This window comes from Mus musculus, chromosome 15 (assembly GCF_000001635.26).
Source record: "Mus musculus strain C57BL/6J chromosome 15, GRCm38.p6 C57BL/6J".
Classification (NCBI taxonomy): Eukaryota; Metazoa; Chordata; class Mammalia; order Rodentia; family Muridae; genus Mus; species Mus musculus.
Genome location: NC_000081.6, coordinates 96,051,066 through 96,123,154, shown reverse-complemented (window position 1 = coordinate 96,123,154; position 72,089 = coordinate 96,051,066). Strand labels below are relative to the sequence as shown.

The window sequence follows — 72,089 nt, the reverse complement described above, 5'->3', positions numbered from 1 at the left end:
GGCCACCCTGACCAACTTTATAAGGAAACTTACCTGTCTGACCCTGGGATTTGGTAGACTTTGACTTTCCAGATCAGCGTTATCCAGACATGCAAAAATATCTCAATGCCTCCCCCATAAACTTATGTATCAAATTGGCTTACAAACTAGTAAGTTTCTATATAACTTTTCATACACCCTTAGTTTTGGTTATCTTTCTTTCCTTCATCTCTCTCCTCCTCCCCCATCCATCCATTCTTAAACTTTCTAGGCCCCCCCAAATACCACATTTCTGTTTTCATATTGCCTATGTTATACAATTTTCCCTCCCTTAAACCACCCCTAATCCCAGTGAGCCTTTACATTTTATTCTATAGGTGCCTTCAGGTTGAACATGTAGATCTAAATTAGGATGTACAGATGAAAGAGACCATGTGGTATTTATCTTTCTGAGTTTAAGTTACTTCTCTTAGTATTATTTTTTCTAATTTTTACCCATTTATCTATAAATTTCATACTTTTTCTTTATACGTGCCACGGTTTCATTTTTGGTGAACATCTAGGCTGATTCCATTTCCTAGCTATTGTGATAGAGCATCCATGAACATGGATGAGAAGATATCTCTGAAGTAGGGTATGGTTCTCTGGGTGTAACCCCAGAAGGGCTATAGCTGGTTCAAATGGTAGTTCTATTTCTAGATTCTCTTAGGAACCTTCCCCCTGATTTCCACAGTGACTGAGCCAGTTTACATTCATACCAACCGTGAATTAAGGTTCCTCTTTCCCCATAGTCTTGTCAGCATTAACTGTACATGGTTCCTTGATTGATTGCTGTTTTGAGGATAAGCAGCGGGTAGGTTGGAAAGGCAGTGTGGGAGTTAGCATAGAAGCAGAGGGCACTTTGGGATTCTTGAAAGTGATGGTCACCGTGTAGCCCAGTGGTAGCAAGCGACATGGGAATGACTGGGCATATTCTGGATGTCCTTTGATGACAAAGTCCATGGAATATGTTGCCAGGTCAGACACGGACCTTTGTAAAACAGGGATAGGAATCAAAGAGAATGCCAAGGTTTCCGGTCTGAGCAGCTAGAAGGACAGAAATGCGTCCATTAAAAGACTGTGGACAAGAGTGATTATGATGGAAGATAACCAGTTCTACTTGGAAAACAGTCTTCGCAGTCGCTGATCACCCCTGGCTCTGACACTCCTTTTGCACCCCCTTCTGCTACAGTAATCCCTGAACCTTGGGAGGAGGAAGTAAGAGAACGAGGCCCCATTTAGAGACCAACGTCCTATAGTCACGTATTCCCTGCACCTTGAGCAGTTGTGAGTCTCTGTGTTCATTATCATGTAGTGCAAAGGCAAGTTTCTCGGATGACAGTGGGGAGATATACCAACCTGTGGGTATAGTGAAGGGTCATGAGGAGTCACTTTAATGCTATATCGCAATGGTAGAGTGATAGTTGTGAAGTTTTCTACCTGGGGCTCACAACCTGCCTAGACACAAGGTCTTGGCCTGATAACTGTCCCCGGTATGGCATGTTCTATCTTGTGGAATAGGCCTTAAATAAAATCAGAAAGTCATTGTTTACCCCCATGATATCCATGCCGCAGTTGCACCAGTGGGTATATTTTGGTGGTCAAGTTATTATTATTGTTTGCATTGTTCACAGCCTGTTGGGGTAAACTTCTTGTGCCTCGTGTGAAGGTTGTCTTTGTATTTTTCAATGGTCAATTGCTGTACCAGCAGAGAGCTGAGTACTAGCTGGATTTTGTGATTGTTATTCTTACAGCTCATCACCTGCCTCGGTATCTTGTAAACAAATACATTCCTCACTCCCTGACTGGCTTAACAAAGATCTGACAGCCAATATCTAGGCCGGAAAGGGAAGGTGGGACTTCTGGCCTGAAAGAGGAACTCAAAGAGAAGCAGAGACGGTTGGAAGATTCACCAGGGCTACGCGGGAAGGAACAGGTGCCAGCCCTGAGTGACAGAGAGGTAATATGCAGGGACGGAGGCCAGGAAGTCGAAGTTAATTGGTAGGAGCTAGCTGAGAGTCTGCCCAGCTATAGTGCCTAAGCTTTTATCAATAACAATAAGTCTCCGTGTCTTTATTCATCTGGTGGGCAGGTCCAAGAAATCCTGCTAGAACAGGTGGGTCGGAGATCACTTTCCTCCTTCAGGAGCCTACACAGCACCGCACAGCATCTCCCAACTAAAACCTGCCCGGAGAGATCAGGCTTCCGGGTCTATCCCAGCTTGATGTCTCCATGTTCTATCATGAAAGTAAGTGATGCTTTCAGCAATAGGGTCTTACCAACATGATCTAATCAAGCGGACGGTGATCACTAGATGTCTAGTCAAGGTGACAAGTGGACTCTTGGTAGAATAATGTATAGTTCAGGTAGAGCTTTGGATTTCCGAATTCAATGTGACCAATATATAGTATGCATACAAAGCTATGAAACCAAGCTCCCATAGCATGGAAGTCCAGAAGTCAAAAAGGCTGAGTCTGGGGGTGGAGAGAGGGCTCAGCGGTTAAGAGCACTGGCTATTCTTCCAGAGGTCCTGAGTTCAATTCCCAGCAACCACATGGTGGCTCAAAACCATCTCTAATGGGATCCGATGCCCTCTTCTGGTAATTCTGAAGACAACTACAATGTAGTCAGATAAATAAATAAATCTTAAAAAAAAAAATGGCTGAGCCTAGCACCCTGAGGAAAAGTAAGCAAAGGCCATTGATAAGGGACATCTGGTAAAACAGGAGACAGTGACCACATTGAAGCCGTGGGATGAAGGTATGTCAAGGAGCGGTCAACTATACCAGATGTCACCAGTGAAGGTAGACAAGAATACCACCACTTACAGAGCACAGTGTGTGTGTGTGTGTGTATGTGTGTGTGTGTGTGTGTGTGTGTGTGTGTGATTTTTTTCCCCTTGGGAGTTGTGAACAAATATCTACTCACTCAAGGTAGGTAACCTATGACAGGTCAAAGAAATGATTCCATTAAAGTCTAATTTGATAAGCCAATGAGTTTATTGGGGTTAGTTACAGAAATGTGAATGGGGGATCGCTTACAGAAGCGTGGATGAGTCACAGACACCTGCACCCCTGAAAAGCCCACGCCAGCATGGGTGACAACTCACAAATGCCATAATCCTGGAGCTCTCTGCATAACTTGCAGGCGCTTGGACAGGTTGGAGTGTCTTCTCAATAGCCCGTATCTCTTATACAGCCTTGGGTGATATGGTGGTGTCAACGAGAATGGCACCTGTAGGCTCTTATGTTTGGCTCTTAGATTGTGTATTAGGAAGGAGTAGGAGGACTGGCCTTGTTGGAGGAAGGATGTCACTGGGGGTGGTCTTTGAGGTGTCCCCTCCCCACTCTCTCTGCTTCCTACCTGTAGATCGGGATGTAAGCCCTCATCTACTGCTCCAGTGCCATGCCTGTCTCCCTAATGTCATGCTTCCTGCCATGATGACCGTGAAGGCCCCAGATTATATGCTTTTCTTTTATAAGCTGCCTTGGTTATGGTATCTCTTCACAGCCGTAGAACAGGACCTAAGACGAGGAGGAACAAGCTTTGTGAATCCGTTAAGTTTCAGAGCCATCCAGACACTTGTGAGTTGTTGACTCCCTGAATCTGGTGAGCCTCCTTTCTCCCTCCAGAAAGGAATGTTTCAATATGGAGGAAACCGCTGCATAACACCCAGGAGTGTGGGAGCGCCTACTGTTCTTGATAAGAGCAGCTGTGATTGGTGTAGTGAGAGAGTACATTCACAAGTGATTGGTGTGGGAGGAGCTAGAAAGATGGCTCAGGAGGTAAAGTCGCTCGCTTCCAAGGCTAAGGATCTGAGTTTTATTTCTGGCACCTACATGATGGAAGGAAAGAACTGATATTCTTAGGTTGTCCTGTAGCCTCTGTACACAAAGCATGACATGCTCACACACACACACACACACACACACACACAAAGAATATATTTTTAATGAATGGGAGGAAACACATTGCAGATGCTTTTCCTTATCTTCACCCAGACTATTGGAGTAGTTTCTCTGCCTGCCTTCTTCATTCATCTTCTTAATTACTCTGTTTGTTTGTTTGTTTGTTTGGTGTGTGGGCATGAGGGGGTGCCTGTGTGCTTCAGCACAAGTGTGGCGGTCAGAAGACACTTTACTGAAATTGGGTTTCTACTTCCCCTGGGGGTCCCAGGGATCGAACTCAGGCTATCAGGCTGTGTGGCAAGTCCCTTTGTCCACAGAGCAATTTCTCTGGCCCAGCTTCAAGTCTTGATAAGATCTTCAGTGTAGCGTTCAGGGCCTTCACAACTTGGCTTTGGTGAACACACAGCCTTAGAGCCTAAGAATCAAGTTAATCTTTTACCTCACCCACAAATCACTGAGCCAAGACTGCTCATAAGCATCTATTGTTGTGTTTAGAAAAAGATAAAAGTGGGGATATGTTCATGGAGGTGTGGTGAGGTGTGGGGGAAGGGGATGTCTCAGTGGGCCCATGCCAAGGCATCCCTTTCCCCTGAGGGACCAGCCACAAGACAGTAGAGTATAGAATACAGTTTATTTGGGGCATGGGGAGGTGAGTAAGGCTGAGAAAGGCAGAGAGAGGGAGAGAATAGAGAAATAGAGGAATAGAGGCCAGCCATGAACATGTGGAGAGAGGGGAAAGAGAATGGGGAAGGAAAGGGGAAGGGAAGAGCCCAAGAGGGCAAGAGAGAAGCAAGAGAAGAAGAGAGAGAGGAGGGGGTAAGCAGCCCCTTTTATAGTGGGTCAGGCCTACCTAGCTGTTGCCAGGTAACTGTGAGGCAGAGCTTAGACAGAATGCTAACACCTATAGCATCATATGTCTTTCCTATGTTTCTCCAGCAAAAAACAAAACCAAAACCAAAAAAAAAAAAAAAAACAAAAACCAAAAACAAATCAAAACAAAAACCCCCGAAACAAACAAAAAACCCCAAGTATAATCTGAGACTTTTCAGGTCTGGTCATTGCTAAGTTGTAACTCAAGGTCCTCTTCTGTGGTAAGTCCTTCTTTCTTTGTCCCTTGGTCAAATTATTTGATATTTTAGCAGTTACCATCCCATCATGCTGTAATTTGAACACAACATGACTATGGCCTGAGAGTCCTAAGGTCTGAGAGGTAGATCATCAAGCAGCTATTTATCGAACGATTGCCGTGGCACTGTGGGTAACCCTTTGCCTCTTTTAAAATAGCACCATGAGGTAGTTAGTATAATTATCCTCCATCCTACCTGTGAATGAATGTGTCTTAGCAAGCCAAGAGACCTGATAATAGATCTACTCACAAGTAATTTGCATTCACGACTCAAACCTAGCTCTGCCTGGTTTCAAAGCCTATGCTTAAATTAAGTACCCCCACAGCTGCCTCTGAAATAGGTGCTAATATTTACGTGTTTTTGCAGTGCTGACGCTCACGTGTGAAGAATTTATGAGTTAAAATCAGCACTGCGCGCAGTTGCTCTAGAGACTTTTCTGTAACGAGGGAATCACATTATTCAGTCTGGTAACCAATAGCTACACCTTGGCCACTGAGCATTCGGAATCACCAAAGAACCAATATTTTATTTTTTAAAACAAGTTTACATCTGAATGGTCATGTTTGCCTAATGACTTTCATAACGGGCACTGTAGATCTAGGAATGAATGGTTTCTTCACTGATAGGAGAAAGTGTCTGAAAAAAATCACGGAGGTTTGCGTGTGTGTGTGTGTGTGTGTGTGTGTGTGTGTGCGCGCGCGCCTTTTAAATTCCATTACTTTAAGAATATCCATGAGGAGCTGAGGAGATGGCTCAGTGGTTAAAAGTACTGGCTGCTCTTATAGAGGGCCTGGGTTCGTTTCTTAGTACCCACATGGCCCCTCACCACTATTTATAACTTCAGGTCCAGGGGATCTGGTATCCTCTTATGGCTTCTGTGAGCACCAGGCAGGTATATAGTGTGTATTTACACATGCAGGCAGACATTCATACATATAAAATAAATAAAATAAATTAAAATTTAAAAGTACCCATTAGTAGTACCATGTGCAAAATCCTGATTCAAGTATCTGGCACACAACACCTTGGGAAACCCATGACCCCAAAAAATACCACAGTTTACAGATTATAAAGAAAGCTTATTTAAGCTTCAGATAGATTATTATTTTATATACTGCTAAGAAAAGATACCATCAGTTATAACCATAAGGCAACCTAGATGATCAGAAACATCCCAGTTCCAGATATTTTTAAATCTTGGGTAAAATTAATCTTGATACAGTAAAAATAGAACCTTAGTTATTTTTATGATTTTCGGAATGATCTTTAAACACCCATTTTTCTTTTTATTTTTTTAGTAACTCGTGTGATTTAGGTCATGGTTAGAGAGTTAACACTGGTCATTATCATTTTCCATTTCTGCTTAATTTTTAAGGTCAATTTATCTGCAGTAGGAATCAGAATAACCCACATCTTTAATAAGTTGTCTCTAGGATGATTAAGATTTGACACGTTATAATAATATTACAAGTGAAGTGTTTATTTTTAATTTATTTTTTGCAACAGTTTTTTTTTCCATTTATCTTTGTGAGGTTTCTTTCCCTGTGCGCATTGCACTGACTAATATGCCCGTGCTAGGGTGTGTGTGAGGCTCTTGCAGAGTCAACTGACTTCAGAACTAACTGACTATGCGTAATTTTTTTTTTTTTTTTGGTAGTACCATGATTGCACTAAGGACCTTGTACATGCTAGGCAAGCTCCATCACTGAGCTACACACACACACACACACACACACACACACACACCCTCCCTCATCTCTCCCTCTCTCTCTTGACATGCTCTTGCTGAGTTGCCCTGGCTGGCCTTGAACTTGTTGGCTTCCTCTGTCAACCCCCTTAAATGCTGAATTACAACTTGGTGGTTCTAGATCTGTTCTAGATTTGTATGACGAGAGTGGGGGAGTGGAGACTGTTGGCAGCATCTTCAGCCTTCATCTGTGAGCGGTGGGCAGTTTGCACAGACTCTTACATGCATCTAACCTTGCTCCAGCCTGCAGCAAGCTCTGTAGTTCCTTCAGCTTCAGAGATATCTAAAGAAAGCAGGACAGAAATCTGCCTTTTATCAGTAGGCTATCTCCAGCCTTAGGGTGACATAAGCCTGTACGGTATGTCTTTTAATATTTAGGGCATTAAGCCCTGATCCGTATGTGTGGGGCCTCTACTGTGTCACTTTAGATGCTAAGAAAATGTCCCGTCCTTTATTCAGCTGCAACAAATTAATAGGTGACTCAAATCCATAAAATCATTTTGATCTCGGAATCCATTCCACATGCTCCAATGCTTGGACTTCAGGAAAATCTGTATGAGACTTAAAAAAACAAAAAACAAACAAACAAACAAAAAACCCACAAAAAAACCTGGAGCTTTTGAATTCAGATGACCGGTGGCACACATATTCTGGTGGCATTTTAAAACTCCTGGCTAATAAAAATCTTCCATTTAATAGATGGTTATATTTCAAAACAGCAAAGTATAGCTTGGACGTATTGCTTAAAGTCCAAGATCAGAGTACAAATAATAACATTAGAATCACTGAATCTGAGTCACAGGGCACTGAAAACAGAGCTGACAGTACTCCACAATGGGAATTCTTACCTACAAAGGCAAAGAGCCAGCCACTTGGCTCCAAGGCGTGGGTGACATAGAAACAGAACCCAGGGATCTACATACCGCTCCAGACACCCACGGTGCTTGTTTCTTTAAAAAAGAAGTTCAGTAAGGCTAATAGTATCTGATGCCATGATCGCCACGATTGGCCCACACTTACCTAGCAACCGTGAGCGTCTCAGTGGTGCTCCTCCTTGGTAGCAGTATGCTGGCAGCCCTCGTCCTCAGTGAGGAAACAGAGACCAGCGAAGGCTAAGCAGTCCCCATTTTATCCCCCAAATGAACAGACCTGCAGTCGACATCGCTTTTGAGAACATCTGAAACAAAGGCCATTTTGAAGCTGTCTCTCCCGGCATCTTTCTGTTTTCTTTTATAAAGCAGTGTGACTCTAATCTTGCCTCGCCTATCATCCTAAGTGCTAATTGCACCCCTTGGGTACACCTTGGCTCCTGGGTTAAACTCAGCTAGAGTTGTTTTCCTATTACCATGAAAACTATTTTGCCGGGAAAGACTACCTGCGGAAGCACTAAGGGACGCTGTAAAAACCTCCATCTTTTAAAAGGCTAAGAAGTAAAGAATGTGGGAGAACCTTCCCCGCCCAGAAAGAGATGCCGTGGAGTTCCCATTGCGTGGGTTTCTTAAATGAAATTAATATGATGCAGAGAAAACACCATTGCCTCTGCGCTGGTAGTAGTAGGGGTGCTGTGTGTGGGAGGGTGAAGGTGGGCTGTTATCTTTTGACCAGAATTTCTCTAGGACTGATGTCTGGTTTTCCTTTGACACGTGTTAACACTGCTGAGGTAAGCTATTCAGAGCAGTTCCTCAGGAGTATGGGAAAAAACCCGCTCACCAGTTATGTAGGGCTGAACTAAAGTTTAATCTCAGCAACTCAGCCCTTTCTCCCCCTGGGGCCCTTTGGTGTCCACGTGGCTGTGCTGGTCCCTGAGGCTTACTCCATCTTGGGATCATCAGAAGTCCTTGCAGGATTCTAGGCAGTGGTTGTCACTCTTGCTGAGCCTCACAGTGGGTCGGCGTGATCCCTCTGCAGTGTCCGCAGTTCTTGGGCTCCCAGAGAGGTTACCAGTCTGTCCAGGCTCCTCCTACTTAGCACCTTGAGTGTTTCTTTTGTGCTGTGACCTGCCGGGCTTGGGTCCCCATATCCTGGCTAGAGGCAGCAAAGGGAACGAACGAACAAAGAAAAGACAGATACAGAGGCACACATACAATGCACAGCGAGACTGGGATCAGGTGGGGTTCTGTTACTCTTCCCCGCAGCCCAGGATCTCGGGGTGTTTATTAGGTACAACACAGGGGAAGGGGTAAATTAGTCTCAGTAGGAGGTCTCTGTAGGCTGGCAGTCTCCCGCTGTAAACATCCAAGGAGCAGAAAGATACAGTTGCTAGTCTCAGCACCCAATGATCAGGGAAGTTCACAAACTCTCATACTGGGCTCTCAAGAAGAGATTTGCTACACCTCTTCAGCCTGGGCCATATTGGTAACAAAGGCCAGAGACCTTGGGGTCTTCCCCGTGGATGCCCCTGTGCCCTCTACAGCATTCCCTCAAGCCCCCTCTCAGTCTGTCTGTAAGTCACCTCTCTCATGCCCTGGCCTTAGTCAGGACTTCGGCTTATATCACTCCAAACGTAAAGCATTTGAAATCCAATTTTTATTGAATTGCTGGATCCTAATGGGGGGAACGTGCTCACCAAATGTGAAAGAAATAGCCAGAAGGGTTTTCTAGAAAATGACGTGTAGGGGAACTCACAGTAAAAACCCAAGAATATTACCTCATCACAGGTTTCTTCCAAAAATAATATCCCCCTTTTCCCTATGGAGAGGTGCATTTATTGAAAAAATCAGCACCCTGCAGCCGTAGCGCATCCTGCAAGCAAGAGGAAGCACTTGCTACGGCTCAGTGGGTAAATTTCTTGCCTTCCACTCAGTCCATTTATAGAAAGTTCCTTTTTCTCCAAGTATATCACCAACCACCTCTTGGTTCAAATTTCTGCCTGAGTCATATTCTCAGGAGTGCAAAGAATTTTCTACGAGGTAGGATCCCATTATCCCCATGTCTCTAATTTCCGTCAGACGGTATTCCGCGAAAGCAACACTCCTTGTCTACGGAGTCTCAGAGCATTTCAAGAACTTAAGTTAAGAATTTAAGAACTCAGCTCGGTGCCTCAACTTCTTTCTATACTGGGCTCTGGTGAACACAGTCCGTGCCTCTGAGCCACTGTCTCAGGAATCCAACTGTCTTGAGGTCCCTAGCACCTGCCTGTGCAGTGCCCCGTCCCCCTAGCCCAGCTGTGGACCGTTATTATTCCGTCTTAGGTCAGACGAGTGTTACCAGACATTTAATACCAGAACAGGCAGGCTATGGGCATTGCTCACAACCCGATAAAACTGCAGGCTTCTCTGAGTTAACCCAGTCCAACTTATTAATTTTTCAACTTTAATGTGGCGCAGAAGCAATGTGCATTCGGTTAAAACTGCACTTCCAACTTTGAATTTTGACCTTTTCTGAAGTCAGTATACTGTACAATACTCTCTCAAGATACCAGGCTCTGGCAGCCTACCACAGCTCCCAGGCAGATGCCTGATCATGATAGTCCACGGTATACTATGTCGCCAGTTATTTTTGGCTCCAAGAATTCAATAATAACACAAAATATTATATGTGTGGCAAAATGGGTTTTGTATTAGATGGCTTTGCCGAAGTGTGGATTGCAGCTCTGGAGTTGTTTGACATAGGTGAAGCTGAGCTGTGATGTCAGCTCAGCTGGTTTCTGCTTCTTCCAGGCAGCTGGCCTCAACTCAGTGTCTTCTTTGGAGCTTGGCTTGTCTGAAAACAAAACAAAAAACAAAAAACTCTCACCTTTTATTGTTCACTCTGGGAGGGAGGGGCCTAGTGAATGTAGTCAGTTTCAGGGATTTCCTGAAGCTATTCTGTGTTGTTTACTTTCCTGCTTAAGGAGGAGGGAACTGCTACACTACACCAAGCAGAGCAGTTCTCTCTACTTGCACTTCGGATAAGACAAGAGATCATGCTTGGGTCTTCTGGTCCTTTTCTGGGGAATACTCTGCCTTACCTAAGAAAAAGTACTTATATTGTGCCAATAATAAAAATTAAGAGGTGGTTTATCAGAAATTATTATGCCACTGAATATGTGTAATATAGTTCCATATTTATTCCTGGCAGTGCATATCTAAAACCCGTAATATTATTCCCATTCTACAAGTCAGATAACTAAAGTTCAAAGAAATTAAATAATTTTGTCAAAAAAAAATCCACAAATAGGGCAAGTCAACCCTCAAACTCTGCTCCACATAACTCATAAGTCTTAGTGCCTTACTTTGTTACTAACCACAACAACTGGCATTTTACAGATAGACACAACTTAGTGTCTGGTAATAGCTACAATGTCCAAGGACATGGGGCCACAGCAAGTCCCAGAGCTCTTTCTCCATTCTTGCCAGGGTCTGGGGTTCACAGGGTCACTTTCCTCTCTTGGTAAGCAACACTCAGAATTGGGGCTTTAGAGAATAGAAGAAATAAGAAATAAAGTGTCCCTTCCCACTCAAATCAGGAATCAAGTTAGAAGAGAGACACAAGAATCTATTAAGGTGGGAATGTTGGCTTTTACTGCTGGTAGAATAGTATTAGTAGCGTGGTTGTAGTGTGTGATCAAATGGGCTGTTTTCATGCTCTGTCCCACCTCTTGTGCCCTACTCCTGACTCCATATGTTGATGCTCCAGCCTCAGAGATGTTTGTGACTATAGACTACAAGCCGATGAAATCACACAGGGCAAAAGGCATAAAGGAAGAAGAAATAACCCTTGAATGTTGCTTCAGGGAGTGCAGATACTCATTAGCTTTATTATCCCTACAAGCCCATCACAACCCGATGACATCATAGGTAGGAGATGCATTCTGTATACCTAACATCACAGTTTAGCGTCACCTGTGTTAAGCCCAGAGCATTTGGAAGATGGACACTGAAAGGTGGGATCAGGTGGTCTTCAGCTCTTGGCTGGAAAAAACTGCAGTACCCCAGAAACTCAGTATATTTATTACATAGAATTTAACAGGGAGGCGGGGTTATTGCACCATGATAAACAAGGAGGCAAGGTATATAGAATACAGCTGGATCAAGGAAACAGTTTTAGGTAATTCTGGTAGGAGACATCCCTGTAGGGGAGCAGTCTTTAGGCCATAAATATCCAGGGGCAGGAAGCTATGGTGGGCATTTTCTGCACACACATCATCAACAAATGAACTTGATCCTCTGAGGAAGGCTTCCTCTCTTGAGTCTGAGGCATAGAGTCCTTGATATGGGCACACATATATTAATAACTCGCATTAAGGGAACCCACACACTCGGGGCTTCCTCTGCTCCTCACACACGACTCTATCGATTCAGAATCCAACTTCAGAAGTCTCCATGGCCCTTCGCAGTCTCAACACTGTTTAAAAAGCCCAAAGCCTTTTCTGAGACTCAAGGCAACCTCTTAACTCTAACTCCCCTTAAAATCAAAACAACAAATTGTATATTTTTAAGATGTAATGGTCCAGAATATTCATTATCCTCCCGAAAGAGAGGAGTGGGTGAATATATGGAAATTATAGACCAAAATCTAGTAGGTCAAACTCTGAATCCTGTGCTCCATACATAGGGTGAGAGGGCTTAGATGGCTCTGCCCCACCAGCTTTCTGCCTACAGCATACACTTACCTCTAGAGTTTGTTCCATTCCCCCATTCTCCAGTTCTCCTTGGCAGAACTTGGCATCTTGGTTCTGGCCTCTCCAACATTTTGAGGTCTCCACTGAAACCCCTTTCACAGCTTTACACAGTGGCCCTTGAGGGACAACTGCCCTTTAAGAACCTTTATACAGGACTCACCCGATACATGAGGCCTGGCCTCAGCGGCTCTTTGAAACTATGGAGGAAGAGTCCAGGCGTCCTCACTCCTGTCTTCCTTATGGCTCTAAAGCCAGCACTACATGCACAACACGGCTGAGTCTGGCTGTCAGCTAAGGATGGCCCTCACCCTCCTGAATCACATCAGCAGAAGCCGGTGGACTGTTCTGTGTTCTCCTTCACACGTTGCAAGCTTAGCTGGGTGGGATCTTGCCCTGGAGTCACCCTTGCCTTTATTCCTGTACCAAGCAAGAGGCCTCTCCTTGATGGAGTTAATCTCATGATCTCTCAGCCTTCACTGTCACATTACACTTCTGGTCCTCTTTTCCCCCCCTCTCTCCAAACTCTACACATTGTATCTCATTCTTTCCTCATGTGCTCTTTTATTCATTATAAATCTACATAAGAGTCATTAATAATAACAAATGTGCTACAGATTCAATATTATGCTGCCTTGCCTCTACCAAGGAGTTGGTCTACTGCTTTTTAATTTAGCCTATGGCAACTTCTCATTTCTTTAAAAAATAATTTATTTTATTTTATGTGCATTCATATTTTGCTTACACACATCTCTGTGTGAGGATGTTGGATTCCCTTAGAATTGGAGTCACAGACAGTTGTGAGCTGCCGTGTGGGTGCTGGGAATCGAACCTGGATCCTCTGGAAGAGCATCAGGTGCTCTTAACCGCTGAGCAGTCTCTCCAGCCCCATCTCTGACAAGTTCTCAGGACAAGGGCAGAAGGTAGCCAGAGTCTTTACCAAAATAAAGAGAAATGTTGTCTAGCCCAGTTGCTAATACTGTTCCCCTGGGGACCCTTTTGAGCTGGGCCACCCCAGCCTCCGTTACGCTCAGCATCACTGCCTTTCAAGCTCAGTAGGACAGCCCTTTAAGCTTTGATTACAGCACTTTTTAGTTCAAAGTCCCAAAGTCTTATGCATTCCTCCAAAGATGAACATGGTTTGGTTCTTCATAGCAGCAGCCCGCTCTCTGGTACCAACTTCTGCCTTGATTACGTTCATGTTGCTGTGATTAAATACCATGACCAAAGACCATTTAAGGAAGAGAAGGGTTTGTTTTGGCGTATGGTCTCAGAGACGTGAGTGTCCGTTATGGTGAGTTGGAGATGATGGCAACAAGTGACAGACAAAGCAGGAAGAACAGGAGTGGAGAGCTCACGTTCTGAACTGAAAGCAGGAAGTTCAGGGAATGACCCGGAAGTTGAGGGAGTCTTGAAACTCTCTAAGTCCACCTTTAGTGACATACTTCCTCCAACAAGACTGTACCTCTTAAGCCTTCACTGCAGCTCCACCGACTGGGACCAAGGGTATGGACATGTGTGCCTAGGAGGGAACATGGACACTCAATCCACAAGCTGCCACTCCAGTTCTTGACACTGCTGATGAGAACATTGCAAACATTCATAACATTCAGCATTTTATGTCAGACAGGCAACAGGGTCTGTAATTCTCACGTGAGCAGCTTTCAGCTGGAGTTTCTTGCCTAGCTGTTGATTTAGCTTCTTTCTGAGACAGTAGAGAATCCACTTGTGTCTTTAGAAGTGCACACTTTTGCAACAGTTCACTTTGACGGGAGTTACTTCGACTAACTTGCAGTGAAAGTTTATGCATGTCTTTGTGAAGTTTCTAGCACCTTGCCATCAGAATGAAAAGCCCGAAAGTGAGAGCAAAATAATGTGTCTGGTTATTTTAGAACAGGTGAGATTTTCTTTGATGCATTAGACAACTGATTTCAATTTCTCATCTACGTGTTGATGAAGATGAGGCTGATAAAAATTTTAGTGAAGAAAAAATGAGAATAAGTAATGGGTGAATGAAGAACGCCCCACTTTCCATATTACACGGCTCCTCAAACTTCAATACCAGAGGATGATAGGAAAAGAACCAGGAGCATAGTTATGCCCTATGAAACCATTTTTCTGTTTGGTTGAAATTCAAGTGAGTAAGTGAGTGTTCTTTTTCTTAATTGTTTATTATTATTAATCGTCATTATTATTGGGCTGGAGAGATGTTCGATGGTTAATATTAATAGTGGTTACTGTTCTTGCAGAGAATCTGGGTTCAGCTCCTAGCATCCACAGGGTGGCTCACGAATGTTTGTGACTCCAATTCTGGGAGGTCTGACATGCTTCCCTGGTTCATGTACACGTGTGGTGCACACTTGGGCACACACATACACATACGTGACTAAATCTAAAACATATTTAACTTCTTATTACATTTACTTAATTTTTGTTCCTCTGTGTGTGTGTGTCTGTAGGCACATGCACCTGTGTAGAGAGCTGAGGAAAACTTGTGAGAGTCAGTTTTCTCCCTACCATATGTGTGTTCTGGGAACTGAACTCAGGTTGTCAGGATTGGTGGCAAGAGCCTACTCCCTGTACCTTCTTGCCAGGCTGGAGTTTTGTTCAGGAACACACTGCATAGAATAAGTGAATGTGTATCCCACATTTAAGAGCATAGCGATCTTTCCCTTGGTTTATGAAGAACACATTGTGGCTCTGCGCAATTGTTTCCATTGATTTGTCATTTTACCCAAGCTCTGTGATAGTCACCTTGGCTTCTCAATCCCTCCTCCTCCCCTTCCTCCTCCCCCCTCCTCCCCCTCCTCCTCCCCTCTTTCTCTCCTCCTCCCCTTCCTCCTCCTCCTCCTCCTCCTCCTCCTCCTCCTCCCCTCCTCCTCCTCCTCCTCCTCCTCAGCTTTGTGCCTGGCCACCAATCAGGAACTGCCTGGGCGCTCACAGGTGGGGGGGTTTCCAGGCTTAGTCAAATGAGTGCATCTGTAGCCTCCAATTCAAGTTCTTCCCAAAGAACCGGCCTGCATATATCTGAGAGGTACTTTGCCAATGAGAATGGTTGTGCCAGAGTTAGATTTGAAAACCACATCTATGTGACTTTTCTGGTTCTGCAGGCTCAGGTATTAACAAAGATTTTTTCTTAAGCTGTGGGTGGACATAAACTACCAGTAAGGAGAAGCCTGGGAAACATTCCCCTGCCTCCAGAATGGGCGTTTGGATTCAGGCAGTGTGAAATCAGAGCCATGCTATGTGTGCGTCTTTCCCAGCCCTGAGCTTGGGCTCACAGAAGTTAGGTCCTGCCATTTATTTCGGACAGAACAGGCTCCGGAGATGGCATGTGCTCACCGCCTGCTGTCTACATGAGTCTGATGGCATGTGCTCACCGCCTGCTGTCTACATGAGTCTTTTAAAAAGTCAGCCGTGTGCTTCTGGGTCTGCATCCAGACAAGGCAGAGTATTTGAGGGATAGGTCTCCATCTTATCTTTGCCTGGAATGCTACTTGATATATAGTATTAAAATTGGTAATATTTTGTTGTTATTGGAGGGGTGTTATTTTTTATTTCTTTGAGATAGGGTCTCCCTGTGCAGACCAGGCTGGCCATGAACTCAGATCTGCCTGCCTCTGTTTACCCCACACGCCAGTGCTGGGATTAAAGATGTTTGCCACCATACACAGCTTGATAAATGGCTTTTGATGGAAATTAACAGAGGCAGATAAATGACCTCCTTTCCATTGTCCCCGAACGTGACTGGTGTTCTTAGTGCTCACCTTGTCTTTGAAGTTGTAGGTCTAAGTCGGTCCTTCAAAGCCAGGCTTTTATAGGCAAGCATTTAAAGTCACATTTTAAAAAGCCCATTGTTCTCTCTGATAAATTTTGTTTTGCTTTTCTAGTATACGCCAGGTGCTTTGTATGCAGATACAAATGAGACAGAGCTCTGACCTCAATGAAGTCATTATATTATTAAGTATCTTAACAGCAGCCATTAGCTAATGATCATCCCAGGCAAGTTGCTCTACTCAGAATTCAGCTATCACTAAGATCTTGGCTGCTCTGAGAGATTACTGTGACGTATTATCTATTTGGGCTGACTTCAACACAAGGAGAATGAAGTACTACTGTAACTTATTCAGATAGTAGAATTGTTTTCCAGAACGAGAGCAGCATCTTAGAAATAAAAATCGTTGAAACTTTTACCGACGGGCATTTCGGTAAACGAGGGGAGGGGGGATCAGGAGATGCGATGTCTCCTTTCTCAGGCTGAAGAATGTGATTGTTTCTAAGGAACAAATGCCAGGTTGGTAGGTCAGTGACAACAAAATGAAGTCTTTTCATCTTGTAAAATATGATACCAGGAGAAGTTTATGCTTGATGATAACTTTCTCAAACACCAGGGGAAAAATGCTGATCACATTGTTCTGTAGACTCAATTGTGTTCTCAGCAGGGATACCTAATTGCCTTAATGACGGAGCAGAGGAGGAGAGTATCGCAGCCAGAATGCTTGGAAGAGAGTGGCGTGTTTTCACTGACAAGCTTTGGTTCACGCTAACCCAGGGCAGAGCAGAGCAGAGCAGAGTTCCATCTCCCACAAAGGTTGCGGTCTAAGACAGTAAATCCTGGGAAATCTCTTAGGGAGACGTCTCTGCTGGATGCTGCGGAGGCTGGACAGGGTGTCAGCTCGGTTGTGGGAACCACCTCTCCTAGAATTCCATTCCATGTATGGTTCTGGGTTAGAGTTGGCCACATCTGAAGTTTGCTTGCAGTTAGGAAGACAGCAGGGAGGAGGCTGGCATGACTTCGGAGCCCTGCGCCCTTCTGCACGTTGTCTTCTGTCTACTGCTTCCTCTGTTGGCTGTGGCCTTAGCTGAGCCATGGCTATGCCAGGCCCAGCCAGTTCTTTATCCTGAAAGGTGTTTTCTGTAGATCACCGGCGTCCTGGAGGGTAGCATAGTGAGAGGCAGCCATGGAAACCCTTTGGCTCTTTGAGTTCTAGTTCACCCATATGGGTTCTGGTCTCTCTGTCCTCTGCCTCATACGCAGCATTTCTTTGTAATACTAGTCTTTCTGAGCTACAGCAACTTCAGGCCCACTGCAGATGCTAGGGCCATTGTACTGACTTCCATAGTGAAGTCTACCCTAAGCCTTGTAGCCCATGTCACTCAGAGTGGTCCTGTCTCTGGGTGAGTCCCTAAGTCCTCACTGATAGTACGCTAAACATGAGTCTGTTGGTACATCCACTAACTGATTTCCCTTTTGCCTATTGCTGTGCCTGTCCTCTGAGCCAAGCAGCTACCAGCTTGGGGCATTCATCAACATTCTTTTGCAAAAGACCATCCCGACCAGGTTTATTGATGGTTTACACAAGAACCTACACACATAGACATACATGCAAAGATATACATACATACACATACACACACAGACACTCACACAGATTCATACACATAAAAACACACACAGACATGTACACAGACACACACAGACATTTAGAGATATAACACACACAAACATTCACATACAGAGAGAAACACACAGATACAGACACAGACTTACACAGAAGCATACATGCACACATAGAGACACATACACACAGACACATACACAGATACACAGACATGCGTACTGACAGAGACACACACAGAGACACACAGATATACACACAGACACATGTTTATACAAATACACGGACACAGACATGTCATACAGATATGCACACAGACATGTGTACAGACAGAGACATACCGATATACACATAGACATATGCATACACACACACAAACACACATACAGACACATGTACTCACAGACATAGGTACACACAGATAGACATAAGCACATAGACACACAGCACATACACAGACATGTACAAACAGAGAAACACAGACACACACAGAGGCACACAGACACATATACACATAAACATACAGACAGACACATGTACTTATAGGCATGTGTATACACACACACACGCACACACACACACACACACACACACACACACGTGAGCACATGGGTGGAATAGGTATGGGATTCTTGCCTGAGAATTCAGCAGCTCCCTACCTACCACCTGGCATCTCTGTGTACGGCCTCAGAGAAGAGCTACAGAGATGGGAGTCCATCTATAGAGCTAAAGGGAGTCTCTCGTCCTGCTGAGTGAGACTTTCCAGGTAAGGCATGTCTTGAGGGAGGTGGAGGGGGTTTGAGGGTGTGGGGATGTGGGGGGTGTGTGAGGAAATGTCCATACTCCTATACATGAGCCCTCACTGATGCTTTGTAAGGGAGCCCTGTAAATCCATTGGCTTTCCAGAGTGAACGTTGGAGGAATCCTCCCTCTGTTTGTTGTTGGAACCTTCGAAGACGGGATAGATGTTACTTCTATCCCACCCCTAGGAAAGAATTTTAGCAACACCTGTCTTGGTCTCACTTACTGGTCATCTGACCACGTAGCTGGGAAAGGACATGTGTTTTTTGTTTGTTTGTTTGTTTGTTTGGGTTTTTGGTTAAGGTAGGGCCCAGGCTGACCTAGAACTCACTTTGTGGCTTGGGGTTGCTATCCCTGTGTGCCCTAGCTCTATGGGGAGCTGCCTTCGTTCTTGCCCCTTTCTCTTGCTCAGTGCCCCCAGCCCTGCTGTGGCTTAAACAGTCACGCCTAAGTGGGAACAATTTGAGCTTGGCTCCATGACTTTAAAACTGTAGCTTGAGTAGAGAGCAGCTGGAACCGTGTCGTTGTCCGTGGAATGAAATGAGCATGCTCAGACCCCATGACGACAGACTGGGAAATGCTCCCAGCAGGAAGAGGGGACATGGGAGGACCTGCCCAGCCTATTGTTCTGGAAGAAAAGCCGGGTTTTCTGGTGAGCACACACTTGGTAATAGATGCATCAGTCCAGAGCTGTGTAAATCTTGCACTTGGCAGTGAGTTTTAATTAATGAACTGTCTTCCCTTGAGGCTGGGTTTCTTGATTTATAGAGTTTTTTTTTTTTTTTTTTTTTTTGCTTCACTCACATACTTCTTAAACAAGTCTGCAGGCCTGGGGCTTCACTGTTTCAACCCAAACCACACTCTCTTAACAATATTTATAATTTTCTCAGTGGGATAGTTATTGGAAAACAAACCTTTGAACCCTATGAGAGAGAATCATAAAAGTCCAATGTCTTCTTGTTTTTTACTTTATTTCTTTCCCTAAAAAATTTTTTTAAACTTTATTTTCGTTTTATATGAATAGGTATATTACACACACACACACACACACACACACACACACACACACGTGTGTGTTACAGATGGTTGTAAGCTGTATACACATATATATGGTTGTACACATATGTGTATGTGTGTGTGTGTGTGTTACAGATGGTTATGAGCTGCCATGTTGGTGCTGGGAATTGAACCCAGGTCCTCTGGAAGAGTAACCATTACTCTTAACCCCTGGGCCATCTTTCCAACCTATCTACTTTATTCTTTAACTAAAAGCTCTCAGACACCCTTTGCCTGGAAGAGTTTTCACCCTTGCCCACTTGACACATGGCCTAAGGAACTCTACCTGACCAGTCAGCTTTTCTGACTTCCTCTCAGGATGCCACCAAACCACATCTTGGTGGCCACAGTTTAACCTGGACCCTCTTGATCAATGGTCCTCATGTAGACAGGAACTTTCACATGAGGTCACACCCTTCTTAATGTGCCCAAGCTGTCTCCAGTTCTAGCCTGTTGATTCCTGCCTGGCCAGGGACTGTCGCTTGCCCTACCATGGTGACTTCAAGGTGATGCTCCTAATTATGGCCTAACAACAGACCCAGGCCTCTTCTTTAATTCTTTCCAGCCTTACTGAGACCAAGGCTGCACATCAATCAAAACTATTCTGGTGTTCAAGAAAACACAAGAAATCAAAGGAACTTACGGTTGGATGTTAAATATATACTCAAGACTGTAAAACACCGGCCGGTCTGTCTTCAAGAAAAAAATTTTTTAAACTTAGTTTATGTGTATGGGTATTTTGTTTGCATACACTTTAATGTACCACACGTGTTCCTGGTGCCAGAAGAGGGCATCAAACCCTTAGAACTGGAGTTACAGATGGTTGTGAGGTACCATGTGGTTGCCGGGAACTGAATCCAAGCCCCCTTAAGAGCAGCCAGTGCCCTTAGCCAGAGAGCCATCCCTCCATCCGGATTTATCTAATGATTCCCTCAATGCCCCAAGTTGGCCATCCTCAACTGAGTTGCCACCTGCTGCCCTCCTGAGGACGGCGACCTCTCAAGCCACTACCTGGGGCTGGATGAACGCCTTGGGCGCTCAGTTGAAAAAGTTAAGCCCTCAGCGGAGTTTCCGCTGTGCCTCCTGTCTCAAGCCTCACTCCCAGTTCCGAGCAGCCTTTTCCAGAGCGACTCAGGGCAGATGCAGCCTCTTTCATGAGGGGACAGGTAATGTCGTAGCCACGGGACTTCTGTCTTCAAGTGAGCCAAGAGAGCACAGCAGCCCCTGCTCCACGCTGTGGCTAAATAGACCCAAGAGGGCCATTTCCTCAGTTTCTTTTCTAAATTACAGAAAGGAAACCTTATTCCTTTGTTGTTCTAAAAATCTGGGTTGGGTAGTTTTGAATAATATCAGATACGTTTTTTTGATGTTGTTTCCTTCTAAATCTAGAATCTAGTCCGGCCTTTTCTACTTTGTGTGTTTGTGTGTTGTTGTTGTTGTTGAGTGAACACCATGCTATCATTCCTCCTGTGGCTTAGCCCCTAATGTCTCAGCAGCGATGCTTTGACTAGAAGCCCACATACCTTAAAACACACAGCCTCTTTAGGTGGCAGGCACATCAAACCCACACTTAGATTAAAGCCTATTTCCATGAGAAATTATTTGCAAACTATAAGTTGGCTTTAAACATTTGAAATCTGGGGACGAAGCTGAATGACATAGCATTCGCCTAGGATTTCTGAGGCCCTGGGTTCGAGCCTGGAAAAACAGAAACACAACCTTTTACTGTGCATACCCATAGCTTTACAAGCGTTCTGCGCTATTTGCACAAGCTATTTGACGCTCATTAACCTGTCTGTTGGCACAGCCTGGGTTATGCCACACATAACAACAAACACTCTTCACATTGGAATTGTTGAAAATGACAGAGATTTATTTCTGTTAAATTCTAAGTAAGGTTGGCATGAAAGCCGTGCTCACCATGACAGGGTCCTGGGATAGGATCTGTCTCAAAGATTCTGGCCTTTACTCTACAGGGACAGAACATCCAGGAGGTCCTTACACTGGGCATTCGTTATTTCTAATTCGAAGACCAATCGGTCAGTTCAAAGGAGCCAGGAAGTTTCTTCCTTTTCATAGTATCTGTACCATGACCTCTTTTCTGAGATTTGAAAATTGCTCTCTTTCTGTGTGTGTGTGTGTGGGGGGGGGTGACCAGTGGCCAACAGAGATACCTTGGGGCTTACTTACCAAGATAAGTGTCTTCGTTAGGGTTGGTATTGCTGTGAAGAGACACCATGACCGCGGCAACTCTTATAAAGGAAACCATTTAACTGGGGCTGGTTTACAATGCAGAGGTTGGTCCATTATCTGCATGGCAGGAAACATAGTGGCATGCAGGCAGCCATGGTGCTGAGAATTCTACTTCTGGATCTGCAGGCAGCAGGAAGAGAAAGTGAGACCCTGGACCTGGCTTGAGCTTCTGACACCTTGAAGCCCCCACCCCCCACCTCCCAGTGACACACTTCCTCCAACAAGGCCACACCTACTGGAAAAAGCCACACTTCCTAATAGTGCCACTCCCTAGGAGCCTGTGGGGGCCATTTTCATTCAAAGCACCACAGTAAGTAATGGTCTTAATCATCTCCCAAGGTGCATACTGATCTTACGAATGTAGAAATTGAGGCACAGAGGGCAAAGCCTACTTCTTCTGGGTGCACAGCTGTTGAACAGCAGAGCCAACGCTTGGGTCATGAAGTCCGATTATATGAGTCGGCTCTTAAATGATCACACACAGCATGGATCCTATTTGATTTGGCAGGATTGAGCTTGCCACCTGCATGCCACTTCAACTGATGCTAGACCCGGCACTGTCCCTGCTTAGGGTAAAGGTTACAGCTTACCTGGTGTCAAGTATCAGAACCCTGGCAGTTGTTCTGAATTCCTCTTCCCTGAACTTTGCGCTTCAATGCAAGTTGGCTCACAAGGGTGACTTCCGCAGCCTCTCCCCTCACTTGGCGGCACAGGCCCCCACAATAGCCTACAAATCACTCCTTTCTTCAGTCTGTGTTCCACACTGCAGTGGAATGAGCTTCTGTGAGTCTGCACTGAGCAGTCTGATCATGTAACTCCCTCATTAAAACACCATGCTCACTTCCTGTTTCCCAGGAAGGAAACCCTGACATTTTATTGCTGTAGCATCTACTGGAACAGCCACCCCACCACCCCACCCCCTGCTTAATGACAACTGTCAGTGGAAGTGTCACTTCTGTACACAGACTTCCAGACTGGATTGGGCTCCCTCTTTGAATGTTTCCTCAAGGCAGTATATATTTTTAAGCACCCATCAATCACGCATACCGATTGGTTTGGTGTTGCTTTGCATCCTGAGAAAATGGACGTCACGAGGACAGGAAGATGCTGCTTCATTCTTCATCCATCTCCTGTGACCCCTCAGCACAGAGCTCCCTGCAGGCCAGGCACCGGATGTGTGCATGAGTGAGCATAAGCGACTAGGGACAGTTGTTTGCAATTTGCTTCACAGATGATCACAGCTCTCGGGCTGCCGAAGTGTGGTCACGGGCCTGGAGATGCCTCTGCTCTGATATCCTGCCCAAGGTCAGATGCCAGGCTGCCACTGGCACAGGCTGCTATGGGTGAGAGGTCTAAGTGCTCTGCTGTTGGGCTCACCAGCAAGTGGGGAGTGTGACGAAGGAGCTGGCCAGGGAATTCCCCACAGCAATCTCTTTCCCTAACTCAGTGGCTCTCAGCCTTCCTAATGCTGTGGCCCTTTAATAAAGTTCCTCCTGTTGTGATGACCTTCAAACACAAATTATTTTGTTGTTACTTCATAACTGCCATTTTGCTCCTCTTTTTTTTTTTTTTCCCCCAGACAGGGTTTCTCTGTGTAGCCCTGGCTGTCCTGGAACTCACTCTGTAGACCAGGCTGGCCTCGTACTCAGAAATCTACCTGCCTCTGCCTCCCAAGTGCTGGGATTAAAGGCGTGCGCCACCACTGCCTGGCTGTTTTGCTACTGTTAAGAATCGTAATGTAAATATGTGCTATGCAGATTATCTGATATGCAACCTCTGTGAAAGGGTCATTCAATCTCTAATGGGGTCTTAACCCACAAGTTGAGACCATTCCTTCCTCCTTCCCTCCCTTCTTTCTTCCCTCCCTTCTTCCTTTCCTCCCTTCCTCCTTCTCTTCTTTTCCCCTTTCCCTCCCTTCATCCCATGCACTTTTTCTTTCCAGATGACCATGTAGCCAGGTTGGACTTGAACTTGTGACCCTCCTGCCTTTGCCCCTCAAATGCTGGCTTACTAACACCATCTTTTGCTAAGGACTCAGAATAATAGCTCTGTCTGCGCCTTCCCTCTGCCAGAAATGCCATCCCTCTTTCTTGACAAAGCTTTTCCACTTTCTGACATTCCAGCTTAACAAATGCTCCCATTCGCACCCATTTCTTAGCCCATGGACTGGAATGTTCACTCTGCATTGGCCTGGGCTTGATGGCCCCTGCCTCTGTGGCCATTGTCCCGTTGATGACCTGGACAGAGGGCCATTTGCTGGAGGTATTTCCTTTGTTTTGCAGGCTGCAGGCTTCCTGAACAAAGGTGGAAAGCCCAGTAGCAATCAACTGCTATTTAATGAATTAATGAATTTGCACAACCTGTCTAGGAAGCCGGTGTTCAGATCAATGACTCTTCACACCGTTGTCTGTCTCAGCCAGGGGTTTTTGACGCCTCACGTTCACAGGCTACTATGTGGCCATTTTCCATCTTCAGCTTACTGAATTTGACAGGCAGGCTAACTGTCAGGCAGCCATTTGCTCTTCTGCACTGAGATAGGTACTGGGTTTCATAGTTCATTGGCTGAAGCTGAGTATATCAAAAAGAACGTTAAAAAGTACTGATTAAAAAAAGTTTTTAAAAATAGAAGCAATTAACAGGAATGACTCTACATCTGTTTAATACATTGAATTTTAATCCAGAGTGGAAAAGCATCTGCCCGCCCTCCTCCCAAGGCAAACAGAATGGACAAAAGCCTTTAGTCCTGGACGACTCTGTTAGTGTTCCTACTAAACATTAAAAAGCAAAACAAATAACCCCACAACTTTATTTTCCACAGAAACCTTTTTGGGGGTGGGGGAGAATGGTTCTTTTTTTAAATTATTTTATTTTATTATAATTAGGTATTTTCTTCATTTACATTTCTAATGCTATCCCAAAAGTCCCCCATACCCTCCCCCCACTCCCCTACCCACTCACCCCCACTTCTTGGCCCTGGCATTCCCCTGTACTGAGGCATATAAAGTTTGCAAGACCAATGGGCCTCTCTTTCCACTGATGGCCAACTAGTCCATCTTTTGATACATATGCAGCTAGAGGCAAACAGCATCTTGGGAGTTGTGCAGTCCTCCTCATGAAGACACACATAAAAATCTTCACAAAATACTAGTAACCTGATCCTAGGAATACCTACAAAGATAGTATAGTATGACCAAGGAAGATTTTCCTAGGAGTGCAAGGCTGCTACTGCTGCAATCCACCATGTCAACAGTGTACAAAAGAAGAGCCATACATCTGGCCCAATGGAGACAGGAAGAGACTCATTCATGAGCCAAAACCTAAACACTAGCAAACTGCAAGGGTGTGCCCTCAGCCAATAGTGTGCATCTGTCTTCCAAGAGCAGAAAGCTGAGTGCTAGGTGCCTTCCCTTTAAGACCAAGACTAAGGAAAGGTTTCTACCATCCACTACCTCCGTTCAGTAAAAAAGCTCCTAGTGTGTGCACTAGAGCAAGCAAAACAAACAAGAGGCAATGGCACATGCTTCACACAGAACAAAGCAAATCTACCTGAGCCTCAGATGACGTGACTGCCTACAAAGCAGCTATCAGTAGGGTAACACGCTACTGTCCGGGGATGCAAAATCAACAAGACAGATGTATTTTTTATATACTTGTTTCTTTCTCTGTCTTTCCACCTCTCACTATCTCTGTGTCTCTCTATCTCTCTCTCTCTCTCAAACACACACACACACACACACACAAACAGCCTGAGGAAGGAACACAACACCTCATGGCTTAATTCCCTGGCCAGCTCCTTCGTCACACTCCCCACTTGCTGGTGAGCCCAACAGCAGAGCACTTAGACCTCTCACCCATAGCAGCCTGTGCCAGTGGCAGCCTGGCATCTGACCTTGGGCAGGATATCAGAGCAGAGGCATCTCCAGGCCCCTGACCACACTTCGGCAGCCCGGGAGCTGTGATCATCTGTGAAGCAAATTGCAAACAACTGTCCCTAGTCGCTTATGCTCACTCATGCACACATCCGGTGCCTGGCCTGCAGGGAGCACTGTGCTGAGGGGTCACAGGAGATGGATGAAGAATGAAGCAGCATCTTCCTGTCCTCGTGACGTCCATTTTCTCAGGATGCAAAGCAACACCAAACCAATCGGTATGCGTGATTGATGGGTGCTTAAAAATATATACTGCCTTGAGGAAACATTCAAAGAGGGAGCCCAATCCAGTCTGGAAGTCTGTGTACAGAAGTGACACTTCCACTGACAGTTGTCATTAAGCAGGGGGTGGGGTGGTGGGGTGGCTGTTCCAGTAGATGCTACAGCAATAAAATGTCAGGGCTTCCTTCCTGGGAAACAGGAAGTGAGCATGGTGTTTTAATGAGGGAGTTACATGATCAGACTGCTCAGTACAGACTCACAGAAGCTCATTCCACTGCAGTGTGGAACACAGACTGAAGAAAGGAGTGATTTGTAGGCTATTGTGGGGGCCTGTGCCGCCAAGTGAGGGCAGAGGCTGTGGATGTATGTGCATGCATAGGCCTGAATTCAGTTCCCAAAACTCTTATCAGAGGGTTGGAAACTTCCTGTAACTCCAGCTTCAGGGGATCTAGCACCCTCTTCTGGCTTCCATAGGCACCTGTACTCATATGCACAGAACACTACACAAACACAGACAGAATACACCACCACCCCTGCCCCCCTCTCTGTGGTTTTTTGTTTTTTATTTCCAAGTTCTTAAAAAGCATCTTTAAGTAAAGAAATCAAGCCGGTTTCAAATCAATCAAAATTCCAGCATTGGGTGGGGTGGGACCGGGAAGGGGCTCACCAGGTCCCACCCCCGCCAAGGATCTGTGAGGAGTTGGTGGCTGCTGGAAGAGGAACAATCAGTTTTCTTCAAGGCCTGTGCACGGTTGCCCAGTGCTCCAGAGCTGGCCCTACACACACGTGTATGTAAGCAGCACTGGCTGGACTTAGTGAGCTGTGAACAACAGCAGCAGCAACAAAAATTTAATCAACAGTGGGCAAAGGGGTTGAGCAGAATACTTGTCAAAGACACAGGGCGAACAAGCACAGGAAGATACATTGAGCATCTTCCCCCGGCAGAAAAGTGTAACTGTAACAGCAGCGCTGGACCACTCCACACAGCTGTTGCTGTTGCTCAGACAACGGCGCTGATGCTTGGAAGGCTTTGGATAATTCCACACTCGTTGCTGGAAACAAAAGACACACAATTACCTAGGAAAACTGCTTGACCGTTTGTTTGTTTTAACATTATACACACCTTGCTATATGATATGAAAACCTGTCATGAAGAATTTACTGAGGGAAATGAAGACCCGAGTCACCCAAAATGCTGTGTATGGATGCCTGTAGCAGCTTTAGTCATAAGTACCCAAAGCCAGAAAAATCAATCAAACATTGCTTGGGTAGATGGATACATAGTGGCACACACCTCCCATCACACAGGAAGACTATTCAGCACTATAGAGAAATGAACTACAAATGCTCTCACATTGCTGAACTGAAAGAAATCTCCTGCCAAAGGAAAGAAACCAGATTCCAAAGGATGCATGCTGTAGGGATGCATTTATTTGTCCAGAAACAGCAGAAATGGAAATCAGACCTATGGGTGCCAGGCTACTAGAGCCTGGGGAAAGTGTAGGTTGTGACTACACAGGGATACAAAGGATCCTTTCAAGATGTTGCAAACATTCTCTACTGCGCTTGGGGGAGGTTCCAGGCCTGTATCAGGTTCTCAGGATGCACCGAATGATACCTTAAATGATGGATTTGTGCTCATCATTCTTCAGTTCAAAGACTGACGACATTTTGCAGCCTTCTGAAGAAAAACTTGTAAAGGAAACAAAGGATGGAAAACAGCTGGGTATAGCTCTTCCAAGCTCCCCTCCAGCTTCCGCCCCTCCTGCCGCTGAGGCTGTCATGAGCAGGTGGTTGCTGGAGGAAGGATGCAGGAGGAAATGAAACAAAACAAAACAACACTACTTTCTGAGCATTGGTCTGGGCTGAGGATGATTTGGTTCATACAGAGAAAGCTCTGTTCGATTTAAGACAGCAATTAAAGTGAACAAAATCCAATGTACACGACTGTGGCAGGCATGGTCCTTTAAGATGAACCTTATTTCGTATGGGCAGAGGGTAGTTTTAGAAGAAATGCTCATCTTAAACATGGAAATCCTGTATAATTCTACCATGCCCCACGTGTCCATCTCAAAAACAATTGTCCTACCTTCAAGGTACAAGGGAAACGTCCAGTCAGTATTGTCAAAAACAAAACAGAGCAACAGCAAAAACCTTGCCCACGACTGTAGCAGGGGGTGACTGAACAACTGAGAAGCTGTGAGGGGACATTCAGGGTGCTCTTTAGACCAGCAGGACAGCTCAAGAACTTGTGAGCCAAAGAGAACCGGTCAGATATAACCCTAGGTGCCCCTGTCCCTCCTCAGACAGTCCCCATAGGTGGTCAGCACATGTCACGGCCCTTTTCCTGAGACCTAAAGGCCTGCGCCATCTACCTCAGCATCTCTCCCTCTCTCAGGATGGTCCACCATCTTCCTTCCTGCCCTTATGAGCAGAGATAACAGTTATGGTGAGATTCTCAGGTCTAGGAATCTAGAACAACCATATTTCTTGGACTTTTCATAATTATTTCTTTTCCATGGTCACCCTTTATGTCCAACATTTAGGCAGAGGAATGCAGTTATGTTGAGACAGTAAAGACTGGCTGAAACATATAACCTGAAATGTTTTTCAACATCTTTCAGGGGCCTGATCAACACTGTAGCAGGGCCACTCAGTTGAAGTTATTATAAATGAGCCAATATGGTGATACTTAGTCTCATAAAAATATTGGAAAAAATATTGTCTGAAAAATGAGCTTCAAATGTATATAAATGATAATTAGCTAATAGATCTGCCCAGATAAGAACCACATACCTTATCTATAACTATGAGAGGCTTTTTTTTCTAATTAAAATTTTTAGAATTTCATACTTCAGTATTTATATAATTTCTACCCTTCCCTCCCCTTTCCAACTCCTTTCATGACCCCCTATCACTCTCAAATTATTGACCCCTTCTTTAATTATTTGTGTTACATATGTACGTGCGTCTATTTAGTGTTGCTGACATGTGTATGTGGGTCGTTGTTGAGGGAGCCATATTGTTGAGATGTCACAGGTGCAGCTCCCCTCTTAGAGAGAAGACATTATCTTGCAGTAGATGTCCTGGTCCTGTGGCTCTTAGAATTTTTTTCTCCATCCTCTTCCAAGATGTTCCCTGAGCCTTGGTGTAGGTTTTCCATTGTATATGAAATTACGAGAGACACGCACTCCACAGACTGTTGTTCTCAATGTTTCGGTCAGTTGTGGATTCCCTGAGGACCTAGTTCTCATAGTATTTGAAGGCGTTATTCAAGCTTCCAAGAGAGAAGAACAAGAAATACCCCTAACCAGCTGTAATACCTACACACCAGAACAATGACCAACCTGGCAAGATTCGCACAGTGATTCAATAGCCACACTTACATTTTGGCAGCGAGCAGCAGCTATCTAATTGGACATAAGGCCAGCTTTGAAAAGGAGAGGATTTATGCCTGTCACTGTAAAACTCACCCGTTACTCACTGCTGGAAAGGTAGTGCACTCGAGGTGAGAGCCCACTAACGCCACCTTCCTAAACCGGTATTAATTTTACCTGAATTTTAAATTTCCATCCATCTCCAGATAATGCTCATCCTTTATATCATATCTACTCATTTAGTGTGTGTGTGTGTGTGTGTGTGTGTGTGTGTGTGTGTGTGTGTGTTGGATGGTGGTGTTGGTGTCACATTCAGAAAAGTAAATCAAGGCACTTTCCCTTGGAGTAGTTTTACCAAAAGTGAGCCCAGATTTTAACTCTCTCCTTCTCTCTCTGTCTTCTGTCTTCTCCTGTCTGTAATCTCTCTATTTATGAGCCTAAATATTTTCCTGCACAAATGCTGTCTTGTTAATCTGACTGTCCGTGTGTGTGTGTGTGTGTGTGTGTTCCTAACAAAGGTCTCTGCTCTCTCTTTTATTGAACAGCAGAGAAAGCGTTCCTACGGCGGAGGGGGATGAGGGATGCTTTACGGAAATCTTGACCGGATTTTTACAAAGGATTGAAACTTTATTGACTACAACTGACCCCCGTGACCCAGATAACGACCAAACAGATGCTGTATCAACATCAAACAATACCCACATGCTGCTGCTTTAGTATTTATGGCGGATGTTTGTTTTATACAATTGCTTTCAAGCATTTTTCTCTTTTAGGCATTTATGACCATAACACAAATGTATTACTCTAGGTCAGGGTCATGGAAGAGTACACAACTTAAGATTAAAACTATGCATTAGTTTAGGCTGTAAAATTCTATGGGAAATCCAGTGCAATTAAAGTTGGTTGTTGCACTGTTCTCTTAAAGGCACATTAAGCGAACAGGCCGAGCACACAGTAGGACTGCATCCTTAAGCCTTAAGTGAGCTCAAGGTGTAACTTGACTGTAAGGTCCAACAAAAGTTCTGCTTTCTTTGAATGTAAAAGACATTTTCATAACAGTGTCTTGTGTGTGTGTGTGTGTGTGTGTGTGTGTGTGTGTGTACATGTGTAGAAGTCAGAGGACAGCTAGAAGGAGTTGACTCTCCCCTTAGATCATGTAGAACCCAGTGATCATCAGGTTTGGCAGCAAATGTGATACCCACTGGAACCATTTTGCTAACCCAGACTTTTCTATTCTTTGTTTTCATCCTCATATTTGCCTTCCTCTTCCTCCTCCTCCTCTTCCTCATTGTCTTCTTCATCATCATCTTCTCCTCCTCTTTCTTCTTCTTGAAATAGATTTTTTTCCTCACATAGTATATCCTGATTAAAGTTTCCCCTCTCTCTACTTCTCCCAGTTCCTTCCCACCTCCCCTCACATCTGGATTCACTCTCTTTCTGTCTCTCATTCTAAAACAAACAGGCTTCTAAGGGATATAATAATAAAATAAAGTAACTTAAAACAAAACCTAACAGATCAGAAGGGAAAGAGCCCAAGAGAAGGCACAAGAACCCTCATACTTAAGATTCCATAAAAGCTCTAAACTGGAAGCTATAATATACACACACAGGTCCTGGTGCAGACATGTGGACCCTATGCTTGCTGCCTCGGCCTCTGTGAGCCCTTCTGTGCTTTGCTCTTGTTGATTTTAGAGGGTGCAGTTGCTTGTATTATGAATGCTAATTCTGTTCCCCCCAAAAACTGATACATGAGAGGGTCTGCATGTAGCTTCTGGAAACCTGTCCAACAGTTGGTTCTGATTGGTAAATAAAGATGCCACTAGCTAGGGAGGACAGACAGAGGCGGGATTTTAGGATTCCCAGGCTTGGGACCAGAAGGAGAGAAGAGAGAGATCTGCCATCTTGGATGAGAGTGCAGACAGAGTAGAGAGACAGAGTCTACCATGGGGAAGAAAAGCAAGGACTCACCCTGGGCCCTGGGCCAAGAAAAAGTGGTCAAGATGGCTGTCTAATTGGAGTTAAGAGCGGCCAAGATGGAACATAGAATTAGTAAGGAATAACTCGGGATTAACCGTTTGGAGGTTAGGCAGTGGCCCAACTAGTGTGCTGTTTAAGTCAGATTAGAATATAAAGACTGTGTGTATGTCTTTCATTCAGGAACATAAACCACTGGGGCAAGTAGTGACACCGAGCTGGGATTTATTAATTAATATTAAATGTTACAAAAAGGCCTTGTTTTCTTCGTGTCCTTCATCTCCTCTGACTCTTACTCTTTCTGCCCCTTCTTCTACAGGGTTCTCTGAGGCCTAGGGGAGGGATCTGATGGAGATAAAACATTTAGGGCTGAGTGTCCCAAGATCTCTCATCACTCTCTGTAATGTCTGGCTGTGCTCTCTATATTTGTTCTTAGCTGCTGCAGGAGGAAGCCTCTTTGATGATGGCTGAGCAAGGCAACGGAGCTCTGAGTACAGCAGAAGGCGGCTAGGGGTCATTTTACTGCTACCTTTTGTTTGCTTTTGTGCTTAGAACAGGAGTATTTGGTTTCACCCTAGGTCCCTGGGCTATCTAGTCTCAGGTCCTTGGTCCCCTAAGCGGTGTCAGTTACGGGTTCTCTCTTGTGGAGTGGGTCTTTAGTCACATCAGGTCTGGTTAGTTGCACCCACAAGCTTTGTGCCATCGTTACACTAACATATCTTGCAGGTGGGATACATTTGTTGCCCCTCCATGGAGCTGTAGCTGGGTTGGTGTTTACATATTTCTTTTGGTAGGGCGTAGACCTTCCTGTACCAAAGACACTGGAATGTAGGGGTGAAAATGCTACGTAGTCACCAACTAGATGTTTCCATATTCAGAGATGTGGCCTTTTCATCAGTTATGGAGAGCAAACTATAGTCTTGGCAATACCGTGGTTGTTTGGGGATTCTCATGGGATCTGTTTGGCAACAACTCAATTAGATGTAACCCAGTATTAGGATGAGAAGCTTCATTTGGTAAAACAAGACATGGTTGGTTGAGGCAGAGAGACTTTATTGTATACCACTTGTCTATGAGTTACAAGACAAGCCCCCAGGCCATGCACTTTCTGTATCTGGGAAGCTGAGTGTACAGTGTCCTCCACGAGGCTTAAATCAAGGTTGCCTCCAGGGAAGATTGTCTCCCAAACCTGCTTTCCCAATGTTATATGTTTAAAAGTCAGTATTCATCTCTCTCCTTCAGCTCCTGAATGTAACCTCTCAGTACATCTCATGCCTCTCTTGTATCTTCCATCTGCGTAGTTCTCATCCAAACTACCAGCTTCCCTCGGATAGAGTAAGGGCTGCCAATTTGTTTGGTAAAGATACAAACGGTGATTTTGACAACGAAGGGCAAACGGTCATCCAGGCAAATGTTCAGCTTGGCCACTGTAGCACAAAAGCATCCATACAGTGCTTAAGCAGATGGGTGTGGCTGAGGTCCAGTACATTGCCACTCATCAACTCAGACCTGCGGCTCACTGCCCACCACTCACCGACACAGACCTTGTCTGTGAGAAGTTGGCTGACCCCTGTCCTAGGTGACTCCAATCGGCTTCATAACCTTTCAACCACTGTTTCTGCTCTTTGGTCCTTTATAACACCACCAGAATTCTCTCTTCACAGCTGAAACTTGAACATCTGCGGGTGACCTTGCCCCACTCTAAGGTCTAGAATTCTTACCATTGAAGTGGAAAGACTTAAGGGTTCTTTGGAAAGTCATTTGTGTCATATGGTGTTTTGCTAGGGCAAACATGTGAAGGAGTGTTTTCCTGAAGTGGATGCAAGTGAAAGGATATTTTGCTAAAGCAAGCACGTGAAAGGACTTGTGATGAAGGATTCTTTGCTAGCGACACACGTATTGGTCTGTCTTACATTCCATAGTTGAGTACCACTTGTCAGGACTCCAAAGAGAGAAACGCACCAAGAAACTTATAGTATTGTTCTGGCATTTTCCTGCACTTCCACGGACTCAGGCCAATCGGCAGAGTGATGTCATGTGCTGAGGCAAGACCCGTAGGCGACACATGATGTTTGAAGGGAGTATAAATAGGACTCAACAGACTGTGAGAGGGGCTTGCTGGTAGAGCTAGCTCTCCATCTCTTGGGTCTCTGATGATCTTTGCTTCATTGAGAGAGGCATGGCACAGAACTTCTCCTGGCATCCCTGGTGGTCCTGGTAACTTGTGCTGATTCTGCTGAGGCCTGACTGTCTCTGCTAGGTTGTGCCACTGCTGTTGATTCATGTCTGCTATCCTTACTCTGCCAAATTGGACTGCTGGTGTATCTGTGAGTTGTTTGCAAGTGGATCGAGCTGCCGCTGCTGACCTGTGAACTGAACTGCTGATTTCTTGACAACACAGATGAGATTTGCTCCAAAGAACCTTTCTAAACAGATCTACTTCCCCCGTATCCTAATAATAACCTTTCTTTTCCACTACCTCTGGTGGGTGGTGGGCTAGAAGGGAGGTTAAAGTATTTAAGAACCATCATTAAAAGTAGGCTTTGAAAAAAAAAATCAAAGCTACATATAAATACCATGGCAGAATGCTTTGTGTTGTCTGAGAGTGGTGTGGTCACTGCCTCCTAAAGGGTCACCCCTCAGGTTTTGTATGTCACCTTCAGAGTTCCTTTCTCTCAGTAAAATGTTCTTTCCAACTTTTGATACTAATTCTCTAAGTCTCTGTTTTTCATATGTCATTTCTCATATAGGACTTTAGGGCCGGGCGATAGCTCAGTCAGAAAAGTGTTTCCCAGTAGCTATGAGGAGCTCAATGCCCAGGTCAGTCCAAATTGCCAGGTGAGGTGTGGTGAGCCTGTGATCATAGCTCTGGGGAGGTGGAGACAGGAGGGTCCCTGGGAATCACTGGTCAGCCATTTCTAGTATCATAGTGAGTTCCAGGTCTTACTGAGAGACCCCATCTCAAAAAAATAAATAAATAAATAAAGCTCCCAAAGAGAGCACCCTAAAGTTGATCTGTGTCCTCCCAACAACACGGAAGTCTTCCTTTTGACCATCACCTTTGTTTCGTTAGTTTTGTTCTCCTAACCCTTTCATATTAGTCATAATGTTGCGATTACTTGTTTAGCTTTTATTCTAGGTAACAGTAAGCTCCAAGAAGTGAGAGGCTGAAATCTCTGTGGTCCCACAGGGCACACAGTACATAGCATGGGCAAGACAATTCATCACAGGTAGCCCAACTTGAATGCAACAGTTAAGCCAAATAGAGATTTACTTAGAGGCTGTGGGGTTGCAAGGAGCTCTTTCTTTTCTACTTTGTATCCTACCAGTTACCAAGCGCTAGCCTTGCTTTCAGGACTTGCACCTGTGCTCCCGCAGCAGAGGCTGAAATCTCTGTAGTCCCACAGGGCACACAGTACATAGCATGGGCAAGATCACAGGTAGCCCAACTTGAATGCAACAGTTAAGCCAAAGTTACTTTTTATCCCAAGCTGGCTTCGTAGACCAGGCTGACCTTGAACTCAAAAATTCACCTGCCTCTGCCTCTCAAGTGCTGGGGTTAGTGGTATGCACCACTACTGCCCAGCCTTAAAATACTTTTATTATTTGTTAAATTTAAATTTTATGTGTCTGGGTGTTGACCTGTATGTTTGCCTGTGCACTACCACCTGTGTTCCTGGTGCACGAAAAGGCCAGAAGAGGGCGTTTAACACCCCCCCCCCCCACACACACACATATGCACACACACCCTCAGAGTTCTGGGACCTGAACCCAGGTCCTCTGCAAGAGTACCCAGTGCCCTGGACTGGTGAGCCACCTCACTGTCCCATTTCTTACTTTTAGCAAGTGTTGCTCTTGTGGATAATTTTTGGCCTTCACTTACAAAAACTATTCTTAAGGCTCAGGGTGGGCAAAGTCCAGACTTGCCATAGCGCTGCAGACTGTGTTTCTGCTTCGGAAGCGGTGCTCTGCCAGAATGGCTTTGTGAATGTGTGCATTTTAACCCAACTTTATTTTCTCTGGAAATACCTTATTACAAAATTATAATATATAAATATTTTAGCAGTAATAACATGGGTAATCATCCTTAATGGCCCGCTCTGCCTATAGGCTTCTGGTTTAAGACATAGTATTGCTTCAGGCGACACCGTGAACGTGATTTTTATGTTGCCCCGCTGTGAGCATCTTTAAGTCAATAGCAGAAGAGATGCTCTTCTCTTATTTAATTTTTTAATAGCTCCCTAACCTACATTCGGAAGACTCACTCTATAAAGTGCAGAGAGGAGGCAGCCTTAAGAGCCAAGCCATCCAATCCTCTGCCATTTTTCTTCCAGTGTAAGCTTTTTTTTTTTCTTCTTCTTCCAGCTCCAATTTCACTTAGGAAAGTGAAAATTGGATTTTTCTGAAGTATTAAAGAATTGGAATGAAGATGTGTTTTAAGATGGAGGTACAGTATTAATAATTTACAGTGCTCAGTGGCACTTGGAGACTGCGCATGGCGGTGTTGAGCCTGAGATGCACAGCTCCCTGGCTTCTTCTCTGGTCTGCATTTCCAAACTTTTTGGAGAGTCACTTCTTCCGAGTGTGAAGGTTTAGGACTGCCAAGAGCCAGGTCAGAAACTGGGTTTCTCTGCAAACTTCAGACCTCTCCTGTGGTTGAAGTCTGTTCCCCACTGCCAGTGAAGATGGGCATTCAGAAACTGTCGGGCCTCCTTCTGAGATAAGCGCAATCCTGAGCCGCTTTGGTTCTGAGAGCCGGCTCACGTCCCTCGAACAGACTCTTCTCTTGACCACGGTTGCTGCCGTCTGCACACCATGGTAATTCCCACTGCCGCTGTCTACACTGCAGAGTTCGGTGGATCTTCAGAGGATACCGGCGCCTGGCCTTCTCTACTCTCTGATCTACTCGCAGATTCCTTTGGCTTTGTTCAGAGTGGAAATTTGCCCCGCTGTACACGTTTAAAGCTACAGATACCCATATGACGTGGTTCTAGGGTGGTCGTTCTCAACCTTCCCAATGCTGTGACCCTTTGAGACAGTTCTTCGTGCTGTGGTGACCACCCCCACCCCCAACTATAAAAACCATTTTCATTGCTTGGGTCAATAATTCACTTTGCTAAAAGGGGATTATGGGAAGGAGTCCTTATTCCAGAGAATAAGTGCTGTTGGTTAGGAATTTTTGTAAAGATGGCAGTCGGTACTGTAGACAGCAGGGAGGTAGAGGGCAGAGCAAGGGGGTGGTAGTTAGAAGCCCCTCAACTCAGCTCCCTCCAACCTCATTCACATCTGTGGAGCACTTTGCCCTTGTTGCTAACCTCTGTGAGCGTTGCTAACCTCTGTGAGCATCGGTCGTATCGTCTGCAGGGCGGAGAGACTATGAAGCACTGATCTTTCAGGTTAGCTCAGAAAAGACAAGTTAGGAAGGTGCTTTGTAACTGGATTGAGGTGTCCGATGGGTAATGCATTTTAAGTTTTATATGATCAGTACCATCAAGGAAAAGACGTGAGAGCGCTTGAGTGTTTTCTCTTGACTCCTTCCTCGGTCTCTCTGGGCTCTTTGGATATTCTGGTTTTGGCTGTATCACAGTCGTTGGAGTTCCTTGGTGTTCTAACCCGTGCTATTATTCCACATCCTTGGATACTGCCAGGTGCTCATAAGAGATCCCTACAAGTTATCCATTCGCCTCTGGAACTCCTGAGCCAGGACCACCCCCCCCCCCCAAGCCAAAGAGCTCAGGCATGTATCGACTAGACATCCAGGTAGTTATGACAGCTGCTATGGTCACAGTCCCAGGGCCCATCAATACTGAGCCTGGGAACTCAGATCCTGGGTTTCCCTTCCTTTTTCTTCTCTCTTCACCTAATTGTTTACACAGTGATTTTGCACAAGTTTTATAGGAACTCCTTAACAAGGTACTAGGACTTTTATTTTTGTCAAGATCCTATCTGGTAATCCAGTCTCTTCCACTTCAAAGAATTGTTTTTTCATCGCAAAACAGAATTTATCTGGTGTTACGTTCTGAGAATCACTCACCCCAAGGTTCTTCTTTCGGGTTCCAGAGGTTATCTAGACACAGAGGGTGGGTCATCTCAGTTAAGGTGCTTTGGAAAGCAGAACCTCGGCAGATGTGCAGGTGACACATTAGAAAGTGATCCTGGGTGCAGTGTGGGGAAGGCAGTCTGGCAGGGCCCACCTGCGGTACCCACAGAAAACGTTCTAGACATTTCTCTGCCCAGGCTCTCCCTCTCCTGCTCTCCCAGGCTTGTGCTTCCTGCCCAAGCAAACAGGCTGTGTGGCATGGGAGCAGAAAGTGAGCTGGGATGAGTAGCACACAGTGGGGCAGCTTGCACATCCCTGTCCAGGGCAGGTGGCAGAGGTTAGCTGAAGACAAGTGCCTTAGGGTTTCTGTTGTTGTGAAGAGACACTATGACCATGGCAACTCTTATAAAGGGAAACATTTAAGTGGGGCTGACTTATAGCTCAGAGGTTTCGTCCATTGTGGTCATGGTGGGAATCATGATGGGATATGCAGGCAGACATGGTGCTGGAGAGGTAGCTGAGAGTTCTACATCCAGATCTGAAGACAGGAGGAAGAGAGAGTGACCCTAGGCCTGGCTTGAGCTTCTGAAACCTCAAAGCCCAGCCCCTGTGACATACTTCCCCAAACTAGGCCACACCCCTAATAATGCCACCCCCAATGGGCTCATGGGGGCCATTTCCATTCACTCCACCACAAGTGACTGGTGCAACGGGAGAAGCTGTTACAGGAAGGTTCTGTTTTTGTGAGTATGGACTGTCCTAATTATGAACCACAACATGCAATTGGTAGTTGGCAGTTTTTAACAACAGTAGTATCTAAAAGTTATTGCGTGTTATTCTAAAAGTTACTGAGTATTTTATGTGCACTTTAAAAAGATTCTGTAGTAAAGTACTTTAAAAAGATCTCCAGTTAATAAGATTGTGAGCATTATTGTTATTTATATAACTACCTGTACATGAAATTAATTTACAACTGGAATAATTTTGATTATTTTGTCATTATTATTAGCAGTAATTATATACACATATAATCAATTATATTATATGTTATTCATATATTTTTATATGTTTACATATAATTAATCACAATCAAAACAAAATTCAGCTTCTGCATTCAAGGATAAACCCAATATCCAAAGCTGATGTGTTTTATCATGTTGTGTGGGTGGTGGTACGGAAGAGAAGGTGGAATTATCTGAAGCAAGCAAGGTTCTGTTGAGAAACACAAAGTTTACTGTTATTATTATAAATGGACATGTTACATCTCAGCAGAGTTAAACATTTTACTCCAGGATAGCCCTATTTTCTCTTCCTTGTTTTTTCAAAACTTAAACTACAGGGCATGGTGGTGTACACATTTAAGCTCAGCACGAGGCCAATGCAGAGGCAGGGAGGCTGAGAGGCAGAGAGGCAGAGAGGCAGTGAGGCAGAGAGGCAGAGAGGCAGAGAGGCAGAGAGGCAGAGAGGCAGAGAGGCAGAGAGGCAGAGAGGCAGAGAGGCAGTGAGGCAGTGAGGCAGAGAGGCAGAGAGGCAGGGAGGCAGGGAGGCAGGGAGGCAGGGAGGCAGGCAGGCAGGCAGGCAGAGAGGCAGGCAGAGAGGCAGGCAGAGAGGCAGGCAGAGAGGCAGGGAGGCAGGGAGGCAGGGAGGCAGGGAGGCAGGGAGGCAGGGAGGCAGGGAGGCAGGGAGGCAGGGAGGCAGGGAGGCAGGGAGGCAGGGAGGCAGGGAGGCAGGGAGGCAGGGAGGCAGGGAGGCAGGGAGGCAGAGAGGCAGAGGGATCTCTACTGTTCGAGGCCAGTCTGGTCTACAGAGTTACAGGACAGCCAAGGCTACACAGAAAAACCCTGTCTCAAAAAAAAAAAAAAAAAAAAAAAAAAGAAAAGAAAGAAAACAAAACAATACATCATTATACAATATCTTTTATAATAAGATTATATAAATATGCTTAAAGGGATTGTGTTAGATCCAGTCATGTGACCAAGATTTCCACAAAGAAAAGGGTAGTTTAAGAGCCTTGGATCTCAGGGAGCATGCACTGAATACAGAGGCATGCAAGCAGGGTGGCCCTAGGAGGCCTGTGCTGTGGGGTGGGCTGAGGTCAGCCAGGCCTCTCTTAGCGTCCAGGCATGGTGGCTTTGAGCAACTAGGAGTTAGACAGGTTTCCTTGTAGGCAGACTGATAGGGAGAGGGACAATGGCCAGGTAATAAAGATGGTGGCTTCCCAGCTGGCCACCTAATTCCTAATACTCCTCAGACAAAGCTGATGGCTTAAAACTGTTTTTGTTTCTTTCTCCCACCCAACAAGTTCAAGTATGTGTTTATACAACAGATATGAGCCACTGCTTATCTTATAAGAGATGGCTCATCTGCAATCTTTCTTCAAGCTGACCAGCCCTAAGTTATGGGAAAAAAAAAAAAAAAAAAACCAAGCCAAAACAAACCCTTCAAAGACTTTTTGAGGTCCCAGCCCTCAGGGAGGCATCAGGCTTTGGCTTCCTAAGTTTCTGCCTCTGCTTTCTTTTGGGGGTGTGGGAGGCAGGGGTTGTCTTCATTTCTGTGTGCCTGCTGTATGCCTGTGTTTCCCCACCCCCAAGAAAAGCCTTTCTTCACTGGCTGATTCTGACTGCTATGCTCAGAGAATTTCACTGCCTTTTAATTCCTTAACAGGCAGGGAAAACAAACTGACCAGGACCCCTATAAGGTAACCGTCAGCCAGGGTGCACTTAAACTGCCAAATTGAACCACTCCATGGGTAGAAAGGTTTATTGGGGATCAAAGGGCCAAAGCTATTTCTCCGCGGCCGAGAAAAGATGGTGGGAAAACAAGCGGATTTCATGTGACAGACAGCCGGGTCTTTGAGCTGATACAAGCTATTTGACCTCAAATGAGATGATGCCCTTGCCTGAGGTAGTTGACCTCTGGGGGTGGATGATGGGAAATTCTTGGTAAACAGAATTATGAATTATGGCTGACCTCAGCCCACCCCACAGCACAGGCCTCCTAGAGCTTCTAAGGACCTGTGTCCCTGAGGAATCAGAGCCACCCTGCCTGCAAGACTCTTTATTCGGTGCATACTCCCTTATGTTACCCTTTTCTCTGTGGAAATCTTGCAGGCTAGGGCCACATGGGAAATGGTCATGTGATTGGATGGAACACAATCCGTTTAAGCAATATTATTTTAAGCACACATGCCTTTACGTTTCTGTTTACCAGGCCACAGTCCTTCTGTTTAGGACCTTTTTACCAGCACTGTTGCTTTGGTGGGCTGCTCTGGACAGAAAATTGTAGCCTTTTGTTGATGATAAAGGGTTGGGGTGATGATAGTCCTTGGGCTACTTCCTGCTGGTTGGGGGCTTGGTAAGAGAGGGGGTCTGGAATGCTGGTCCAACGGGAAATTCTGTCAGAGGCATCTGGTTTACTGGCCCTCAGGTTATCTCACTAATTCTGTCTCCCAAAAAACCTGGAGTCACTTCTTCAGACCCTCACAATCTTCGTCCTTTCCACTCTGGAAGCATCTATCCGTCTTAATCACAACTTACACTAATAATAATAATGATGCATAACAAATTTATAATTATTTTATAATTACATATTATAAACAATCATAATACTTTTATAATTAAAGTTTATAATTTTATATTTAAAACATTATAATCATTATAATTTTAATAAAAAATCTTTTTCGTTACAAGTTTTAAGTTAACTTTGCTGCTAGAAGCTTTAATGGGTTTGTTTGTTTGTTTGCTTTATTTCCCCCACACTCTAATGGCCTTACAAATCCTGGGGTAAAGTAAAATTTAGGCAAAAACTTCAAAGATAGTAAACAAAGCCAAGGAACAGGGGAGGGAATATTCAGAGAGTCAAACATCTGCCATTACATTCAGCCATTAGTAACCTCTATTGGAAATAGTTTTCCTTTTAGCTGTTCTTAAGTGTATTGCTTTTCCTCCTTCCCCTCCTCCCCCTCCCCCTCCTCCCTCTCCCCTTCCTCCCCCTCCCCCTCCTCCCCCTCCCCCTCCTCCCCCTCCTCCCCCTCCCTGGGTTGTTCTGTTTCCCCTTTTCCCTGTCATAGAATGAGGTGGCTACCTTGACTCAGGACAGAGGCTTTGGGGAAACTTTTAAATAAATATGCTTAGATCTAGAGTGGGAAGATAAACTCCTATGTCCAGAGCCAGGGTTTTCAGTAGGTAGAAGAACATGTGAAAATATTTTAACATTATCCATACACAAAAGTTATTTGAATCTCTGTAAGACCGAACGATCCCAGAGGTCAGAGGGAGGGGCTAGAGTTGAGTGGAGAGTGAAGAAGACTTAGAGATAAAGAGATTTTCAGGTCATTTGCTTGTGTGGTGCCCTAAATCGGCACAATCTGGGGGGATTTTCTGGCCATGGAGACTGATTATCTAGTGTGTACTGAGGTCGAGCCCTTTGTGGTAAGACTCAGTGAGTCTAAGGAGGGAAGGAGATCAGAGAAGGCAGGTGAGAGGAGTTGATGAGTTAATAAGAGCCCTGGCTAGTTCAGGCTCCAGCAAGTGAATGTGGGGGGAGGGGAGCGAGAGACAGAGAGAGACAGAGACAGAGAGACATACATACACATACACAGAGACAGAGAGAGACAGAGACAGAAACACACATAGATACAGAAAGACAGACACAGAGACAGACAGACAGACAGACACAGAGAGAGAGAGAGAGAGAGAGAGAGAGAGAGAGAGAGAGAGTGCGAGCGAACATGAGACCAGCAAGAGAACACAAGCTCCAAGAGCAAGCAGGAGACAGAACAGCTGAGAAAGAAGGCATCCTTTAAAAAGATGACAGTAGGGAATTTCCAGGAACAGAGAAAGGGGTAGGTGGGTCATAAATGGGAACCTCCAGTAACACAGGGACAGAGACCCAGGGAGGGAAGGGTTCCTGCTACATCCACAGGGTCTCAACCTGAGGATGTCCCCAAGGGAAAAAGAGACTCGTCCTAGAGAGCTTGTGGGTAGATGTCCCTCATCCACCGAGTGGAGCGTCCCAGAGGGCATAGTGAAGCCGCCTGAAGCACCTGTGTGACTCATGGAATAACTGGCAAGCCAGAGAGACAAAGCAGGCAACTCTGAGGACACATATCGGGGTAGTCAAGGAGTGGATGTGGGTAGCATAGATGGAAGAGAGAAATAGCCAAAGAGGCAGACTCTGAAATTCGGAGTCGGATATAATAGTGGATGGCAGAAGCCAGCTCAGACAGATGTTCCACACGCAGATGGGACAAACCATCAGTTCAGTTCAGTTAGGAGGGGAAGGGCCCTTTGGAGTGGGGGGGGTCCAGTGCTTCTCTCTCAGGGTTTGGTAAACTGCACCACTCCATGGGTAGAAAGGTCTACCGGGGATCAAAGCTTGTCACCAGCACTGCCTGCCGTTTTGCGGGGGTACTTTGGACTTAACAGGTGACAGCTCTTTTGAAGAGAGCATCCTCTGTGAACAACAGACTGCGGAACAGGAGGAGCATCTCAGGTTGGCTCCATGCTCACGAACGTTTGGGCAGAGCCAGGTAAATCTCACCTCCTGCTTTGCTAATCTGATGTGTTGTTCTCAAGGTGTCTGGATGACCGAGAGAGAGCACACTGCTGGTTTGTGAGCTGGAGGCAGGGGCTGTCTGTCCCTATCTCGGGCTCTGCAGGGAACAGTGGTGGGGCTATTGGCAAGTTGTTTCCTTTTTACAGGGCTCAGCCACTCCCACCCCCACCCTCATGGTAATGTACCAGAGCCAGGTCAGGTAAACACTAAACGCACATCCAACTGTACTTTCTGTGGTTCCCTGTGCAGGGGTCAAGGGTTTGCTTCTTCTTGTCTTGTTTGACAAGTAAACAGGGAAGGTCAAGACAAAGAAGTCCCAAGATGCCAATGAATTTTAAAGCCAAATTCAGGTATGTTTGATAACAGATGGTGTGAACACTTAAACATCTGCTATCAGAATTGTAGACAGGCGCTGTGCTGGGTATGGGAGAAGACAGGATATTTAGTTACTTCCTTTGAGTTACTGTTTCACTTGGGGAGTACAACCTCCTGGTGAAGGTTGTACAGGTTTGTTTTTGTGGACTTGTTACAAATTAGAGTCACCTGGGAGGAGGGAACCTTGCCTGAGGATCTTCCTTCATCAGATTGGCCTGTGGGCAAGTTTGTTGGGCATCTCCTTGATTGTTGATTGACACTAGGGTCCAGCCCACCGTGGGTGGTGCCATCCCCTGGGCTGATGGTCCTGGGTTCTATAAGAAAGCAGGATGAGCAAGCCGGTGAGCAATGTCCTTCCGTGGTTCCTGTGTCTGCTCTTGTCTGGGTTCCTGCCCTGACTTTCCTAACAGATGAGCTGTGATCATGACTTGTAAGTGGAGCGAACCCTTTTCCTCCCTGTTTCTTCAAAGCCAAAGAAAGAAACTAAGACAAAGGGTGAATCTGGTTTCCCTTTGTTGTCCCAAACTCTCTATGGCAGGGGTGAAGCTAGGAGTTATCTGAGAATCAGGCCTGGGTGTGTGTTGGTCCAAGCTTCCCTCTTCCCCGTTGGGATCCACCTCTCTGCAGGGAGCATGCACACAGAATAGTGTTGTCTAGACCTTTCAATCCACATGCGTTTTTCAACTGCATTTAGGAAATGTTTTCTAGCCAATTGCTTTGTTTCTATTTGAACTTTAACTATAATATTGCCTCTGTCAGGTGCATGTCACCAAACCCAGGTGTTCCCCTGGGTGCTGGGCATCTGGAACTCAGGTCTAGTCTTGCACAGCAGGCACTGTGACTAAGCCTCAGTCCTCTCCTTCTGCCCCTGTCCTTGTCACCCCAACCCCCACCCCACTGCCCTCAGATTCAATATGCAGCTCACGCTGAAGTTTTAACTGATCTCCCTCCCTACCTCCTAAGTGCTGGGATGCCAGGCATTCTCTGCGGTGCTTAGGGTGGGGCTACATGATGTGGGCTTTCTGGTTAGGAAGTCCAGGCACTCTATGCTCACAGGTGATGATTGGCCCAAGTCCAGCCTCTACAGCCACAGGTGTCCCCCCTGAGAAGTCACCCTGCTGCCTCTCCTGAATGCCAGTGTGATGAGCAGTGTTAACCCCCAGCCAATCTCAGCTGGAGATGTGTTAGGCCTGATAAGGCAGGAAAGAGGTTACACCTCAGAGGGACTACAAAGATGAACTAGCTCTTACTGGCAGGGGCCAAGGAGGAGAGCCAGGGGATACGTTTTGATGGAGCTTAAACCAAAAGGCAGAGCAGGAAACAGATGGGTAGGAATGGACTGGCTTTAGGGAACTTTCTCAGGACATGAGATTTAACACTAGAAAGGAAACCGGTATGCTCAGTGGCTCTTAGAAAGATGGGCCCGTGGTTCAGCAGGCTGTGCGTCCCGGCCCGTGGTTCAGCAGGCTGTGCGTCCCGGGAAGAGAGAGACGATGCTGATTTTCAAGGGTACCACTCCCATTTGTTTTTATTGCAGTTTAAGGGCTGTGAACTCTCTATACCTTGCACAAGCACTTGGAATCCATTCACTGGGAGCAGTCTCTTTCCTGGGCGCGACTTTTGCTCTTTCTACCTTCAGGGCTTTAAAACTTCTGCAGCTGTTTGTTCCAGATGTGGAATCTTGCCCCAGCATCTGACCATCCATCAGCCAGCTATTTCACACAGGTGAGTCAAACCCAACTGGCCTGGACATAGTTCTGCAATGTGTTATTAAGAGTTAAAAAGCAAGTGCTGGTAGCGAGCTTGGTGACACGGTGTTTCTAAAAATAGCACACCCAAGGCCCTGGATTCAATCTCTAGCCTTGGAAAAAGAAATGTCTAGAGAAACGTGGCTGTGGTGTGAGTCATGTTTGAGAAACGGTGACAACCCACATCATATGTATATTGATCTTTTTTTTTTTCATGACTCAAGCAATATGGAAAATATCACGGAATGATACAGGCCTTAGAAATACATGCTGGTCATTGACGCTGGCTATGTGGGGTGCAGGTAAGAGTTAAGATGTTTGGTCGAGGGAGGAGGAGAACTGAGAGGAGGCAGTTTAAGAGGCATTGAATTTGAAGACACTGCCATGGTGAAAAGAATGTTTTGCTATTATCCCATTTGTGTGGACTGCATAAAATACAGCTTCTAAGATATGAATTAGAGTTAGAGTGCTCAAATTCCAGAATATACCAGATTCCATGGTCATCTGAGATTTTTGGCCCTTCCTCCCTCCCTTCCTCCCTCCCTCCCTCCCTCCTTCCCTCCCTCCCTTCCCTCTTTTGCTGCTTAGTAATGTAGTCTTTCTAAGGTTTATTGAGAAAGAATATAAACATATAAAATCAAGACTTGGTTCCGACAGCAGCTGCATATCATGTAGATTAGATCCAGCATTCACGAGCAGAATCAAGGGTGAGAACACAAAAGGTCTCACGTCTACAAGTCAGGTCTAACCAAGGCATTGGCAGCCGGGACAGAAGACCGTGAGGAGACATGGCTATGAAGATATCTAACTTAACGCTGAAGTGCCTCATTTGTTTGGGTCAATCTCACCAGATGTACACCTCACAAAACTATACAGTTAAAACACTTAAGTTCAGAACTTACTCCTTATTTACATATAAATTGAATTTCTGTGTAACTTACAAAACTTTGACTTTGTCAGCACTGCTAAAAATCAAAATTAAAAGACAAAAAAACAAACAAACAAACAAAAAAACCCAAAAAACCAACCACATGGCAGAGGTGAGATCTGTCAGGATGTCTGCTGTCGATTTCATTAGTATGTTCTCTCACTTTGGAGGGAAGCCTGAGCTGATGGGGCAGCCCAGGCTACCTAAGCAGATGTCACAGCCTGACTGGCATACCATGTCCACTCCTGACAGGAAATGCATGGCCACTGGGAAGCTGCTCTAAGTGGCTGGCACAGCACTGAGAGAAACTAAGGGCTTCCCTGGTATCTATGGCGTATGCTGTTGCTGATGTTTTTATTTTAAAGAAACGAAAGAGGGAGGGACGAGGAAGGCGGAGAGGGGAAGGAAGGAGATGCCAATCAAACAATCTCATTGATCTAAAAACACTTTAGAAATAAATATTTAAATAAATATTTCTTTTTGATTTATGATTTAGGGGAAACTAGTTTGGTTTTGACAGAGAAAAATGAGAACAGATACTTGTTAACAGCCTCTTTCAGGAGCCTTCTCATCTGTTCAACAATGGGGCACTCCTTCCAACAATCTTGGGTGTCAACCTTCCAGCAGACAGAACTCTGCCTGTGTTAGTTGTCCCTGACTAGGTGGATCAGCACACACAGCGCTGTCCACAGTGTCTGCCCTGCCTCCATCCCAACCAATGGCAGGCTTTAAGCTTAGAACACCTTGGGTTGAACTGTGTTAAAAATTCCTTTCTTTCCTCTAGATAAGATACTCATCTTTTACGCTGAATAGCCACAGAGTGTCTGGAGCCGAGCCGGAACAGGCCACGAGCATGGCTCTCCTCAAACACACTTTTAAACACATTCAGTCTGAATGGGGATGAAGTCGGCCTATGGTCGTTTACTTTGCTGGAGATCTAAGTTGCACTACGGTGAATGCAGTGAACAGACTTCCGGTTGACCTGGAGACGAGCCGCAGGCTGTCAGGAGAGGTGGCTCTTCTGGCTTGTCAGGTGGGTCAACCCAAAGAGACGCAGCTCTCCAGACTGGTAAGTGTTTTGTAAGCCCAGTGGGTTGAAGAAAGACGCAGACAGCTTCTTCAGGGTCAGCAGTATTTCCGAGATGCATCTCCCTCTTGCTTGATTATGTCCATTCCAGGCAGTTGGTTTGGGGAAAGGTGGCCTCCCCTTAGAGCAGGGTGTTTGACCAGCTCGGGACCCATGGAGGACAGCCCTGACATAGGCACGGAGGTCACTGAGGTCATGCTTGTCTGGCCTGTCATCTGGTTCATGTTGCTCAAGCTACCCGTGTCGGTTGCTATGGATACATTGACGTCCATGCTGTTACTGTACATCCTGGTATTTGCTTGTTGCCCAAATCGAGGTGGGGACTGTGAAAACATGCTGTTTCCACCCATGCTCTCCTGTGCCCATCCGTTCATGTCTGAGGAGGGCTGGTAAGCTGGGTTGGATTGAGACTGCTACATCATGGGACTCTGGGTATGTACCATTAGGAGAGACATTAAAGGATTCCGGGGAGTCATAGCCCCAGGAAATCTAGGATCAGGTTCCTGGGAGATCTGGGGATTCCTCATGGCTGCTGGTAGACCAGCGGGAGCTGCCATGCTTGGGGTCATATTCAACCCTTGTCCTCTCATGGTCAGAAGTTCACTGCTGTACCTGCTGTTGTGGTGCATCGGTCTCTGCTGAAGATGCTGGTTGAGGATTTCCGTCTGCCTCTGGGCCAGCATCTGTGAATTAATAGGAGCCCGAGTTGGGGCTCCAGGCCCCAGAGTCAAGTTCACATTGGAGACACTGCCAATCTGATTCGTAAGAGGACACCTTGAGCGAGGTGCCATGCGTGGGCCCAGGCCTAGGCAAGCTCCTGTAGAGTCCTTGTTTGTGTCCGACAAGGAGCCAGGCAAGGGTGAAGGTTCCATCTGGTTGGACTTGGTGGTCAGCAGCTGTAAGAGTTTGGTTTGCCCTTTGCTGTCATGCAGCCGGCTGTGTCCCTCTGCCTTGTCCCCGCTGGTCGCCTGGGGCATGCTGGAGCCATTGGGCCCCTTTTGTTGTTCAGGATGGTAGCTGGCCTCTGCTTGTCCAGTTGTACCTTCTGAGGGCTCCCCATGAAGTCTGAAACAGTCTCTGGAATCCAAACTTCCCGTCTTGCCGAGTGGGGGAGGATTCAGATTAACTGGGAAGTTTTGCAAATTGCCCATTTTTAGGTCCAGTGAAGCCAGCGAGGACCCGAGTGAGACCCCACGACCCTCGCTGAGGGCTTGCAGTGCATCGAGGGAACTGTTGGTATAACTATGGCTATTTCCTGTGCTGCTGCGAACGTCCACAGGGGAATGCAAGCTTCCTGCAGGGGAAAACTGACTGGGTGCGTTGCGAGGACTGCCAGCCACTCCAGGGCTCATTCGATGACCTGGGGAGAGCAGGGAGCTGGCTTGCCCTGAGCTCATGCTGGGGCTGCTTTGCGAGGGACTGTTCATTTTGAGTGCATAGTTACTACCCTGAAGAGTGGTCGCTTGCGTGCCTGATACATGGTTCATGCCCCCAGAGCCACCAAACCTGCCCATAGGCATGGTCCTTTGGACCATTCCTAGGAGCATTTATATATATTGCTACCGAGGGTCATGTCCTGACCTGGGTTCCTACTGCACCTACTGCACAGGGCCTGGTGGGCAGGACTGCTAGAGCTAATTGGATCCAGTGGCTTCCCCATCGCTTGTCCAGTCAGATCTGGATTCATCACACATCTGTTCTGCTCTCTGTAAAGCATGTGTAAAGATATTACAAGCCGAGGCTCCTTAGCCGTCTGGGAACGACGTGTTTGCTCTGTGTTTGTGCAGCAAAGAGAGTGCCACTGGAGAGAAAACGACAGATCTGACTGAACGCCAACCCATGCCTGCCTCAGAACCTCATGATGATGACTCTTGGTGTGTGAAGAGACTCCCCTGCTTCATGCAATGTGTGGGACTTCTGAATGCGTCCTCTCACCAGATCCTCCCAGCCCGGCTTCATGGCGGCCCTCACGGTGCTAGTGTCCAGAGAAGTGATTTTTGCCCTGGATGTCCCTGCGAGTGGTAAAGCTTCCTGATGAGGGGAGGGCTGATCTTCCCTTCGTGGGGACTCTTCCTGCCACACAGATCAAGCAGGACTGCAAATCTCCGCCTTCCTCTTTGACCTGGCTGAGACACAGAGAAGTACCGCATCGTCTCGTATTTCTGATGGGCTTCCTGGTTACCACGGCCTTCCTCTTCTGAATCTGGCAAAGGCTTCACCAGCATCTGACAGTTGAAGGCATAGATAGCTATTCTGCCTCGGAGGTTCTCCAGACAGAGATCTCCCCCCATTCACCGTGGACTTTGGCAGCTGGTTCAGTGTGGTTCCGAACATGCAGGATGCTGTAGACGATCTTGTTCATCAGTTCTTCCTGGCTATACTGTAGATGGCTGTGTCACATTCTCTGACAGGGACACCACATTGCCTTCCACATTCACAATGACGAACCCTTCGTTGTCGAGGGCCTCAAGCCTCACAGGCCACAGTGCATCCTTGTTGATGATATCCTGCCCTGTGGACCACACATCTGACTCCCGCATTTCATCTATGCTGGCAGCGGCTGCTTGCTCTTGCTCTTTGATCCGGTGGATCTGCTTCACAGTTTCTTTTAAGATGGCACATTTATCAGGTTTGAAATTGAAGTTGTCGATATCATTAAAAGTTGCAAAAATCAGCCCTGCAGGTTCCTCTGTGTACATATTCTCCTGCTCACTATTACGTTTCCCAGTGCTCCTTTTGGGGCTGGGTCTAAGTTGGTCGGGACATTCCTTGCGTTTTTCTGGTGTGGATGGGTCAGAGATATTTTCTCCCATCCCACTCATTTTACACATATCAGCAACTGTGCCTGTATACAGTGCAGAAGAACCGATAAACTGAAGTTTGATGCAAGAAAAATATCTCGCCTGGCGCCCTAGAGCCTCCTTTCTCTCCTGGGGATGCCACATCTTCTTCCCCCCCCCCCCCACTCCCGCCCTGGGAGCCAAGTCCCCAGCTCAGCCATGCCTCAAGGATGGGCATAACAGGCACCATACACCCGGGCGGCGCTTGGCTCCACAAGGCCAGTTTCAATTATCTCTCTCTCTCTCTCTCTCTCTCTCTCTCTCTCTCTCTCTCTCAAGATTTATTTTATTTATATGAGTACACTGTAGCTGTCTTCAGGCACACCAGAAGATTGCATTGGATCCCATTACAGATGGTTGTGATCCACCATGTGGTTACTGGGAATTGAACTCAGGACCTCTGGAAAGAGCAGCCAGTGCTTTCAACCACTGAGCCATCTCTCCAGCCCCAGCTTTGATTTCTTAACTATTTTTAGCTTCCAGTTACAAAATGAGAGAATGGAGCCAAGGTGCTTATAATCTGCAAGGCAGAAACATTTCCGATATTTTAAAAAGTGTAGTTTGTACATGAAATAATTTAATAAATCAAAGAAACCTTGTACCATTTTTCCAGACTTGCTGTGAGCTGTGGATTTCTGGAGATAAAAAAACCACAATGGCGTGGTTTTATGGAGTGGCTGGATACTCAAGTCCAGTACCATGTTCCTTTACATAGGAAGTGCTAAATTCAGAGAGTGGACATGTCTTTAGTCTCAGGGCATGGTGAGGGTCCTGTGCAGTACAACTCTAGGGACTGCAAAGAGTAAATGATTCTTAGTACCCCCACCCCCACCGCCAAATGGACAAGCGGCCATTTTTCTTTGCCTTAGGGCTATGTGATATAATTGCAACTATTTTAAGAAAAAAAAAAAAGGTGCTTAATATAAAGACTGAAAAGAAATCTGTCAAACTGTCTCAACTGTGGTGACAGAATTCCTAGTGGCTTTCCCGATTCTCTTCCACTGTTTGGAATGTCTCTAATTTGTTCCAGCGAGGATGTCCTAGGGATGGTTTTACTGAATTCCATCAGTTCGGGGCAAGAACGCTTGTACCTTACATGAGTGGATGTTCTCTAATGAGACAGGATGGGGATTTTATGATCGCCCTTAGCAGGGCAGCGTGGATAGTTAACAGTGTCTTCTAAGAGAGGGTAGTCAATGTGACAGTCACACAACCGACCTGTCCCCAGATTTCCATGATTCTCTGGGTTCTTCACAGCCCAGAGGAGCCCAGACAGTAACTTCAGTTACTTTCCTAAGTATCCCAAGACTGGTGTACTGTATGGAAAACTGGGGGGTCAAATGACTTGCCAGATGTTTTCCAACCTAGGACTAGCTATTGAAAGGCTCGGTTTTCATCTGCAAACCTCGAAGGCAGCATTCTGGGGTGGTGGTTTTCCAGCAGCTGCAGTTGCTGCTTACAGCTTCCCGTCTCGGCTCTGTTGGGGTCCGGTCTGGTGCTGTATATACAGGGATGCTAAGTTCTGAACCTCAAGATCTGGAGTCGAGTGGATTCTCACTTGCACTGGCCTTTGTGCTGTGCTCCCCAATGTAAAGCTATCAGCTAAACAGAAGAGGCTGCAGCCAGTTACTGGAAAGAATAGAGGTAGGTGGGCTTCTGTTACTAGGCTGTGGGTCACAGGTAGAGACAGACAGAAACACAAAGGCAGAGAGAGAGAGAGAGAGAGAGAGAGAGAGAGAGAGAGAGAGAGAGAGAGAGGCAGACATACACACACAAAGGTGCAGAGAGAGAGACACAGGCAGAGAGATAGGTACACAGAGGAAGAGGGAGACAGAGAGGCAGAGAGAGAGAGAGAGAGAGAGAGAGAGAGAGAGAGAGGCAGACATACACACATACACACACACAAAGGTGCAGAGAGAGAGACACAGGCAGAGAGATAGGCACACAGAGGAAGAGGGAGACAGAGAGAGACACAGAGTAGAGGAGACAGAGACAGAATGGCAGAGAGAGAATGTGGAGGATCGAGAAGGAAGACAGGAGAGCAGGAGGTCTCCATTAGATGGGATGGACCGGGAGCATGTGACCCGAGAACAGACTGGTAGAGCAGAAAAAACCCGGGTGAGACTCAAACAGCAAGTAACTTGGAGAGTGTGTCTGGAAAATAGCCAATCTAGTACAGAAAAAGTTTAGGGGTAACTGCCCAGTAATTGTGTTAAAGCTGATTAAATCCATAGGACTCTGCCTTGACTATTGGGGGGACTGGCCAGGTCATAATAGAGCTAACAGTTATTAAATATCTATTACAATAACAGGGCTCTGCTGGAAACTTACCTGGCTCTAACTCTGCTGCTTTAGGCTGCCAAGCGCTTAGTTTCTCCACCATAGGACTCGTCACACTGTACTAGAATTATATAATGCCAGAGGTTCCAAAAAACTATAAAGCCTCTGCTTTCATTTCAAATCCAAGACAGTTCCTGGTATAAATAACAGCCAAGTCGTTTACACACAGACACACACACACACACACACACACACACACACACACACACAAATAAGTGGGTGATTTTGGGTCAAGTGATGGGCTATATAAGCTCTAATATGTCTAGCACTGTAAAAGTGTTTTCATGTCTGGATTTAGTTGACTCCCTATCAGCCCAAGTAGGCAGGCACCATTACTCTTACACAAGAGAAAATGAAGGAACACAGGCTAATTAGCTTGCTAGGTTTCACAGCTAGCAAGTGGTTCGAAAGGTAGCCCAGGCTAGCCCAACCATGCTATGTAGCCCAGGCTGGCCTTGAACTCCTGATTTCCCTACCTCCACCTCTGAAATTCTGAGGTTATAGGAGACATCCATACCATGTTCTATTTCATAAATTTTTTCCTCTGTGTAATTATATAAAATATATTAAATATAACATCCCCAGGGACAAGATAGGAACCAGGGCCAGGGCCCAGGGTGGTGGTGCTGGGAGAACTCTTCCCAGAGCTACATTTATCCATCTTGCCCCAGGTCTTAGTTTTGACCTGCGTAGGGTCTGAGTGGAAAGAAAACAACCAGAAGACAGAATCCTGAGCTGCCGAGGACCTGCTTAGGAGCTCTGCTAAGATGCCCTTAGTAAGCGGTTTAGAAGGGGCAACTGGGTCTTCCGGGACCCCTTTTCAGGGTTGGGTGATATCAGCCATTTTTAGATGGGTTGTTTCTACCTTCCTACCGGTCCTGAGCAAGCTGAAAAACTTACATTGCCCTGTTCTCTCGAAGTTCTGTCAGCTTAGCTTCCTTTTTGAGAAACTTTGATTTTGCAAGACTCTCTGTAATAAAACGGTACATTTCTTTAAAAAAAAAAAAAAAGGAAATGAGTTTTCTTGGGGTACCTAGCAAGAGACAAGCACCCACAAAACCATTACCTTTTCAATTCACACCATCACTGGGGAGACACACTCATCTTCCCAGGGAACCGAGGTCCAGAGAAATCTGAAGGCTCACTGGATCCTTATGCATCCAATACAGGCTAAGTGTGGGTTCAGCGCTCACCGTTATGTTCCGGGTCAGTTCACTGCGGTTTGCTTCCCGGCTCGCAGGCTCAGAGGATCGGTTATGGTGTGAAGGTTCTCTTTTCACCGGGTAGAGGTTGGCACCATTTGGAGAACCTCCCTCCCTTTAGGTAACACAGCAGTGCTAGGATCCATAGCCTTTGCGATTCTGTTCTGGGGTTTAAACGGACAAATTGCCTCGGCTACTTATGGGTTGTATCAGTGGCTCCCAACCTTCCTAATGCTGCAACCCTTTCACGCAGTTCCGCATGTTGTGGTGACCCCCCTCCCCCAACATTAAATTATTTCTGCTGCTACTTTGTAACTGTCATTTTGCTACTGTCATAAATCATAATGCAAGCATCTGGGTTTTCTGATGGTCTTAGGCGACCCGGTGAAAGGGCTATGGGAGATCCCTCACGGGGGTCCTGACCCACAGGTTGAGAACTACTGGCTTACGTTTTGGTTTGTGGATGATGCACTATGGAAAATATCCTGATCTGAGACTCTTACTATAGAGACGTAGGGAGTCAGAGCAGGGTGTGGCATTACCTGATACCAATTTTGTTTTAAATAAGGCTGGCAGTTGGAAATTAAATCTTTTAAAACCTGGATTTGAGGCAACAAAAGAATGAAAGCAGCGCTTGCTGAGGAGACGCAAGGTCCTTCATTATATCTTAAATCACAGATGGGGCCGAGGGGTAAGGAGGCACGGCTGGCCTGAGTCTTGTATTCTCCTAGAGATTTAGGGTTTAACTAGGAGTAGGGATGTGGGGGTCAGGGAGGAAGCGGGGGGATGCTATTTGGCAACTGTCCAGTCAGTGAGCACGCTCTGGGTTCTGTGGGGGATCTGTAGTTGTCTCCGTGAATAAAGCGCCCATTCGGACCACCTCACTTGGCTATAAGTTGACACTGAATGATGGCCAATTACTAGAGATTCACGTTTGGATCGATATCCCAGGCGCGAGCTCATTAACCCCCAATCCCATTATCTCACACATGTGAGGCAGATTGTTTTTAATACGATGACATTTTCGGCGTGTGAACCTGAGTCCTGATGTGGTCAAGAACCCTGAACACAAGCAGCATCCGTCTGCATCACTCTCCACACGGCCCGTAGAGTGGCACCTGCAAGTTAATAGAGGTCTGCTCACAACACACAGGGGTCAGTGTGAGTCGACGACTTGATGGATTTCCAGTTTTCCCTTGTCTTATTTCCCGTCTTCTTGAGATGCTGGCTCTTTAAGGGGAATCTAGAAACCTCCCTTAATATCTGCAGATTGCTTCCTTTCCCCAAGATGTTGGTGCTTGGAGTCTGTCAGAGCTATGGTTTTTTTTTTAAACCTAATTTACTCTCTGTGTTTCCTTTAACCACATTAATGTGCAGACTTTATGGGTGGGATGTGCAAACTCCCTAAAGATACACCACGGACCTCCTGGAATCATTTGCATGTTACCCCATTTTCCATCTCTGCAGGAACAAGTCAATTATTCTTCACGGTATTATCTCAACAACTAATGGATTCAACTTAAAATTGCTTCTGAATCATATGGCTGTGTCTCTTGTTTTTATTTAGGGTCCTCTTTGATACTGGTTGAGTGGTCATTTCCTTTCTCGTCTTTGAAGTGAGGCATTGGCTGGTTGTGTTTGCTAGAATAAAAATTTAAAATCAAAACGATTCCACTTTGACCCGTCATGCCATCTTGGTGGCTTCAAATGTGAATGTTGATTTCATAACATTTAGCAGAAATGGTTCATTGTTCCCCCTCATCTCTGAAGGGTTGGGGGAAAGAGTACCTTACCTGTACACAACCATTATAAATGGTTTGCCAAGTGAAAATGTTATACAAATACGTTTAGATATTATACCAGTGGTTCCCAGGAGCTGGTTTTGGACCCCAGGAAATATATGCAACATCTGGGAATATTTTGGGTTGTCAGAATTCAATAGAGGGAGATGCTACTGGCATAAACATCCTGTGGCAAGCTGCAAAGTCCTCTACAAACTCTTCACAGCTCTGGAAGTAAATGGTAAGAGAGGATTGAGGGGAGCTTTGACAGAAAAAGCAGAAATTAGTCCTGTTCAGCTATCGCTCACTCTCCTTCTCGTCGGCCATTTGCTGGGTGCCCAGCGGTACCAGCGGAACTTTCTACACCAATCTCTCCCCGCAGGCAAGCTGAACGATGTCATGACCCATTGATTACAAGTGCTGTGCCTTCGGTGTCATCAGACATATTTTTAACCTGTCATGTTAATCAGCAAGTGCCACGTGGATCATTTTCAGTGACTGAAAGGATCATAAGAAGATGTTATTTCCTGGCCAAGGTTTGGAAGAGTCATTAAAGAATAGAATCCAAGAGCCAAGGCAGATCCTGAGCCGTTTCATTCTGTGCGCATTGTTGAGGCTTAAAGCAGAGGCTGGGTGTTGTGGTGCACACCTTTAATCCCAGCACTCAGGAGGTAGAGACTGGTGGATCTGTGAATTTGAGGCCAGCCTGATCTACCTAGCAAGCTCCAGGACTGCATAGACCCTATATCAAAAATAAACAAAGACTCACCATCCCTGCTGGTTTCAGACAGTTGCGGTGATTGCCAGCATTTATAAGCAGTCAGTAAAGCTCTGACACATGTATGGTATTACTTTATTTTGTCTTCAGTCAACCCTGAGAAATAGATACACCGTGCTAGTTGAAAGCTTTATTTCAACTGAATAAAACTTTATTATTAAAAACCTTGAAAATAAATAAAATCATTACGCACCAAAATTTTGGAGTTTTTTGGTCTGGGTCGTGGATGAGTGTATAAAATATATTAGATACTGAAAGTGTGAATTTTTTGTGAACCTCCACAGCTCCTCCTCTGAATGCCTGACTCACTGTATGGGAGTTTATTGAGGTGTATAGACCTTGGGTCTCGTTAACTTCGGTGTGTGATAGTTTATGTACCCATATACTCAGATCTTTTTGTCTATGAAAATATAACATGAATTAAGTGATTTTTTTTCTTTTAATTATATGTGCCTAAGCTTGGTCTCTGTAGCCCAATAATGTAAGGTGTAGACAGTGTATGTACCCATGAATGGAGTGATGCTTATACCAACTATAGATCCTTACACATAGATCACCTGAATAGATCATGCAAACACGTTAACAAATAGGCCACCTATAGACCTGGGTGCACGGAATAAAGCCCTTTGTGCTGTTGTTGAAAATAGATCTATGCTTTTTAGAATTATCATACACAGGCAGTGGTGGGGCACGGCTTTAATCCCAGCACTCGGGAGGCAGAGGCAGGCGGATTTCTGAGTTCAAGGCCAGCCTGGTCTAGATTGAGTTCTAGGACAGCCAGGGCTACACAGAAAAACCCTGTCTCAAAAAACCAAAAAAACCAAAAAAAACCAAAAAAACCAAAAAAACCAAAAAAAACCAAAAAAACCATACAGAAAACCTGACAAAATGAACTGTGGCCGTCTTTGCGGTAGAATTGCAGAGACATATTACCCTTCTCTATATAATTTAAATGTTTTACAGAGGTCATGTGTAATTCTAAAGAATAACAAGCACATTTCTGCTGAGGATATGTATATTAATTAGAACTTAATCATCACAACACGCAGGCAGAGATATCCCTCACGACAAAGTGGCAATAGTAAACCAAATGTCCCGTGTTCGCAGAATGTATACGCACTGTGCCTATGAGATTTTATACATTTTACAAACACAAGCTTGTTATCACAATACGTCTATGAGAGATCTTAAGTTCTACTTCGTAAAGGAGGAAACTGATATACAACAAAAGCAAGAACGTCACCCAGCGCTGCGGAAGTAGGATTTGACTGACTGGGACTTGAAACAGGGCATCCAGCTGCAGAGCCGTATCTGGATGAGGGCTCTGCCGGGGGCTTGGGATCACCAAGGTTTCCCACATCAGGAATGCCAGGTGCATGCCTCTGTAGGGTAGGTACCGCGTCTTTGTTGCCTTTCCTTCCACCAGCACCCAGAACTGACTTCTTCTCTATCAATGACAGGTCTTTAGTAACTCCTTGTGACATTTAAGGTTTAAAGCCCCCTGAAATATCTGCTTTTCAAATCCTTTTGCTTCACTCTTTGTAAGGAAACTTTGGATTCAGAAAACTGGCTTGGCTGTCGTGTGTGATCACAGGTGAGTGTGGTCGTTTCCGCGTTCATTTGTCACGCACCTTGATCACCTCCCACAGGTGGGCATTGTCGCTGTCGAGCTGGGGACACAATGTCTCTACTTTGCATAGTTATTGCTTAGTGGGAAAAGCTGTCTGAGACAAACCGGGCAAACACTGGCATACAGAACGTGCTTGGCTCTCGGGAGCAGTACAAACCCTGTGAAGAAAGAGTTTGTATGAAGTATATGTTTTATAGTAAATTAAAGTATTACTTTAATAGATAATAAAAGAGGAAAGTTCTCTGTCATCAGACGAGGCACTGATGTTATGTTATTGAAACAAGGAAATTAAACTTAATGGCACCAAAGGGAAAATATTAAAAATTATTTTCTGGTCACGTGTTATTAACCATAATAATACAATGAATAGAATCCTGGGAAGTGGGCTGTTCACATCCTTAAGGAGAGAATGGCCCAGGAGGAGCAGAGGAGGGCTGGAAGGCTGCTCACATCAGCTTAACTGTTTCCCGGGCTTCATCCAACACCCCAGAGTGTTTGGTATTCCCGAGGGGCATAATGCCCACCTTAAATGGTCCTCATTACAAGCCTCAGAGTTATTTTATGTTGTCCTTGGAGACAGAAAATAAGCTTTTACCTCCCTTCTGGATTCATTTTCAAAAATGATTCTTGGAGATGAGTTTTCCTGAGACACATCTATATATAATGACAAGCTAATATCTTACACACCGTTACTGTGTGTAATAACAGTGTGCTACACTGACAAGAACCAGGCCAGAGATGGAAGGCAGTTAGCTACGGAGGGGAACGCTACCCAGCAGGAAGGATGAGCACCGTCCTCTGTGTGGTGACTTAATGGTTACTGAGTGATAAATGTGAACCTCTCCAGAGGCTTCGCACGAGTGCCATTTGTCCTTAGGGCCCCACTTTTCCTGTTCAGCACAGACGCTGTAGCTGTCAAGCCCCTTTCACCATGTGGAAAAGCCACAGCCCAGAGCCCAGCATTTAGTAACTGATTAGAAACTCTTCTTTTGATATGGATGCGCAAGTGAACAGATGGATGGGTGGGTGGAGGGGTGGGAGGATGGATGGGTGGGTTGGTGGGTGGGGAATAGGTGGGTGGGTGGGGAGATAGGTGGGTGGGTGGATGGATGGATGGACGGGTGGGTGGGTAGGTAGATAGGTAGATGGATGGGTGGGTGGATGGATGGATGGGTGGGTGGGTGGATGGATGGGTAGGTGGGTAGGTAGATAGGTAGGTGGATGGGTGGGTGGATGGATGGATGGGTGGGTGGGTGGATGGATGGGTAGGTAGGTGGGTAGGTAGATAGGTAGGTGGATGGGTGAGTGGATGGATGGATGGGTGGGTGGGTGGATGGATGGGTGGGTGGGTAAATAGGTAGATGGATGGATGGGTGGGTGGGTGGATGGGTGGGTAGGTGGGTAGGTAGATAGGTAGATGGATGGGTGGGTGGATGGATGGATGGGTGGGTGGGTAGATAGGTGGATGGATGGGTGGGTAGATAGGTGGATGGATGGGTGGGTAGATAGATGGAATGATGGATGAATGATTGGAAGAATGGGAGGGAGGGTGGGTAGATATGTGAATGGATGCATGGATGGGTGGGTGGATGTCTTTCCAATTCACTAAAAGATGTAAGGAGCTTATATGCCACCAACATAACTTTTTATTTTAGAGGTGAACAATTGGTGATGGAATTTGAGGAAGGAGAGAAAAGAGTGTTTTATATAAGACGAATTTCTGGTTCATACTTTATTTTATTATTGTGGAGGAATATCCATGCACAGAGTGTGTATTCAGGTCAAGGGTTGATTTTGGGGAACTGGTTCTCTCTCTCTACTGTAGGTTAGAACTTAAGACTTCAGGCTTGTGTAGGAAGCACTTTTACCCAATGAGCCATCTTGCTGGCTCAGGAAGGACCACTTCCTGTACTATTCAGCTGTTTATGTCATACAGAGCATGGAGAAGCACAGCCAGATGGGAGGGATCTTTGCTGTTACTTTCTAGCTATGGCATCTTGGACCATTCCCTTACTGGCAAGGATAAACCAGCCTATCACCTCCCAGGACTCCATTGACTATCAAAGTGATACACATAGAGTCCACCATGAGGTTGGAGCTCAGCAAACATGAGCTTGTCTTGGCTGTGTCCAGTATCAAGAGAAGACATGTGTAGCTAAGACAACAGGAAGAGTGAAGAGTCAGATGTGGATGGAGCACATCTTGTCTGTCTCCAGACACTGGGGTACCACTCTTTTGCCTCTTGACTCTTCTTTTCTTACAATTGCCTGTCAAGTCAGTTTCTCCATTGTGGGTAGGATAATCTCCTTTAAGTCCTTTCTCACTCTGCCATGGCTACCCAGGTCCTCTCATTTGACTTCACACATAGTCATGTTCAACTTTGGGGCTTTGCAGTATCTTCTCACCTGGCAGGAATGAACCCCCCAAGATGCTCTCAGGATGACTCCTCCCCCCCCCCTTCTTCATGCGCAAATGTCACTTTCTGACTGAGGCTGGCTTGGACCACCTGGAACACTGGTACCTTACCTACTGACCCCCATATTCCTGAAGCCAATTACCCTGCTATTTCCTCCTCCTGGGTGACTCGAGCCCCACACTCTAATATAACTCATACATTCTTGTTTATCATGGCTCTTGTGCATTTGTCTGTCAACCAGGAGGTGAGAACCTTACAACAGGGAATTTTGTGCTTTCATTTTATCATCTTCCCCAAACCTCAGCTGTACTCATAGTCTGACTATGGACAAGGGTTGGGTGGACAATGATTAAACAGATAACTGAGCTCCAAACCATCAAGGCCATAGGAATGCAAGGGACAAGCTGGGTGCCCAGCCACCTGTTAGAGCACTGGGAGTCATCATGGAGCTCTTCCCCCTCCCTCCATCACCACATCCCAACAGAGAGGCTCCTTCTGCCTCTGAGACATTCTTCACTCCTTTGAGACATTCTTCACTCCTTCCCTTTATTTCTACACAGCCCGACTCACTGATTCCTACTAAACGCTGATCTGCATTATCTTCCATTGGCTTCTTGTTTCACTGTGATCCAACAGTTGTTTATGTAAGATACAGATTTATTCTTATTGCTCTAGTCCTTAAGAACCCTCAATGGTTTCCTATCAGCTGGAATAAAACCCTAATATACGCTATCCCCGTCTCTCTCTCGAACAAGCCATGTGAGGTAGGTAGAACGATACTCCTTCTCTGTAAGGCATTCATGTCTTAATCTCTGGAACTTGTCAACATGTCAGGTCACATGCGAAAGGGGAATTAAGGTTACAAGTGAAATCAGGGCTGATAATCAGCTGCTGTGAAAATACGGAGATTTCCCAATCTGGACCCATGTGAATCCCAGGGTCCTTAGACAGCATCCAAGGCAGAATGATTAATGGGAGGTGGTGACCCTCGGAGTTTGGGGATGGATGAAGAGGACCACACACACACACACACCAAGGATGTAAGAATTAGAAAAAGTCAAGTAAAGATATAGATTCCTTCAGCTGCCTTGATCTAGTCTGGGTGAGATCTGTGCCAGACTAGTAAAATAAATCAGTGAGCCATAGGAGTGTTTTATTCTCTCCTGCATAGGCTTAGCTCTTGATGGCTTTGTTGTGAAATGGGGACTGGTAATACCAACCTTTTATCCCATTACAAAGATCAACGGATTTACAAATTACCAAGCATGTACCACACACAACAGGTACTTAACAACTTAAACAGTATTCTTCGATGTTGTCCCCAAGGCATCTCCAAACATGATCTGTCCCTTTCTCTTGTTTTGCCTGTATAAAACACCTCCACACTAGTCTGAAAAATGTCTTCTCATTCTCTGAAGACTGAGAAGGCCTAACATCGCATCACTGAACAAGCATTTTTATATCCTACTCCCAAACAGGTATTGGTTGCTATCCCTCTGCCTCTTCAACTCTATGACTGAGTGAAATGGCCAGCAAGGCACCTGACACAGAACTGATGAAGGCATCACTGCAAGTGTCTCAGATACCTCACTCTAACCTTGGTCCAGGTTAGTTATGTTTGGAGGAAACCCAAGTTCAAGCAGATGTAGTATCCTGCTGCTAGGGGGCAGAAGGTGGTGGCTTTGCTTCACTATGGACAAACTCCTAGAGGAGAGCCTGGCACATGGCTATATCTGTGTCAGAATAAATATGAGCAGATGAGGTGGTAGTGCGAACAGCAAAGTGGCCGGATATTTGATGTCTTGATGGTGATGGTGGCGACGGTGAGGATGAAACGCTAACCTGTGTATACTCTATGCTAAGTATCCACTGAACCCTTCCCAAAAAAGTCTCCTCACAGCGCTGAGCTTGGCAATATTAATAAAAGTTTTACTCTGACATAAAGACACCGAAGTTCTGAGGAACCACAGATCCTTATCTAAGGCCTTGCACTTAGTAGGTTTGCAGACTGAGAGTGTGAACCATAGAATACTGACTCAGCAGCCCTCCAACTTTGGTTTTATCATTTTTATTTAAAGTACTGACTGAATCAGCTACTTCATATTAACCGATGGCTTATAATTGATCTTAGGATTAACACTGAAGTGTCAAGAGTCTAAGGTGGAGGTTCTCAGCCTGTGGGTTGTGACCCCTTTGGCAAAGCTTTATCTCTAAAAAATATTGCTGGAAAATGTCTTCTCATTTTCTGAAGACTGAGAAGGTCTAATATCTCATCATTGGACAAGCATTTTTATATCCTACTCGCAAGCAAATATCATCTGCTATCCCTCTGCCCCTTCAACTCTATGACAGTAGCAAAATCACAGTCATGAATCAGCAACAAAAATAATTTTTTGGTTGGAGGTCACCACAACCTGAGGAACTGTATAAAAGGGTCGCAGCATTAGGAAGGCTGGGAACTGCTGTTCTAATGTAACTCACAACTCCAGCAGGAGCTAGCTAGCCCTCTCCTCTGTCAGCAGGAGCAATGGATGGGATATTTGTGGAGGTGCTGAAACCAAGGGAAGGGGGACTAGGGACAGCAGTCCCTCCCACCCTGTGAAGTGTGTTTACCGCCCTGCTATGAGCTCGCTCTAATGTAGCTTTACTTTTGGTGTAATAAATTGTATTAACTTTATGCTTGAGTGAGTTATCTTTCAGGATAGAAAAATGTGTATTTCCAGGAGTCTTTTTTCATTTACACATGAAAGTATATAGGAGTTTAAAAAATGGATTTTAAGAGCATCTGTGATGGCTAAGGAATTGCTATTTCAGTCTTGAAAATTGCCTTTTCTACCAAAAACACTGAGCAAGGAAATCAGGCCATCTGATTTTGCTGGATTGGAAACATTACTCAGGAGCTGGGATGCCTCCAAAATTTGACCCCTTTCTCCCTGACATTATAGAAATTAAACGTTGGAATTTATCATTAGAATACTTAAGATAATGCAGAAAACCAACTTTTAATTAATTTTAAAGATTGCAGGCTCCCAAAACCCCCGAGATTTAAAAACATTTATTGTGGTGAAATTTAGATATCTCTGTCAAGTCATGTGATAGGTAGACCCTGGGATTTAAATAAACTCATGAGGTCTATGCAACAGCCTTAGTTGCCTATTTTTAGCCCATTGCTACTCTATTAGGCACGAGGACAAGCAGCTGTGACAGTAACTCCAGGTCTGTAATGTAGCCAAAGTCTTTGTAGCCATCCCCGAATCTCCTTCCTTCAGTAGCCACTGAAAATTAGCTACCCTCCTAGTAGGACAGACTGTAGCAAGTTAAAGATCCCTGCTGATCAAATTCCCAGCTTGGGAAGAAGAGCTTGTGCTTTGCTGGTGGTCACATTTCACCCTTGATTGCAAAGACCTGCTGTCAACATTCTTATCGCTTCTTGGTCATCTGCCAGACACTGGCCTCTTTCTGCTGCTGCATCCAAAGTACGTTACTCTTTCTTCATTGGCTGTAGGATGTCACAGACTTTAAAAGTTAGGGACCCTAAGGGAAATGACAGAATAGCACTAGAAGCAGTAAGAACACGAATATTAGAATTTCAGGGTTCCAACCAGGATATCAAAGCTGGTAGGAGAGCTACTTCCCCCCACTGACAATGAGGCAGGTTGACAGAAACCACACATTTTCTTGGGTCTAGCAGAAAGTTGAATTCACAAAGAAATCAACTAGCCTGAAGTCTAAGGGACGGCAGGTGTCACTGAAAAAAGGCAAGGTGAGACAGCCTGTCAGGACTGGGTTACTTTGCCTGCCATCAAGAAGAGTTTTTGTTAAATGCCTGGATGAATTGCTGAAGCTTGAATTTGGGAGATACTCTAACAAAAATGAGATGTAGCTATGCGTGGAGTTTCTACTCTGCCCATAGTCTAAAAGACCACTAAGAGTAGGATGGGTGGAAGCTGAGAGCCTAAAGAATACCTGTTTGTAACCAGGCCAGGAGGAGGGCCTATTACTATAAAAACCAAACAAACCCAGCATCCTCTGCTTGAGTCCTTTTCTTTTTGAGGAGTGAAGACCTTAGGACAGAGACAGCAATGAACCTTGGAAATCCCAAGCCATTGTTTGCTGGGGAATGAATAAAAGAAGTAGTACAAGAGACGATTTTGGGTTGACACCATTTTGGGTCCTCACCATTAGAGACCCCCTTTGCTTTCCACAAATGGGAGAGAAGTAGAATTGTAAGGTAGCTTCAGTGTGGATGGTGGCCAAATGAACGAAGATAAGAAACAACATCTTACCTCTCTCAATTCACCTCCTACCACACTGGACAACATCGAGAACAACAACAACAACAACAACAACAACAACAACATTTTAAAGCAATCAAAAAGAACCATCTAAGAAAGGGAGGTGGGGTCTAAAAGAACTGATTATTATGCTAAAAGGTATTTTGAAAAAAAAATATACAAGTGGCACATAAACAGGTAGGGAATCTCATCGAAGACATAGAACCCTAAAGAAATGGTCAAATAAAAACGTTAGGGCAGAAAACATGTCCAAAATAAAAAATGCCTTTGAAAGATTCATCAATGGACTTTTAAAGAAAGAGCTGGTGAACTTGAAGCTTAAAGACAGACCAATAGGTACTATCTAAACAAAAGAAAGCCACCAGAATTGAGTACCAACACACTGTTGGACAAGACCACAACAGCTAGCATACAAGCTTTGGAATTTAGAAGGAAAAGCCTTGGAATTTAGAAGGAAAAAGGAATGGTAATAGGACAGATAAATAATTGGAATAATAGCGGCTGAGACTTTTCCACAAGTACTGAACCAAGAACTGAGTGCCCAGCTAAAAAAAAAAAGGAAAAAAAAAAACCCAAACAAAACAACAACAAAAAACCTACAGGAGTCAACTCAGTTTAAAGGAAGGGGCTATCAACATTGAAGACAAAAATGAAGCCTTTCTTTAAAACCAAAACCAAGGGAATTAATTCTTAGCATAAAATATGTAGAATGAATTCCTTCAGGTAGATAGAAACAGGAAGTTTGTCCTGCATTGGGGCTGGAGAGATGTCTCAGCAGTTAAAAGGGAGTGCTTACTCTTCCAGAGGAATTGGTTCAGGTCCCATTAGCAGTCTCAGAAGCTTCACAAACATCTTCCCCTCCAGCTCTAGGAAGGTCTTATGCCTTCTTCTGGCCTCTTCTCACACACGCGCATGCACACGCACACACACACGTACACACACACATATGCACACATTCATACACACACAGAGTCAGCACCCACATAGACATATATGCCTATACTTAATATAAAAACACATTTTTTAAGTCTGTCCTACACAAACAAATGAAGGTCTCTGAAAATAATTTAAAATGAAAGTATTTTGAAAGCCTGTTTTTTTTTTAACTTTTGAAAATTGCCCGTAAATATAAGCAACCAAGAAATAGCAATGCTGCTTAGTCTAAGATGTACATAAAGAGAGCACGTTTGTGAAGAGGAAAAGGGAGCCGTGCAGGAGTGGGGCTTACATGGTGGGGAGGGAGATAGAAAGATAAAAACCAGAGGCAGAGAGGATGGGGGTAAATCCGGGTTTCTTAGGCTTGGCAGAACCATTGCACTCAGGAACTCATGGCGGTTACGGTGGCTTATACAAGACCTGTACCTATGGCTCAAGACTTGGTAGTATTAGTTTCTTGGAAGAAAAATCGTATCATATAAAGAAACAAAACAAAATGACATGGTCCTCTATTATGTATCGTAGTGAAGCAAAAATCCTCCAGTGTGTTTTTTTTCTGTCTTCATTATTTGTGTGTGTGTGTGTGAACACACTAGCACACATGTTAGTACACATGTATGTGTAGGAACATTTACACATGTGTGCACATATGGAGGTCAGAAATCAACTTCAAGTGCTGTTCCTTGGGGGTCATCCGCATTGTTCTTTGAGACAGGGTCTCTCACTAGGACCTGAAGCTTGCCAAGTAGGCTAGGCTGGCCGGCCATTGAGCACTAGGGATCTCCCAGTCTCTACCTCTCTAGCACAGGGATTCTAAGCCTGCGCCTTCACGCCTACTTTTCAACATGGGAGCTGGGGATGAAACTGAGGTCTTCACACATCCCTGGTAGACACATGACTGGCTGAAGCATCTCCCCAGAGCATGCTCCTTAATCTCTTGTGAAGAATAGAGGTTTCTCTTTGGAAACCTCTGTCATCCAAGGAGTTGAACCGGTCAGCCATTGAGACATCTGACGGAAGAGTCTTGGAGGCAGAGGAGATGATACATCATTGCCTGATGGGTGAGTGAGAAGCTCGTGTGAGCAACAGCAGCCAGACAAGAGTGGCTGGAGCAGGTCAGAGGGGTTGTGAGTACAGGGTGCTCACGTTTGAAAAGTAGGAGGGCCCAGAAAGTGAGGTCCTAGCAGGCCAAGTCATGGTAAGAAGGTTGGAGAGTGCTGCAGCATGCTTTCTTCCTTAGACTCTCTCTCTCTCTTTCTCTTTCTCTCTCTCTCTCTCTCTCTCTCTCTTGCTCTTTCTCTCTCCCTCTCTCTCTCTCTCTCCTCTCTACTCTCTCTCTCTCCATCTCTCTCCTCTCTCTTTGTTCTCTCTCTCTCTTTGTTCTCTCATTCTTCATTTTCCCTCCTCCCTCCCCACTCTCTGCCCCTCCCTCATTCCTTCCCTCCCTCCCTCTTGCTTGCCAGCCCTCTCGCTTGTCTGCCCGCCCGCCTGCTCACTTGCCCGCTCTCTTGCTTGCCCTCTCTCTCATACTCTTTCTCTCTCTCCCACGCATGCTCACATAGATACTCCTCCTTTAGATAACTCCTGGTTTCCTCTTTCTAATGAAAGGACATCTGCCTTTCTGCATAGACAAGGCTTCGGGCCCCGAATTATAGTGCGTTAATTCATGCTTAACTGTTTGAATGGCTACATTACCCTCAGCTTTGCATCTCTTAATGCAGACGGTGCTAATTATTAGGCAGTAAGTCACACCGTGTGAGTTCTCATTACTTGTCATTCAGGGTCCAGATGGGAGTATACGGTGCCCGGTGCCTGTGAGTGACCAGTATGCTCAGTCGGCAACAGGCAAACAATCACAGGAAACAGTGCAAAGAGAAATGGCAACTTGGTCGTTTTTCACAAAGTTGCCATAATCAATTGATTGACAGCTGTAGTGACGCTTCTCAGCCTGCTCCTATGAAGACTTTCCAGTAAACTTCGTTCCTGCCTTATAAGGTCTCCCAAACTAAACCTGCAGCTTTTGAAGGAGATCACGAAAAGCCTCGGTGTTGGCCTGGGAATTCACTAACAGATCTGATTAATCTTTTGTGACAGAGCTAGGAGCCTATTACTTTCTCATAGCTTAGGGGGGACGCCGTGGCATCTTTGGGGAGTTCAAGAGCTAGACCTTGAGAAGCCGTGGGAATGCTATGAATTGGTAGAAAACAATAACATTTGCACAGCTGGACCATCTGGCGCGTTATTCAGACGTAGCTGAATTTGTCACTGATGGCAGCCATAAAACACCCGAGGAAGATAAGCTGACATCTTCCTCTTGTTTTTTCTTCCAAGGCTTAATTACATCCCTCCCTTACGTTCTGGAAATGAGAACTTCATTTGCAATGGCCTCAGCATTTTGTAAAATGAGATCCTTTGAACCAGAGTGTTACATCTTCACTGTCAACTCTACACATTATCTTCCTTCTGCACACTTCTGTGTGGAGAATGCCTTATGCTTCATCCACCTTGGCTTCAGAGGTGTCCCCTTCTGTAGAGTGGTGTAGTGAGTCTTGCTTTCTTTGCCTTGGGTTTTGAGACAGGCTTATGCTATGCCTCCAAGTATATCTGGCTTAAGACCACTGATGGAAACAGATTGCTTACATAGGTCCTAGCTTTTTTTTCTGACTGTTTTGTGGCAAATCAGTCACTCATTCTTCCATCTCAGAATGAAGATAATTCTAAGTACACCCAGTAGGTCTAAAAACAGAGCACGTGACGTTGGGAGGGTGTGGTAGTTTGAAGATGCTTGGCCTAGAGAGTGGCACTATTAGGAAGTGTGGCTTTGTTGGAGTAGGCATGGCCTTGTCGGAGTAGGCATGGTCTTGTTGGAGTGGGCGTGGCCTTGGAGGAAGTCTGTCACCGTGGGGGTGGGCTTTGAGACCCTTCTAGCTGCCTGGAAGAAAGTTCCTTCCTGGCTGCCTATGAATTGAAAAGCAGAACTCTCCGCTCCTCCAGCACCACGTCTGCCTGTATGCTGCCATGCTTCCTACCATGATGATTCTGGGTTACTCTGAACTGTAAGCCAACCCCAGTTAAATGCTTTCCTTTGTAAGAGTTGCCTTGGCCATGGTGTCTGTTCACAGCGGTAAAACCCTAAGACAGAGGGGAAGCAGTTGTGAGGTAGAGAGAAACTGGAAGGGAAGGAATCGGGGTATTCTTGATCAAAACATATTATATGCATGTATGAAGTCCTGGCACAATATGAAAAACTTACTGAAGATAGTTTCTGGTATCATGTACTACATAGACTTGTGAGTGAGTTAATTCAGAGCTTAGCCCAGTGCATGTCACATAGTAAGTATTGTGCAGCTGCTCTGGTCATCATCACCCTCATCACCACTACCATCATCATCACCACCGTCGCCACAATAGCAATAACAATAGTTTCCGTTAACAAGTTGAATTGTATATAACATCACTTTCTAGTTATTTTTAGACAGTACAAAGGTTCGCACACATGCTCACAAGAGAGGCCATGTTTTACACTATGAACGTAGAAAATTCACGAACAACATTACACTGGCAGCAGAGATAATGGCTCATTTATCACACTGTGGCTATGTAGCAGGCGGTGCCCGGTGTTTTCAGTTGACAGGCCTTTGCTGAGTGCCTTCTATATGAATAAGATATTGAGGATCCAACAGTGAGCCCCGGGCTGCTGCTTGTCTGTGATGGAGGTGTTATTCTCATTCCTTGGCCATGAAGATACTGAGTACTCATGAATCTAAACGGCTTGCTTATTACTTAGTTACTGTATGAAACTTCTGGAGAGCCGTTTGACCCCAAATTCCATGTTGGGTCTGCTCTGTTTTGATTTTCTCTTGGCATAACATTAAAAGTCTGAAGACTCGTCAATGCAGCTACATTTGGGATATGTTGACTATATTACAGAATAATGTTGAAAATGGGCTATAGTGCATTATCTTAAAACAGCAATAGCATAAAAGCCCAAATCCTGAATCTTAAAGGGAATGTAGTGGAAGAAAGAGTGGGCCCTTCTTTTAAGTCGGAAGCTTTCATGATGAAATAATGAGTGTCTGGAGAGAGACTCCATGGTCACGAGCACGGGCTACTCCTGCAGAAGAGCTGGGTTCAGTCCCCAGCCCCCACACGGTGGCTCACAACCATCTGTAATTCAACTTCCAGGGGACTGAAACCTCTCTCCTGACCCCAAGAGCACCAGGCACTTGTACGGTACACTACATGCATGCTGAATACCCATACACATAAAATAATCTAATTTTTAATAAATAATGATGAAATCAGAAATTATATAGCACCATTTACTAACTGCAATGTGATAATGGATCGAACCAAGTATCAGTGTTGGGAAACAATCTGGATATTCACACGGTCTCTAAGCAGTGCACTGGTTGTATTTTCCTTATGACGTAAAATGCTATTTTTCTCACGATGGGTCAAGTTTAGTGTGTCTAATAAAAAGAGCAGCCAACCTCATGCAGTGCTTTGAGGGTCGCATACCATTGTCTGTTCATACTTTTAGATGCTTCGCATCATACCATGAGGAAACACCGAGACAAATCTGAAATGTAAAAATGGTGATCTGCATGATCGATCACTGGCCTGGGCTCTTCAAAGCAGGCAATGTCAGGAAAAGTCCAGGAGACTAGAGTCTTGACTGGATTGGCTTCTGGGTTGGGAGTCAAATGAAAGTTCATAAGAGACATTTTGTTGTTAAATAGAAAGATTTGGGGTTTCTGTCTATGTCTGCAGCCGAACCTGTGCCACAGTGCTCCATACCCAAATACCATCGGAGAGAGCTGGTCTCCCAGGAGTGTTGACACACCTGTGAACACTGATAAGACCACCACTTCTGCTCAAATTCCTGGCCCAAGAGGGACCTTCCCAGAGCCATCAGGACTCAGGAACCCAGGAACAGCCGGGGACAGGATCCTTCAGGTTTCCGTCTGCACCTCAGAGCTGACCCTGTGCCACAGCTCCCCATACCTAAATAACTCCTGGGGAAAACTGGTCTCCCAGGAGTGCTGACACACAGGCTTGCAGGAGGGACCAGCCACAGCCACAGCCACAGCCAGAGACAGCAAGACCAGCTAACACTAGAGGTAACCGGATGGAGAGAGGCAAGGGGAAGAACGTAAGCAAAGATTTGAAGACAGGCTCTATATTAGATCATAATGTTAATGTGGGTTTCTTGGCTGCAATAATTTCTTTATGGGGCTGCAAAGGAGAGAACGTTGTTCTTCGGATGTATGCGCCAAATGCTGTGGGGTGGCATGTCACTGTGTGCATTGGTGAGGACATGGAGTGAGAGAGAGAGAAAAGAAGGGACAGACTGACATTAAGTGGAGTGTGGATAATCTAGGCAAGGTTCTTGCATTGTTCCTTCACCTTTGAACACTTTAGAGTTTGAGGAGGGGAAAAATCCCAGCACTACGGATCATTGCAGCCCAACTAAATGACGACAAGTGGCTGTATCCATAAGCAAGGTGAAAGCTCTCCCTTCACCTCCATGCAGACGTGTTTACTGTCGTTTCCACGATCTCGGGTCTTTGCAGGCGCTGACAATCAGAGTTTAGCTAATGTCTCTGAATTCTGGCTTCTGAGAAAGTAAATCTAGTCACTCTAACTTTGATTCAAGTTCAAGCTGACTCTTGGGTTAGTCACCAGTAACCAAGGGGCTAAGAATGTTTTAGCCACACGACACACTGTGGACCCAGGTTCTAGAAAGGCAAGGGTTGGCCGTCTGCTGTCTGGGTCCCTTCAAAGGGTCTACTGCAGAGGGTGACTTTTGACATACGTTGACAAGAGTTAGTAGGAAAAGCCCGTGCGGTTGCCGCTCATCCGGGGACAGCCTCCTCTGAGACTTTGTTCTCCAAAGCGGAGCTCCCCACCCAGGTATATATACACCTATCAGTAAATGCACCATCTATTTACTATTTTATGTTTTAAAACATGCGTACTGGTATGACTTAATATGTATGAAATAACGCTAAGTCAGGGTTCACAGAGTCCCTTGTCTGATTCTAATGTTTTTATGAACCTTATCTTGCAATGCTTCAGAAATTTCTATTTACTTCAGGAACTTGTTTGTGCCCATTCACACATTTATTGACACCCACGGAAGCTTTTAATTTGGTTTCATAAAGCAAAATAAAAAAAAAAAGCAATTAAAATCTTTACGTTTACTAACTTTGGAATGAATTATATATAGTTTCTTACTTACCCTGTTGGTGGATTAGACTCGCCAGTACTTGAGTCTTTCCTTGAGATTAGCGGACATTTGAGCTTGCTTTCCTTTGAACCAGCTACCATTCTTTGCTCTCACATGGAATACTGTTCCTTCTCCCCAGGATTCTCTGTGTAATGGAGTCCTGGCTGTCCTGGACTGGGGTTGGTAGACCAAGCTGGCCTTGAACTCACAGAGATCTGCCTGTCTCTGCCTCCCAGTGCTGGGACCAACGGTGTGCACCACCACACTCAGCACTAGAATACTAATCTTTAAATGTTTTTTCCCTTCTCTTTTCCTCTTCAAGCCTTTCTGTTAGATACCTGTTTCCTAAAACTCGAATGTCCTAGAAACACATACATAATCTGAAGTAGGGTGATAGACTGTATATCATACATGTTGCACTAAAATTTTTAAGAAGGGAACTAAAACATAAGTAGATATTCTAGTAGCTTCGTTAGCCACAGGCCTTACATTAGG

General features: G+C 45.3%; 2 pseudogenes across 2 annotated transcripts; one reads left to right on the top strand and one right to left on the bottom strand.

Annotated features, from left to right (window-relative positions):
• The first annotated feature begins 43,601 nt into the window (after window positions 1-43,601).
• On the top strand, window positions 43,602-71,539 carry D030018L15Rik (RIKEN cDNA D030018L15 gene; annotated as a pseudogene). 2 transcript variants are annotated; one of them, NR_126493.1, is made up of 4 exons: window positions 43,602-43,811; window positions 45,021-45,106; window positions 46,842-47,126; window positions 70,136-71,539. The product of NR_126493.1 is annotated as an RIKEN cDNA D030018L15 gene, transcript variant 2 (transcript). The 2 variants fall into 2 exon arrangements; NR_126492.1 differs by lacking the exon at window positions 70,136-71,539 and adding an exon at window positions 48,932-49,817 and having other exon boundaries at window positions 44,919-45,106; window positions 46,842-48,459.
• Gm41390 lies at window positions 47,047-49,966 on the bottom strand (annotated as a pseudogene).
• Window positions 71,540-72,089: the final 550 nt, after the last annotated feature.